The following is a 72,089-nucleotide window of genomic DNA, read 5'->3' on the forward strand; positions in this document are numbered from 1 at the left end:
TGAATACAGCAGTCAAAATGCGCACTTTCATCCAAGGGAGTAATGTCTAAAATATTCTACGCATTGATCGTTCCCTGGAAGACCAGTAGTAGTTTCCCACGCACATCTGGAGGCATTCTGCAATCTGTGGACTATCAGAGTGCTGATGAAACACACAAATTGCATCGGGATTAAATACAACAGTCACCATACGCACTTTCCTCCATGGGAGTAATGTCCCAAACAGTTTAGGATTTGATCGCTCCCTGGAAGACCAAAAGTAGTTTCCGATGCACATCTGGAGGCATTCTGTAATCTGTGGACAATCAGAATGTTGTTGAAACACAGAAATTGCATCGGGATTGAATACAACATTCACCGTGCGCACTTTCCTCCTTTTGAGTAATGTCTCAAACAGCTTACGCTTAGATCGTTCCCTGGAAGACCAGTAGTAGTTTCCGATGCACATCTGGAGGCATTCTGTAATCTGTGGACTATCAGAGTGTTGTTGAAACACTGAAATTGCATCGGGATTGAATACAACAGTCACCATGCGCACTTTCCTCCACGGGAGTAATGTCTCAAACAGTCTACGCTTAGATCGTTCCCTGGAAGACTAGTAGTAGTTTCCGATGCACATCTGGATACATTCTGTAATCTGTAGACCTTCAAAGTGTTAATGAAACACAGAAATTGCATCGGGATTGAATACAACAGGCAAAATGCGTACATTTCTCCATTGGAGAAATGTCTCAAACTGTCATCGCTTTGATCGTTCCCTCAGGACCAGTAGAGTTTCCGATGCACATCTGGAGGCATTCTGTAATATGTGGACTATCCGAGTGCTAATGAAACACAGAAATTGCATCGGGATTGAATACAACAGTCACCATGCGCACTTTCCTACATAAGAGTAATGTCTCAAACAGTCTACGCTTTGGTCGTTCCCTGGAAGACCAGTAGTAGTTTCCGATGCACATCTGGAGGCATTCTGTAATCTGTGGACAAACAGAGTGTTGATGAAACACACAAATTGCATCGGGATTAAATACAACAGTCACCATGGGCACTTTCCTCCATGGGAGTAATGTCTCAAACAGTTTGGGATTTGATCGCTCCCTGGAAGACCAGTAGTAGTTTGCGACGCACATCTGGAGGCATTCTGTAATCTGTGGACTATCAGAGTGTTGTTGAAACACTGAAATTGCATCGGGTTTGAATACAACAGTCACCATGCGGACTTTCCTCCATAGGAGTAATGTCACAAACAGTCTACGCTTTGATCGTTCCCTGGAAGACCTGTAGTAGCTTCCGATGCACATCTGGAGGCTATGTGTAATCTGTGGACTATCAGAGTGTCAATGAAACACAGAAATTGCATCGGGATGAATACAACAGTCACCATGCGCCCATTCCTACATAAGGGTAATGTCTCAAACAGTCTACGCTTTGGTCGTTCCCTGGAAGACCAGTAGTAGTTTCCGATGCACATCTGGAGGCATTCTGTAATCTGTGGACTAACAGAGTGTTGATGAAACACACAAATTGCATCGGGATTGAATACAACAGTCACCATGCGCACTTTCCTCCATGGGAGTAATGTCTCAAACAGGTTGGGATTTGATCGCTCCCTGGAAGACCAGTAGTAGTTTCCGACTCACATCTGGAGGCATTCTGTAATCTGTGGAGTATCAGAATGTTGTTGAAACACAGAAATTGCATCGGGATTGAATACAACAGTCACCATGCGCACTTTCATCCAATGGAGTAATGTCTCAAATAGTCTACGCATTGATCGTTCCCTGGAAGACCAGTAGTAGTTTCCCACGCACATCTGGAGGCATTATGTAATCTGTGGACTATCAGAGTGCTGATGAAACACACAAATTGCATCTGGATTGAATACAACAGTCACCATGCGCACTTTCCTCCATGGGAGTAATGTCTCAAACAGTCTACGCTTTGATCGTTCCCTGGAAGACCAGTAGTAGTTTCCGATGCACATCTGGAGGCTATCTGTAATCTGTGGACTATCAGAGTGTCGATGAAACACAGAAATTGCATCGGGATTGAATACAACAGTCACCATGCGCACATTCCTACATAAGAGTAATGTCTCAAACAGTCTACTCTTTGGTCGTTCCCTGGAAGACCAGTAGTAGTTTCCGATGCACATCTGGAGGCATTCTGTAATCTGTGGACAAACAGAGTGTTGATGAAACACACAAATTGCATCTGGATTAAATACAACAGTCACCATGCGCACTTTCCTCCATGGGAGTAATGTCTCAAACAGTTTGGGATTTGATCGCTCCCTGGAAGACCAGTAGTAGTTTCCGACGCACATCTGGAGGCATTCTGTAATCTGTGGAATATCAGAATGTTGTTGAAACACAGAAATTGCATCGGGTTTGAATACAACAGTCACCATGCGGACTTTCCTCCATGGGAGTAATGTCACAAACAGTCTACGCTTTGATCGTTCCCTGGAAGACCAGTAGTAGTTTCCGAAGCACATCTGGAGGCTATCTGTAATCTGTGGACTATCAGAGTGTCGATGAAACACAGAAATTGCATCGGGATTGAATACAACAGTCACCATGCGCCCATTCCTACATAAGAGTAATGTCTCAAACAGTCTACGCTTTGGTCGTTCCCTGGAAGACCAGTAGTAGTTTCCCACGCGCATCTGGAGGCATTCTGTAATCTGTGGACTATCAGAGTGCTGATGAAACACACAAATTGCATCGGGATTAAATACAACAGTCACCATGCGCACTTTCCTCCATGGGAGTAATGTCCCAAACAGTTTAGGATTTGATCGCTCCCTGGAAGACCAAAAGTAGTTTCCGATGCACATCTGGAGGCATTCTGTAATATGTGGACTATCCGAGTGCTAATGAAACACAGAAATTGCATCGGGATTGAATACAACAGTCACCATGCGCACTTTACTCCATTTGAGTAATGTCTCAAACTGCCTACGCTTTGATCGTTCCCAGGAAGACTAGTAGTAGTTTCCGATGCATATCTTGAGGCATTCTGTAATCTGTGGACTATCAGGGTGTTGTTGAAACACTGAAATTGCATCGGGATTGAATACAGCAGTCAAAATGCGCACTTTCCTCCATGGGAGTAACGTCTCAAACAGCCTACGCATTGATCGTTCCCTGGGAGACCAGTAGTAGTTTCCTATGCACATCTGGAGGCATTCTGTAATCTGTGGACCTTCTAAGTGTTGATGAAACACAGAAATTGCATCGGGATTGAATACAACAGGCACCATGCGTACATTTCTCCATTGGAGTAATGTCTCAAACTGTCATCGCTTTGATCGTTCCCTCAAGACCAGTAGTAGCTTCCGATGCACATCTGGAGGCATTCTGTAATCTGTGGACTATCCGACTGCTAATGAAACACAGAAATTGCATTGGGATTGAATACAACAGTCACCATGCGGACTTACCTCCAGGGGAGTAATGTCTCAAACAGTCTACGCTTTGATCGTTGACTGGAAGACCAGTAGTCGGTTCCGATGCATATCTGGAGGCATTCTGTAATCTGTGGACTATCAGAGTGTTGATATAACACAGAAATTACATCGGGATTGAATACAAAGTCACCCTGCGCACTTTCCTACATCGGAGTAATGTCTCAAACAGTCTACGCTTTGATCGTTCCCTGGAAGACCAGTAGTAGTTTCCGATGCACATCTGGAAGCATTCTGTAATCTGTGGACTAACAGAGTGTTGATTAAACATAGAAATTGCATCGGGATTGAATACAACAGTCACCATGACCACTTTCCTCCATGGGAGTAATGTCTTAAAGAGCCTACGCTTTGATCGTTCCCTGGAAGACCAGTAGTAGTTTCCGATGCACATCTGGAGGCATTCTGTAATCTGTTTACTATCAGAGTGTTGTTGAAACACAGAAATTGCATCGGGTTTGAATACTACAGTCACCATGCGGACTTTCCTCCATGGGAGTAATGTCTCAAACAGTCTACGATTTGATCGTTCCCTGGAAGACCAGTAGTAGTTTCCGATGCACATCTGGAGGCTATCTGTAATCTGTGGACTATCAGAGTGTCGATGAAAAACAGAAATTGCATCTGGATTCAATACAACAGTCACCATGCGCACATTCCTACATAAGAGTAATGTCTCAAACAGTCTACGCTTTGGTCGTTCCCTAGAAGACCATTAGTAGTTTCCAATGCACATCTGGAGGCATTCTGTAATCTGTGGACTATCAGAGTGTTGATGAAACACACAAATTGCAGCGGGATTGAATACAACAGTCACCATGCGCACTTTCCTCCATGGGAGTAATGTCTCAAAGAGTTTGGGATTTGATCGCTCCCTGGAAGACCAGTAGTAGTTTCCGATGCTCATCTATAGGCATTCTGTAATCTGTGGACTATCAGAGTGTTGTTGAAACACTGAAATTGCATCGGGATTGAATTCAACAGTCACCATGCGCACTTTCCTCCATGGGAGTAATGTCTCAAACAGTCTACGCTTTGATCGTTCCCTGGAAGACCAGTAGTAGTTTCCGATGCACATCTGGAGGCATTCTGTAATCTATGGACTATCAGAGTGTTGATGAAACACACAAATTGCATCGGGATTGAATACAACATTCACCATGCGCACTATCCTCCATTTGAGTAATGTCTCAAACAGCCTACGGTTTGATCGATCCCTGGAAGACCAGTAGAAGTTTCCGATGTACATCTGGAGGCATTCTGTAATCTGTGGACTATCAGAGTGTTGTTGAAACACTGAAATTGCATCGGGATTGAATACAACAGTCACCATGCGCACTTTCCTCCGTGGGAGTAATGTCTCAAACAGTCTACGCTTTGATCGTTCCCTGGAAGACCAGTAGTAGTTTCCGATGCACATCTGGAGGCATTATGTAATCTGTTTACTATCAGAGTGTTGTTGAAACACAGAAATTGCATCGGGATTGAATACAACAGTCACCATGCGGACTTTCCTCCATGGGAGTAATGTCTCAAACAGTCTACGCTTTGATCGTGCCCTGGAAGACCAGTAGTAGTTTCCGATGCACATCTGGAGGCATTCTGTAATCTGTGGACTATCAGAATGTTGTTAAAACACAGAAATTGCATCGGGATTGAATACAACATTCACCGTGCGCACTTTCCTCCTTTTGAGTAATGTCTCAAACAGCTTACGCTTTGATCGTTCCCTGGAAGACCAGTAGTAGTTTCCGATGCACATCTGGAGGCATTCTGTAATCTGTGGACTATCAGAGTGTTGTTGAAACACTGAAATTGCATCGGGATTGAATACAACAGTCACCATGCGCACTTTCCTCCACGGGAGTAATGTCTCAAACAGTCTACGCTTAGATCGTTCCCTGGAAGACTAGTAGTAGTTTCCGATGCACATCTGGATACATTCTGTAATCTGTAGACCTTCAAAGTGTTAATGAAACACAGAAATTGCATCGGGATTGAATACAACAGGCAAAATGCGTACATTTCTCCATTGGAGAAATGTCTCAAACTGTCATCGCTTTGATCGTTCCCTCAGGACCAGTAGAGTTTCCGATGCACATCTGGAGGCATTCTGTAATATGTGGACTATCCGAGTGCTAATGAAACACAGAAATTGCATCGGGATTGAATACAACAGTCACCATGCGCACTTTCCTACATAAGAGTAATGTCTCAAACAGTCTACGCTTTGGTCGTTCCCTAGAAGACAATTAGTAGTTTCCAATGCACATCTGGAGGCATTCTGTAATCTGTGGACTATCAGAGTGTTGATGAAACACACAAATTGCAGCGGGATTGAATACAACAGTCACCATGCGCACTTTCCTCCATGGGAGTAATGTCTCAAACAGTTTGGGATTTGATCGCTCCCTGGAAGACCAGTAGTAGTTTGCGACGCACATCTGGAGGCATTCTGTAATCTGTGGACTATCAGAGTGTTGTTGAAACACTGAAATTGCATCGGGTTTGAATACAACAGTCACCATGCGGACTTTCCTCCATAGGAGTAATGTCACAAACAGTCTACGCTTTGATCGTTCCCTGGAAGACCAGTAGTAGCTGCCGATGCACATCTGGAGGCTATGTGTAATCTGTGGACTATCAGAGTGTCAATGAAACACAGAAATTGCATCGGGATTGAATACAACAGTCACCATGCGCCCATTCCTACATAAGAGTAATGTCTCAAACAGTCTACGCTTTGGTCGTTCCCTGGAAGACCAGTAGTAGTTTCCGATGCACATCTGGAGGCATTCTGTAATCTGTGGACTAACAGAGTGTTGATGAAACACACAAATTGCATCGGGATTGAATACAACAGTCACCATGCGCACTTTCCTCCATGGGAGTAATGTCTCAAACAGGTTGGGATTTGATCGCTCCCTGGAAGACCAGTAGTAGTTTCCGATGCACATCTGGAGGCATTCTGTAATCTGTGGACTATCAGAATGTTGTTGAAACACAGAAATTGCATCGGGATTGAATACAACAGTCACCATGCGCACTTTCATCCAAGGGAGTAATGTCTCAAATAGTCTACGCATTGATCGTTCCCTGGAAGACCAGTAGTAGTTTCCCACGCACATCTGGAGGCATTATGTAATCTGTGGACTATCAGAGTGCTGATGAAACACACAAATTGCATCTGGATTGAATACAACAGTCACCATGCGCACTTTCCTCCATGGGAGTAATGTCTCAAACAGTCTACGCTTTGATCGTTCCCTGGAAGACCAGTAGTAGTTTCCGATGCACATCTGGAGGCTATCTGTAATCTGTGGAATATCAGAATGTTGTTGAAACACAGAAATTGCATCGGGTTTGAATACAACAGTCACCATGCGGACTTTCCTCCATGGGAGTAATGTCACAAACAGTCTACGCTTTGATCGTTCCCTGGAAGACCAGTAGTAGTTTCCGAAGCACATCTGGAGGCTATCTGTAATCTGTGGACTATCAGAGTGTCGATGAAACACAGAAATTGCATCGGGATTGAATACAACAGTCACCATGCGCCCATTCCTACATAAGAGTAATGTCTCAAACAGTCTACGCTTTGGTCGTTCCCTGGAAGACCAGTAGTAGTTTCCCACGCACATCTGGAGGCATTCTGTAATCTGTGGACTATCAGAGTGCTGATGAAACACACAAATTGCATCGGGATTAAATACAACAGTCACCATGCGCACTTTCCTCCATGGGAGTAATGTCCCAAACAGTTTAGGATTTGATCGCTCCCTGGAAGACCAAAAGTAGTTTCCGATGCACATCTGGAGGCATTCTGTGATATGTGGACTATCCGAGTGCTAATGAAACACAGAAATTGCATCGGGATTGAATACAACAGTCACCATGCGCACTTTACTCCATTTGAGTAATGTCTCAAACTGCCTACGCTTTGATCGTTCCCAGGAAGACTAGTAGTAGTTTCCGATGCATATCTTGAGGCATTCTGTAATCTGTGGACTATCAGGGTGTTGTTGAAACACTGAAATTGCATCGGGATTGAATACAGCAGTCAAAATGCGCACTTTCCTCCATGGGAGTAACGTCTCAAACAGCCTACGCATTGATCGTTCCCTGGGAGACCAGTAGTAGTTTCCTATGCACATCTGGAGGCATTCTGTAATCTGTGGACCTTCTAAGTGTTGATGAAACACAGAAATTGCATCGGGATTGAATACAACAGGCACCATGCGTACATTTCTCCATTGGAGTAATGTCTCAAACTGTCATCGCTTTGATCGTTCCCTCAAGACCAGTAGTAGCTTCCGATGCACATCTGGAGGCATTCTGTAATCTGTGGACTATCCGACTGCTAATGAAACACAGAAATTGCATTGGGATTGAATACAACAGTCACCATGACCACATTCCTCCATGGGAGTAATGTCTCAAACAGCCTACGCTTTGATCGTTCCCTGGAAGACCAGTAGTAGTTTCCGATGCACATCTGGAGGCATTCAGTAATCTGTTTACTATCAGAATGTTGTTGAAACACAGAAATTGCATCGGGATTGAATACAACAGTCACCATGCCGTCTTACCTCCAGGGGAGTAATGTCTCAAACAGTCTACGCTTTGATCGTTGACTGGAAGACCAGTAGTCGGTTCCGATGCATATCTGGAGGCATTCTGTAATCTGTGGACTATCAGAGTGTTGATATAACACAGAAATTACATCGGGATTGAATACAAAGTCACCCTGCGCACTTTCCTACATCGGAGTAATGTCTCAAACAGTCTACGCTTTGATCGTTCCCTGGAAGACCAGTAGTAGTTTCCGATGCACATCTGGAAGCATTCTGTAATCTGTGGACTAACAGAGTGTTGATTAAACATAGAAATTGCATCGGGATTGAATACAACAGTCACCATGACCACTTTCCTCCATGGGAGTAATGTCTCAAAGAGCCTACGCTTTGATCGTTCCCTGGAAGACCAGTAGTAGTTTCCGATGCACATCTGGAGGCATTCTGTAATCTGTTTACTATCAGAGTGTTGTTGAAACACAGAAATTGCATCGGGTTTGAATACTACAGTCACCATGCGGACTTTCCTCCATGGGAGTAATGTCTCAAACAGTCTACGATTTGATCGTTCCCTGGAAGACCAGTAGTAGTTTCCGATGCACATCTGGAGGCTATCTGTAATCTGTGGACTATCAGAGTGTCGATGAAAAACAGAAATTGCATCGGGATTCAATACAACAGTCACCATGCGCACATTCCTACATAAGAGTAATGTCTCAAACAGTCTACGCTTTGGTCGTTCCCTAGAAGACCATTAGTAGTTTCCAATGCACATCTGGAGGCATTCTGTAATCTGTGGACTATCAGAGTGTTGATGAAACACACAAATTGCAGCGGGATTGAATACAACAGTCACCATGCGCACTTTCCTCCATGGGAGTAATGTCTCAAACAGTTTGGGATTTGATCGCTCCCTGGAAGACCAGTAGTAGTTTCCGATGCTCATCTATAGGCATTCTGTAATCTGTGGACTATCAGAGTGTTGTTGAAACACTGAAATTGCATCGGGATTGAATTCAACAGTCACCATGCGCACTTTCCTCCATGGGAGTAATGTCTCAAACAGTCTACGCTTTGATCGTTCCCTGGAAGACCAGTAGTAGTTTCCGATGCACATCTGGAGGCATTCTGTAATCTATGGACTATCAGAGTGTTGATGAAACACACAAATTGCATCGGGATTGAATACAACATTCACCATGCGCACTATCCTCCATTTGAGTAATGTCTCAAACAGCCTACGGTTTGATCGATCCCTGGAAGACCAGTAGAAGTTTCCGATGTACATCTGGAGGCATTCTGTAATCTGTGGACTATCAGAGTGTTGTTGAAACACTGAAATTGCATCGGGATTGAATACAACAGTCACCATGCGCACTTTCCTCCGTGGGAGTAATGTCTCAAACAGTCTACGCTTTGATCGTTCCCTGGAAGACCAGTAGTAGTTTCCGATGCACATCTGGAGGCATTATGTAATCTGTTTACTATCAGAGTGTTGTTGAAACACAGAAATTGCATCGGGATTGAATACAACAGTCACCATGCGGACTTTCCTCCATGGGAGTAATGTCTCAAACAGTCTACGCTTTGATCGTGCACTGGAAGACCAGTAGTAGTTTCCGATGCACATCTGGAGGCTATCTGTAATCTGTGGAGTATCAGAGTGTTGATGAAACACACAAATTGCATCGGGATTGAATACAACAGTCACCATGCGCACTTTCCTCCATGGGAGTAATGTCTCAAACAGTTTGGGATTTGATCGCTCCCTGGAAGACCAGTAGTAGTTTCCGATGCACATCTGGAGGCTATCTGTAATCTGTGGACCTTCAAAGTGTTGATGAAACACAGAAATTGCATCGGGATTGAATAATACAGGCATCATGCGTACATTTCTCCATTGGAGTAATGTCTCAAACTGTCATCGCTTTGATCGTTCCCTCAAGACCAGTAGAGTTTCCGATGCACATTTGGAGGCATTCTGTAATCTGTGGACTATCCGACTGCTAATGAAACACAGAAATTGCATCGGGATTGAATACAACAGTCACCATGACCACTTTCCTCCATGGGAGTAATGTCTCAAACAGCCTACGCTTTGATCGTTCCCTGGAAGACCAGTAGTAGTTTCCGATGCACATCTGGAGGCATTATGTAGTCTGTTTACTATCAGAGTGTTGTTGAATCACAGAAATTGCATCGGGGTTGAATACAACAGTCACCATGCGGACTTTCCTCCATGGGAGTAATGTCTCAAACAGTCTACGCTTTGATCGTTCTCTGGAAGACCAGTAGTAGGTTCCGATGCACATCTGGAGGCATTCTGTAATCTGTGGACTATCAGAGTGTTGATCTAACACAGAAATTACATCGGGATTGAATACAAAGTCACCCTTCGCACTTTCCTACATTGGAGTAATGTCTCAAACAGTCTACGCTTTGATCGTTCCATGGAAGACCAGTAGTAGTTTCCGATGCACATCTGGAAGCATTCTGTAATCTGTGGACTAACAGAGTGTTAATGAAACACAGAAATTGCATCGGGATTGAATACAACAGTCACCAAGCGCACTTTCTTCCATGGGAGTAATGTCTCAAACAGTTTACGCTTTGATCGTTCCCTGGAAGACCAGTAGTAGTTTCCGATGCACATCTGGAGGCATTCTGTAGTCTGTGGACTATCAGAGTGTTGATATAACACAGAAATTACATTGGGATTGAATACAAAGTCACCCTGCGCACTTTCCTACATCGGAGTAATGTCCCAAACAGTCTACGCTTTGATCGTTCCCTGGAAGACCAGTAGTAGTTTCCGATGCACATCTGGAAGCATTCTGTAATCTGTGGACCCTCTAAGTGTTGATGAAACACAGAAATTGCATCGGGTTTGAATACAACAGTCACCATGACCCATTTTCCTCCATGGGAGTAATGTCTCAAACAGCCTACGCTTTGATCGTTCCCTGGAAGACCAGTAGTAGTTTCCGATGCACATCTGGAGGCATTCTGTAATCTGTTTACTATCAGAGTGTTGTTGAAACACAGAAATTGCATCGGGTTTTAATACAACAGTCACCATGCGGACTTTCCTCCATTGGAGTAATGTCTCAAACAGTCTACGATTTGATCGTTCCCTGGAAGACCAGTAGTAGTTTCCGATGCACATCTGGAGGCTATCTGTAATCTGTGGACTATCAGAGTGTCGATGAAACACAGAAATTGCATCTGGATTGAATACAACAGTCACCATGCGCACATTCCTACATAAGAGTAATGTCTCAAACAGTCTACGCTTTGGTCGTTCCCTAGAAGACCAATAGTAGTTTCCGATGCACATCTGGAGGCATTCTGTAACCTGTGGACTATCAGAGTGTTGATGAAACACACAAATTGCAGCGGGATTGAATACAACAGTCACCATGCGCACTTTCCTCCATGGGAGTAATGTCTCCAACAGTTTGGGATTTGATCGCTCCCTGGAGGACCAATAGTAGTTTCCGATGCACATCTATAGGCATTCTGTAATCTGTGGACTATCAGAGTGTTGTTGAAGCACTGAAATTGCATCGGGATTGAATTCAACAGTCACCATGCGCACTTTCCTCCATGGGAGTAATGTCTCAAACAGTCTACGCTTTGATCGTTCCCTGGAAGACCAGTAGTAGTTTCCGATGCACATCTGGAGGCTATCTGTAATCTGTGGACTATCAGAGTGTCGATGAAACACAGAAATTGCATCGGGATTGAATTCAACAGTCACCATGCTCACATTCCTACATAAGAGTAATGTCTCAAACAGTCTACGTCTTGGTCGTTCCCTGGAAGACCAGTAGTAGTTTCCGATGCACATCTGGAAGCATTCTGTAATCTGTGGACCCTCTAAGTGTTGATGAAACACAGAAATTGCATCGGGATTGAATACAACAGTCACCATGACCACTTTCCTCCATGGGAGTAATGTCTCAAACAGCCTACGGTTTGATCGTTCCCTGGAAGACCAGTAGTAGTTTCCGATGCACATCTGGAGGCATTCTGTAATCTGTTTACTATCAGAGTGTTGTTGAAACACAGAAATTGCATCGGGTTTTAATACAACAGTCACCATGCGGACTTTCCTCCATTGGAGTAATGTCTCAAACAGTATACGATTTGATCGTTCCCTGGAAGACCAGTAGTAGTTTCCGATGCACATCTGGAGGCTATCTGTAATCTGTGGACTATCAGAGTGTCGATGAAACACAGAAATTGCATCTGGATTGAATACAACAGTCACCATGCGCACATTCCTACATAAGACTAATGTCTCAAACAGTCTACGCTTTGGTCGTTCCCTAGAAGACCAATAGTAGTTTCCGATGCACATCTGGAGGCATTCTGTAACCTGTGGACTATCAGAGTGTTGATGAAACACACAAATTGCAGCGGGATTGAATACAACAGTCACCATGCGCACTTTCCTCCATGGGAGTAATGTCTCCAACAGTTTGGGATTTGATCGCTCCCTGGAGGACCAATAGTAGTTTCCGATGCACATCTATAGGCATTCTGTAATCTGTGGACTATCAGAGTGTTGTTGAAGCACTGAAATTGCATCGGGATTGAATTCAACAGTCACCATGCGCACTTTCCTCCATGGGAGTAATGTCTCAAACAGTCTACGCTTTGATCGTTCCCTGGAAGACCAGTAGTAGTTTCCGATGCACATCTGGAGGCTATCTGTAATCTGTGGACTATCAGAGTGTCGATGAAACACAGAAATTGCATCGGGATTGAATTCAACAGTCACCATGCGCACATTCCTACATAAGAGTAATGTCTCAAACAGTCGACGTCTTGGTCGTTCACTGGAAGACCAGTAGTAGTTTCCGATGCACAACTGGAGGCATTCTGTAATCTATGGACTATCAGAGTGTTGATGAAACACAGAAATTGCATCGGGATTGAATACAACAGTCACCATGCGCACTTTCCTCCATGGGAGTAATGGCTCAAACAGTTTGGGATTTGATCGCTCCCTGAAAGACCAGTAAAAGTTTCCGATGCACATCTGGAGGCATTCTGTAATCTGTGACCATCAGAATGTTGTTGAAACACAGATATTGCATCAAGATTGAATACAACATTCACCATGCGCACTATCCTCCATTTGAGTAATGTCTCAAACAGCATACGCTTTGATCGATCCCTGGAAGACCAGTAGTAGTTTCCGATGCACATCTGGAGGCATTCTGTAATCTGTGGCCTATCAGAGTGTTGTTGAAACACTGAAATTGCATCGGGATTGAATTCAACAGTCACCATGCGCACTTTCCTCCATGGGAGTAATGTCTCAAACAGTCTACGCTTTGATCGTTGTCTGGAAGACCAGTAGTAGTTTCCGATGCACATCTGGAAGCATTCTGTAATCTGTGGACCCTCTAAGTGTTGATGAAACACAGAAATTGCATCGGGATTGAATACAACAGTCACCATGACCACTTTCCTCCATGGGAGTAATGTCTCAAACAGCCTACGCTTTGATCGTTCCCTGGAAGACCAGTAGTAGTTTCCGATGCACATCTGGAGGCATTCTGTAATCTGTTTACTATCAGAGTGTTGTTGAAACACAGAAATTGCATCGGGTTTTAATACAACAGTCACCATGCGGACTTTCCTCCATTGGAGTAATGTCTCAAACAGTCTACGATTTGATCGTTCCCTGGAAGACCAGTAGTAGTTTCCGATGCACATCTGGAGGCTATCTGTAATCTGTGGACTATCAGAGTGTCGATGAAACACAGAAATTGCATCTGGATTGAATACAACAGTCACCATGCGCACATTCCTACATAAGAGTAATGTCTCAAACAGTCTACGCTTTGGTCGTTCCCTAGAAGACCAATAGTAGTTTCCGATGCACATCTGGAGGCATTCTGTAACCTGTGGACTATCAGAGTGTTGATGAAACACACAAATTGCATCGGGATTGAATACAACAGTCACCATGCGCACTTTCCTCCATGGGAGTAATGTCTCCAACAGTTTGGGATTTGATCGCTCCCTGGAGGACCAATAGTAGTTTCCGATGCACATCTATAGGCATTCTGTAATCTGTGGACTATCAGAGTGTTGTTGAAGCACTGAAATTGCATCGGGATTGAATTCAACAGTCACCATGCGCACTTTCCTCCATGGGAGTAATGTCTCAAACAGTCTACGCTTTGATCGTTCCCTGGAAGACCAGTAGTAGTTTCCGATGCACATCTGGAAGCATTCTGTAAACTGTGGACCCTCTAAGTGTTGATGAAAAACAGAAATTGCATCGGGATTGAATACAACAGTCACCATGACCACTTTCCTCCATGGGAGTAATGTCTCAAACAGCCTACGCTTTGATCGTTCCCTGGAAGACCAGTAGTAGTTTCCGATGCACATCTGGAGGCATTCTGTAATCTGTTTACTATCAGAGTGTTGTTGAAACACAGAAATTGCATCGGGTTTTAATACAACAGTCACCATGCGGACTTTCCTCCATTGGAGTAATGTCTCAAACAGTCTACGATTTGATCGTTCCCTGGAAGACCAGTAGTAGTTTCCGATGCACATCTGGAGGCTATCTGTAATCTGTGGACTATCAGAGTGTCGATGAAACACAGAAATTGCATCTGGATTGAATACAACAGTCACCATGCGCACATTCCTACATAAGAGTAATGTCTCAAACAGTCTACGCTTTGGTCGTTCCCTAGAAGACCAATAGTAGTTTCCGATGCACATCTGGAGGCATTCTGTAACCTGTGGACTATCAGAGTGTTGATGAAACACACAAATTGCAGCGGGATTGAATACAACAGTCACCATGCGCACTTTCCTAAATGGGAGTAATGTCTCCAACAGTTTGGGATTTGATCGCTCCCTGGAGGACCAATAGTAGTTTCCGATGCACATCTATAGGCATTCTGTAATCTGTGGACTATCAGAGTGTTGTTGAAGCACTGAAATTGCATCGGGATTGAATTCAACAGTCACCATGCGCACTTTCCTCCATGGGAGTAATGTCTCAAACAGTCTACGCTTTGATCGTTCCCTGGAAGACCAGTAGTAGTTTCCGATGCACATCTGGAGGCTATCTGTAATCTGTGGACTATCAGAGTGTCGATGAAACACAGAAATTGCATCGGGATTGAATTCAACAGTCACCATGCGCACATTCCTACATAAGAGTAATGTCTCAAACAGTCTACGTCTTGGTCGTTCCCTGGAAGACCAGTAGTAGTTTCCGATGCACATCTGGAAGCATTCTGTAATCTGTGGACCCTCTAAGTGTTGATGAAACACAGAAATTGCATCGGGATTGAATACAACAGTCACCATGACCACTTTCCTCCATGGGAGTAATGTCTCAAACAGCCTACGCTTTGATCGTTCCCTGGAAGACCAGTAGTAGTTTCCGATGCACATCTGGAGGCATTCTGTAATCTGTTTACTATCAGAGTGTTGTTGAAACACAGAAATTGCATCGGGTTTTAATACAACAGTCACCATGCGGACTTTCCTCCATTGGAGTAATGTCTCAAACAGTCTACGATTTGATCGTTCCCTGGAAGACCAGTAGTAGTTTCCGATGCACATCTGGAGGCTATCTGTAATCTGTGGACTATCAGAGTGTCGATGAAACACAGAAATTGCATCTGGATTGAATACAACAGTCACCATGCGCACATTCCTACATAAGAGTAATGTCTCAAACAGTCTACGCTTTGATCGTTCCCTGGAAGACCAGTAGTAGTTTCCGATGCACATCTGGAGGCATTATGTAATCTGTTTACTATCAGAGTGTTGTTGAAACACAGAAATTGCATCGGGATTGAATACAACAGTCACCATGCGGACTTTCCTCCATGGGAGTAATGTCTCAAACAGTCTACGCTTTGATCGTTCTCTGGAGGACCAGTAGTAGTTTCCGATGCACATCTGGAGGCATTATGTAGTCTGTTTACTATCAGAGTGTTGTTGAATCACAGAAATTGCATCGGGGTTGAATACAACAGTCACCATGCGGACTTTCCTCCATGGGAGTAATGTCTCAAACAGTCTACGCTTTGATCGTTCTCTGGAAGACCAGTAGTAGGTTCCGATGCACATCTGGAGGCATTCTGTAATCTGTGGACTATCAGAGTGTTGATCTAACACAGAAATTACATCGGGATTGAATACAAAGTCACCCTTCGCACTTTCCTACATCGGAGTAATGTCTCAAACAGTCTACGCTTTGATCGTTCCATGGAAGACCAGTAGTAGTTTCCGATGCACATCTGGAAGCATTCTGTAATCTGTGGACTAACAGAGTGTTAACGAAACACAGAAATTGCATCGGGATTGAATACAACAGTCACCATGCGCACTTTCCTCCATGGGAGTAATGTCTCAAACAGTTTACGCTTTGATCGTTCCCTGGAAGACCAGTAGTAGTTTCCGATGCACATCTGGAGGCATTCTGTAGTCTGTGGACTATCAGAGTGTTGATATAACACAGAAATTACATTGGGATTGAATACAAAGTCACCCTGCGCACTTTCCTACATCGGAGTAATGTCCCAAACAGTCTACGCTTTGATCGTTCCCTGGAAGACCAGTAGTAGTTTCCGATGCACATCTGGAAGCATTCTGTAATCTGTGGACCCTCTAAGTGTTGATGAAACACAGAAATTGCATCGGGATTGAATACAACACTCACCATGCGCACATTCCTAAATAAGAGTAATGTCTCAAACAGTCTACGCTTTGGTCGTTCCCTGGAAGACCAGTAGTAGTTTCCGATGCACATCTGGAGGCATTCTGTAATCTGTGGACTATCAGAATGTTGTTGAAACACAGAAATTGCATCGGGATTGAATACAACAGTCACCATGCGGACTTTCCTCCATGGGAATAATGTCTCAAACAGTCTACGATTTGATCGTTCCCTGGAAGACCAGTAGTAGTTTCCGATGCACATCTGGAGGCTATCTGTAATCTGTGGGCTATCAGAGTGTCGATGAAACACAGAAATTGCATCTGGATTGAATACAACAGTCACCATGCGCACATTCCTACATAAGAGTAATGTCTCAAACAGTCTACGCTTTGGTCGTTCCCTAGAAGACCAATAGTAGTTTCCGATGCACATCTGGAGGCATTCTGTAACCTGTGGACTATCAGAGTGTTGATGAAACACAGAAATTGCATCGGGATTGAATACAACAGTCACCATGCGCACTTTCCTCCATGGGAGTAATGTCTCCAACAGTTTGGGATTTGATCGCTCCCTGGAGGACCAATAGTAGTTTCCGATGCACATCTATAGGCATTCTGTAATCTGTGGACTATCAGAGTGTTGTTGAAGCACTGAAATTGCATCGGGATTGAATTCAAGAGTCACCATGCGCACTTTCCTCCATGGGAGTAATGTCTCAAACAGTCTACGCTTTGATCGTTCCCTGGAAGACCAGTAGTAGTTTCCGATGCACATCTGGAGGCTATCTGTAATCTGTGGACTATCAGAGTGTCGATGAAACACAGATATTGCATCGGGATTGAATTCAACAGTCACCATGCGCACATTCCTACATAAGAGTAATGTCTCAAACAGTCTACGTCTTGGTCGTTCCCTGGAAGACCAGTAGTAGTTTCCGATGCACAACTGGAGGCATTCTGTAATCTATGGACTATCAGAGTGTTGATGAAACACAGAAATTGCATCAGGATTGAATACAACAGTCACCATGCGCACTTTCCTCCATGGGAGTAATGGCTCAAACAGTTTGGGATTTGATCGCTCCCTGAAAGACCAGTAAAAGTTTACGATGCACATCTGGAGGCATTCTGTAATCTGTGGACCATCAGAATGTTGTTGAAACACAGATATTGCATCAAGATTGAATACAACATTCACCATGCGCACTATCCTCCATTTGAGTAATGTCTCAAACAGCCTACGCTTTGATCGATCCCTGGAAGACCAGTAGTAGTTTCCGATTCACATCTGGAGGCATTCTGTAATCTGTGGCCTATCAGAGTGTTGTTGAAACACTGAAATTGCATCGGGATTGAATACAACAGTCAACATGCGCACTTTCCTCCATGGGAGTTATGTCTCAAACAGTCTACGCTTTGATCGTTCCCTGGAAGACCAGTAGTAGTTTCCGATGCACATCTGGAGGCATTATGTAATCTGTTTACTATCAGAGTGTTGTTGAAACACAGAAATTGCATCGGGATTGAATACAACAGTCACCATGCGGACTTTCCTCCATGGGAGTAATGTCTCAAACAGTCTACGCTTTGATCGTTCTCTGGAGGACCAGTAGTAGTTTCCGATGCACATCTGGAGGCATTATGTAATCTGTTTACTATCAGAGTGTTGTTGAAACACAGAAGTTGCAACGGGATTGAATTCAACAGTCACCATGCGGACTTGCCTCCATGGGAGTAATGTCTCAAACACTCTACGCTTTGATCGTTCCCTGGAAGACCAGTAGTAGTTTCCGATGCACATCTGGAGGCTATCTGTAATCTGTGGACTATCAGAGTGTTGATGAAACACACAAATTGCATCGGGAATGAATACAACAGTCACCATGCGCACTTTCCTCCATGGGAGTAATGTCTCAAACAGTTTGGGATTTGATCGCTCCCTGGAAGACCAGTAGTAGTTTCCGATGCACATCTGGAGGCTATCTGTAATCTGTGGACCTTCAAAGTGCTGATGAAACACAGAAATTGCATCGGGAATGAATAATACAGGCACCATGCGTACATTTCTCCATTGGAGTAATGTCTCAAACTGTCATCGCTTTGATCGTTCCCTCAAGACCAGTAGAGTTTCCGATGCACATCTGGAGGCATTCTGTAATATGTGGACTATCCGACTGCTAATGAAACACAGAAATTGCATCGGGATTGAATACAACAGTCACCATGACCACTTTCCTCCATGGGAGTAATGTCTCAAACTGTCTACGCTTTGATCGTTCCCTGGAAGACCAGTAGTAGTTTCCGATGCACATCTGGAGGCATTCTGTACTCAGTTTACTATCAGAGTGTTGTTGAAACACAGAAATTGCATCGGGTTTGAATACAACAGTCACCATGCGGACTTTCCTCCATGGGAGTAATGTCTCAAACAGTCTACCTGGAAGACCAGTAGTTGTTTCCGATGCACACCTGGAAGCATTCTGTAATCTGTGGACCAACAGAGCGTTGATGAAACACAGAAATTGCATCGGGATTGAATACAACAGTCACCATGCGCACTTTCTTATACTGGAGTAATGTCTCAAACAGTTTACGCTTTGATCGTTCCCTGGAAGACCAGTAGTAGTTTCCGATGCACATCTGGAGGCATGCTGTAATCTGTGAACTATCAGAGTATTGATGAAACCAGAAATTGCATCTGGGTTGAATACAACAGTCACCATGCGCACTTTCCTCCATGGGAGTAATGTCTCAAACAGCCTACGCTTTCATCGTTCCCTGGAAGACCAGTAGTAGTTTCCGATGCACATCTGGAGGCATTCTGTACTCAGTTTACTATCAGAGTGTTGTTGAAACACAGAAATTGCATCGGGTTTGAATACAACAGTCACCATGCGGACTTTCCTCCATGGGAGTAATGTCTCAAACAGTCTACGCTTTGATCGTTCCCTGGAAGACCAGTAGTAGTTTCCGATGCACATCTGGAGGCATTCTGTAATCTGTGGACCTTCTAAGTGTTGATGAAACACAGAAATTGCATCGGGATTGAATACAACAGGCACCATGCGTACATTTCTCCATTGGAGTAATGTCTCAAACTGTCTTCGCTTTGATCGTTCCCTCAAGACCAGTAGTAGTTTCCGATGTACATCTGGAGGCATTCTGTAATCTGTGGACTATCCGACTGCTAATGAAACACAGAAATTGCATCGGGATTGAATACAACAGTCACCATGACCACTTTCCTCCATGGGAGTAATGTCTCAAACAGCCTACGCTTTGATCGTTGTCTGGAAGACCAGTAGTAGTTTCCGATGCACATCTGGAGGCATTATGTAGTCTGTTTACTATCAGAGTGTTGTTGAATCACAGAAATTGCATCAGGGTTAAATACAACAGTCACCATGCGGACTTTCCACCATGAGAGTAATGTCTCAAACAGTCTACGCTTTGATCGTTCTCTGGAAGACCAGTAGTAGGTTCCGATGCACATCTGGAGGCATTCTGTAATCTGTGGACTATCAGAGTGTTGATCTAACACAGAAATTACATCGGGATTGAATACAAAGACACCCTTCGCACTTTCCTACATCGGAGTAATGTCTCAAACAGTCTACGCTTTGATCGTTCCCTCAAGACCAGTAGTAGTTTCCGAAGCACATCTGGAGGCTATCCGTAATCTGTGGACTATCAGAGTGTTGTTGAAACACAGAAATTGCATCGGGATTGAATACAACAGTCACCATCCGCACTTTCCTCAATAGGAGTAATGTCTCAAACAGTCAACGCTTTGATCGTTCCCTGGAAGACCAGTAGTAGGTTCCGATGCACATCTGGAGGCATTCTGTAATCTGTGGACTATCTGAGTGTTGATATAACACAGAAATTACATCGGGATTGAATACAAAGTCACCCTGCGCACTTTCCTACATCGGAGTAATGTCTCAAACAGTCTATGCTTTGATCGTTCCCTGGAAGACCAGTAGTAGTTTCCGATGCACATCTGGAAGCATTGTGTAATCTGTGGTCTAACAGAGTGTTGATGAAACACAGAAATTGCATCGGGATTGAATACAACAGTCACCATGCGCACTTTCTTCCATGGGAGTAATGTCTCAAACAGTTTACGCTTTGATCGTTCCCTGGAAGACCAGTAGTACTTTCCGATGCACATCTGGAGGCATTCTGTAGTCTGTGGACTATCAGAGTGTTGATATAACACAGAAATTACATTGGGATTGAATACAAAGTCACCCTGCGCACTTTCCTACATCGGAGTAATGTCCCAAACAGTCTACGCTTTGATCGTTCCCTGGAAGACCAGTAGTAGTTTCCGATGCACATCTGGAAGCATTCTGTAATCTGTGGACCTTCTAAGTGTTGATGAAACACAGAAATTGCATCGGGATTGAATACAACAGTCACCATGACCTCTTTCCTCCATGGGAGTAATGTCTCAAACAGCCTACGCTTTGATCGTTCCCTGGAAGACCAGTAGTAGTTTCCGATGCACATCTGGAGGCATTCTGTAATCTGTTTACTATCAGAGTGTTGTTGAAACACAGAAATTGCATCGGGTTTGAATACAACAGTCCCCATGCGGACTTTCCTCCATGGGAGTAATGTCTCAAACAGTCTACGATTTGATCGTTCCCTGGAAGACCAGTAGTAGTTTCCGATGCACATCTGGAGGCTATCTGTAATCTGTGGACTATCAGAGTGTCGATGAAACACAGAATTTGCATCTGGATTGAATACAACAGTCACCATGCGCACATTCCTACATAAGAGTAATGTCTCAAACAGTCTACGCTTTGGTCGTTCCCTAGAAGACCAATAGTAGTTTCCGATGCACATCTGGAGGCATTCTGTAATCTGTGGACTATCAGAGTGTTGATGAAACACACAAATTGCAGCGGGATTGAATACAACAGTCACCATGCGCACTTTCCTCCATGGGAGTAATGTCTCAAACAGTTTGGGATTTGATCGCTCCCTGGAGGACCAGTAGTAGTTTCCGATGCACATCTATAGGCATTCTGTAATCTGTGGACTATCAGAGTGTTGTTGAAACACTGAAATTGCATCGGGATTGAATTCAACAGTCGCCATGCGCACTTTCCTCCATGGGAGTAATGTCTCAAACAGTCTACGCTTTGATCGTTCCCTGGAAGACCAGTAGTAGTTTCCGATGCACATCTGAAGGCTATCTGTAATCTGTGGACTATCAGAGTGTCGATGAAACACAGAAATTGCATCGGGATTGAATTCAACAGTCAGCATGCGCACATTCCTACATAAGAGTAATGTCTCAAACAGTCTACGTCTTGGTCGTTCCCTGGAAGACCAGTAGTAGTTTCCGATGCACAACTGGAGGCATTCTGTAATCTATGGACTATCAGAGTGTTGATGAAACACAGAAATTGCATCGGGATTGAATACAACAGTCACCATGCGCACTTTCCTCCATGGGAGTAATGTCTCAAACAGTCTACGCTTTGATCGTTCTCTGGAGGACCAGTAGTAGTTTCCGATGCACATCTGGAGGCATTATGTAATCTGTTTACTATCAGAGTGTTGTTGAAACACAGAAATTGCAACGGGATTGAATACAACAGTCACCATGCGGACTTTCCTCCATGGGAGTAATGTCTCAAACAGTCTACGCTTTGATCGTTCCCTGGAAGACCAGTAGTAGTTTCCGATGCACATCTGGAGGCATTCTGTAATCTGTGGACCTTCTAAGTGTTGATGAAACACAGAAATTGCATCGGGATTGAATACAACAGGCACCATGCGTACATTTCTCCATTGGAGTAATGTCTCAAACTGTCTTCGCTTTGATCGTTCCCTCAAGACCAGTAGTAGTTTCCGATGTACATCTGGAGGCATTCTGTAATCTGTGGACTATCCGAGTGCTAATGAAACACAGAAATTGCATCGGGATTGAATACGTCACCATGCGCACTTTCCTCCATGGGAGTAATGTCTTAAACAGCCTACGATTTGATCGTTCCCTGGAAGAACAGTAGTAGTTTCCGATGCACATCTGGAGGCATTCTGTAATCTGTGGACTATCCGACTGCTAATGAAACACAGAAATTGCATCGGGATTGAATACAACAGTCACCATGACCACTTTCCTCCATGGGAGTAATGTCTCAAACAGCCTACGCTTTGATCGTTGTCTGGAAGACCAGTAGTAGTTTCCGATGCACATCTGGAGGCATTATGTAGTCTGTTTACTATCAGAGTGTTGTTGAATCACAGAAATTGCATCAGGGTTAAATACAACAGTCACCATGCGGACTTTCCACCATGAGAGTAATGTCTCAAACAGTCTACGCTTTGATCGTTCTCTGGAAGACCAGTAGTAGGTTCCGATGCACATCTGGAGGCATTCTGTAATCTGTGGACTATCAGAGTGTTGATCTAACACAGAAATTACATCGGGATTGAATACAAAGACACCCTTCGCACTTTCCTACATCGGAGTAATGTCTCAAACAGTCTACGCTTTGATCGTTCCCTCAAGACCAGTAGTAGTTTCCGAAGCACATCTGGAGGCTATCCGTAATCTGTGGACTATCAGAGTGTTGTTGAAACACAGAAATTGCATCGGGATTGAATACAACAGTCACCATCCGCACTTTCCTCAATAGGAGTAATGTCTCAAACAGTCAACGCTTTGATCGTTCCCTGGAAGACCAGTAGTAGGTTCCGATGCACATCTGGAGGCATTCTGTAATCTGTGGACTATCTGAGTGTTGATATAACACAGAAATTACATCGGGATTGAATACAAAGTCACCCTGCGCACTTTCCTACATCGGAGTAATGTCTCAAACAGTCTATGCTTTGATCGTTCCCTGGAAGACCAGTAGTAGTTTCCGATGCACATCTGGAAGCATTGTGTAATCTGTGGTCTAACAGAGTGTTGATGAAACACAGAAATTGCATCGGGATTGAATACAACAGTCACCATGCGCACTTTCTTCCATGGGAGTAATGTCTCAAACAGTTTACGCTTTGATCGTTCCCTGGAAGACCAGTAGTACTTTCCGATGCACATCTGGAGGCATTCTGTAGTCTGTGGACTATCAGAGTGTTGATATAACACAGAAATTACATTGGGATTGAATACAAAGTCACCCTGCGCACTTTCCTACATCGGAGTAATGTCCCAAACAGTCTACGCTTTGATCGTTCCCTGGAAGACCAGTAGTAGTTTCCGATGCACATCTGGAAGCATTCTGTAATCTGTGGACCTTCTAAGTGTTGATGAAACACAGAAATTGCATCGGGATTGAATACAACAGTCACCATGACCTCTTTCCTCCATGGGAGTAATGTCTCAAACAGCCTACGCTTTGATCGTTCCCTGGAAGACCAGTAGTAGTTTCCGATGCACATCTGGAGGCATTCTGTAATCTGTTTACTATCAGAGTGTTGTTGAAACACAGAAATTGCATCGGGTTTGAATACAACAGTCCCCATGCGGACTTTCCTCCATGGGAGTAATGTCTCAAACAGTCTACGATTTGATCGTTCCCTGGAAGACCAGTAGTAGTTTCCGATGCACATCTGGAGGCTATCTGTAATCTGTGGACTATCAGAGTGTCGATGAAACACAGAATTTGCATCTGGATTGAATACAACAGTCACCATGCGCACATTCCTACATAAGAGTAATGTCTCAAACAGTCTACGCTTTGGTCGTTCCCTAGAAGACCAATAGTAGTTTCCGATGCACATCTGGAGGCATTCTGTAATCTGTGGACTATCAGAGTGTTGATGAAACACACAAATTGCAGCGGGATTGAATACAACAGTCACCATGCGCACTTTCCTCCATGGGAGTAATGTCTCAAACAGTTTGGGATTTGATCGCTCCCTGGAGGACCAGTAGTAGTTTCCGATGCACATCTATAGGCATTCTGTAATCTGTGGACTATCAGAGTGTTGTTGAAACACTGAAATTGCATCGGGATTGAATTCAACAGTCGCCATGCGCACTTTCCTCCATGGGAGTAATGTCTCAAACAGTCTACGCTTTGATCGTTCCCTGGAAGACCAGTAGTAGTTTCCGATGCACATCTGAAGGCTATCTGTAATCTGTGGACTATCAGAGTGTCGATGAAACACAGAAATTGCATCGGGATTGAATTCAACAGTCAGCATGCGCACATTCCTACATAAGAGTAATGTCTCAAACAGTCTACGTCTTGGTCGTTCCCTGGAAGACCAGTAGTAGTTTCCGATGCACAACTGGAGGCATTCTGTAATCTATGGACTATCAGAGTGTTGATGAAACACAGAAATTGCATCGGGATTGAATACAACAGTCACCATGCGCACTTTCCTCCATGGGAGTAATGTCTCAAACAGTCTACGCTTTGATCGTTCTCTGGAGGACCAGTAGTAGTTTCCGATGCACATCTGGAGGCATTATGTAATCTGTTTACTATCAGAGTGTTGTTGAAACACAGAAATTGCAACGGGATTGAATACAACAGTCACCATGCGGACTTTCCTCCATGGGAGTAATGTCTCAAACAGTCTACGCTTTGATCGTTCCCTGGAAGACCAGTAGTAGTTTCCGATGCACATCTGGAGGCTATCTGTAATCTGTGGACTATCAGAGTGTTGATGAAACACACAAATTGCATCGGGATTGAATACAACAGTCACCATGCGCACTTTCCTCCATGGGAGTAATGTCTCAAACAGTTTGGGATTTGATCGCTCCCTGGAAGACCAGTAGTAGTTTCCGATGCACATCTGGAGGCTATCTGTAATCTGTGGACCTTCAAAGTGCTGATGAAACACAGAAATTGCATCGGGAATGAATAATACAGGCACCATGCGTACATTTCTCCATTGGAGTAATGTCTCAAACTGTCATCGCTTTGATCGTTCCCTCAAGACCAGTAGAGTTTCCGATGCACATCTGGAGGCATTCTGTAATCTGTGGACTATCCGACTGCTAATGAAACACAGAAATTGCATCGGGATTGAATACATCAGTCACCATGACCACTTTCCTCCATGGGAGTAATGTCTCAAACTGTCTACGCTTTGATCGTTCCCTGGAAGACCAGTAGTAGTTTCCGATGCACATCTGGTGCATTCTGTACTCAGTTTACTATCAGAGTGTTGTTGAAACACAGAAATTGCATCGGGTTTGAATACAACAGTCACCATGCGCACTTTCTTATACTGGAGTAATGTCTCAAACAGTTTACGCTTTGATCGTTCCCTGGAAGACCAGTAGTAGTTTCCGATGCACATCTGGAGGCATGATGTAATCTGTGAACTATCAGAGTATTGATGAAACCAGAAATTGCATCTGGATTGACTACAACAGTCACCATGCGCACTTTCCTCCATGGGAGTAATGTCTCAAACTGTCATCGCTTTGATCGTTCCCTCAAGACCAGTAGAGTTTCCGATGCACACCTGGAGGCATTCTGTAATCTGTGGACTTTCTAAGTGTTGATGAAACACAGAAATTGCATCGGGATTGAATACAACAGGCACCATGCGTACATTTCTCCATTGGAGTTATGTCTCAAACTGTCTTCGCTTTGATCGTTCCCTCAAGACCAGTAGTAGTTTCCGATGTACATCTGGAGGCATTCTGTAATCTGTGGACTATCCGAGTGCTAATGAAACACAGAAATTGCATCGGGATTAAATACAACAGTCACCATGCGCACTTTCTCCATGGGAGTAATGTCCGAAACAGTTTAGGATTTGATCGCTCCCTGGAAAACCAGTAGTAGTTTCCGATGCACATCTGGAGGCATTCTGAAATCTGTGGACTATCAGAATGTTGTTGAAACACAGAAATTGCATCGGGATTGAATACAACATTCACCATGCGCACTTTCCTGCATTTGAGTAATGTCTCAAACAGCCTACGCTTTGATTGTTCCCTGGAAGACCAGTAGTAGTTTCCGATGCACATCTGGAGGCATTCTGTAATCTGTGGACTATCAGAGTGTTGTTGAAACACTGACATTGCATCGGGATTGCATACAACAGTCACCATGCGCACTTTCCTCCATGGGAGTAATGTCTCAAACTGTCATCGCTTTGATCGTTCCCTCAAGACCAGTAGAGTTTCCGATGCACACCTGGAGGCATTCTGTAATCTGTGGACTATCCGAGTGGTAATGAAACACAGAAATGGCATCGGGATTGAATACAACATTCACCATGCGCACTTTCCTCCATTTGAGTAATGTCTCAAACAGCCTACGCTTTGATTGTTCCCTGGAAGACCAGTAGTAGTTTCCGATGCACATCTGGAGGCATTCTGTAATCTGTTTACTATCAGAGTGATGTTGAAACACAGAAATTGCATCGGGATTGAATACAACAGTCACCATGCGGACTTTACTCCATGGGAGTAATGTCTCAAACAGTCTACGCTTTGATCGCTCCCTGGAAGACCAGTAGTAGTTTCCGATGCACATCTGGAGGCATTCTGTATTCTGTGGTCTATCAGAGTGTTGTTGAAACACAGAAATTGCGTCGGGTTTGAATACAACAGTCACCATGCGCACTTCCCTCCATTTGAGTAATGTCTCAAACTGCCTACGCTTTGATCGTTCCCTGGAAGACTAGTAGTAGTTTCCGATTCATATCTTGAGGCATTCTGTAATCTGTGGACTATCAGAGTGTTGTTGAAACACTGAAATTGCATCGGGATTGAATACAACTGACCGCACTTTCATCCATGGGGGTAATGTCTCAAACAGTCTACGCTTTGATCGTTCCCTGGGAGACCAGTAGTAGTTTCCGATGCACATCTGGAGGCATTCTGTAATCTGTGGACCTTCTAAGTGTTGATGAAACACAGAAATTGCATCGGGATTGAATACAACAGGCACCATGCGTACATTTCTCTATTGGAGTAATGTCTCAAACTGTCATCGCTTTGATCGTTCCCTCAAGACCAGTAGTAGTTCCCGATGTACATCTGGAGGCATTCTGTAATCTGTGGACTATCCGAGTGCTAATGAAACACAGAAATTGCATCGGGATTGAATACAACAGTCACCATGACCACTTTCCTCCATGGGATAATGTCTCAAACAGCCTACGCTTTGATCGTTCCCTGGAAGAACAGTAGTAGTTTCCGATGCACATCTGGAGGCATTCAGTAATCTGTTTACTATCAGAGTGTTGTTGAAACACAGAAATTGAATCGAGATTGAATACAACAGTCACCATGCGGACTTTCCTCCATGGGAGTAATGTCTCAAACAGTCTACGCTTTGATCGTTGTCTGGAAGACCAGTAGTAGGGTCCGATGCACATCTGGAGGCATTCTGTAATCTGTGGACTATAAGAGTATTGATATAACACAGAAATTACATCGGGATTGAATACAAAGTCACCCTGCGCACTTTCCTACATCGGAGTAATGTCTCAAACAGTCTACACTTCGATCGTTCCCTGGAACACCAGTAGTAGTTTCCGATGCACATCTGGAAGCATTCTGTAATCTGTGGACTAACAGAGTGTTGATGAAACACAGAAGTTGCATCGGGATTGAATACAACAGTCACCATGCGCACTTTCCTCCATGGGAGTAATGTCTCAAACAGCCTACGCTTTGATCGTTCCCTGGAAGACCAGTAGTAGTTTCCGATGCGAATCTGGAGGCATTCTGTACTCAGTTTACTATCAGAGTGTTGTTGAAACACAGAATTTGCATCGGGTTTGAATGCAACAGTCACCATGCGGACTTTCCTCTATGGGAGTAATGTCTCAAACTGTCTACGCTTTGATCGTTACCTGGAAGACCAGTAGTAGTTTCCGATGCACACCTGGAGGCTATCTGTAATCTGTGGACTATCAGAGTGTCGATGAAACACAGAAATTGCATCGGGATTGAATACAACAGTCACCATGCGCACTTTCCTACATAGGAGTAATGTCTCAAACAGTCTACGCTTTGATCGTTCCCTGGAAGACCAGTAGTTGTTTCCGATCCACATCTGGAAGCATTCTGTAATCTGTATACTAACAGAGTGTTGATGAAACACACAAATTGCATCGGGATTGAATACAACAGTCACCATGCGCACTTTCATCCATGGGAGTAATGTCTCAAATAGTCTACGCTTTGATCGTTCCCTGGAAGACCAGTAGTAGTTTCCCATGCACATCTGGAGGCATTCTGTAATCTGTGGACTATCAGAATGTTGTTGAAACACAGAAATTGCATCGGGATTGAATACAACAGGCACCATGCCGACTTTCCTCCATGGGAGTAATATCTCAAACAGTCTACGTTTTGATCGTTCTCTGGAAGACCACTAGTAGGTTCCGATGCACACCTGGAGGCTATCTGTAATCTGTGGACTATCAGAGTGTCGATGAAACACAGAAATTGCATCGGGATTGAATACAACAGTCACCATGCGCACTTTCCTACATAGGAGTAATGTCTCAAACAGTCTACGCTTTGATCGTTCCCTGGAAGACCAGTAGTTGTTTCCGATCCACATCTGGAAGTATTCTGTAATCTGTGGACTATTAGAATGTTGTTGAAACACAGAAATTGCATCGGGATTGAATACAACAGGCACCATGCCGACTTTCCTCCATGGGAGTAATATCTCAAACAGTCTACGTTTTGATCGTTCTCTGGAAGACCACTAGTAGGTTCCGATGCACATCTGGAGGCATTCTGTAATCTGTGGACCATCAGAGTGTTGTGAAACACTGAAATTGCATCGGGATTGAATACAACAGTCACCATGCGCACTTTCCTCCATGGGAGTAATGTCTCAAACTGTCATCGCTTTGATCGTTCCCTCAAGACCAGTAGTGTTTCCGATGCACACCTGGAGGCATTCTGTAATCTGTGGATTATCCGAGTGGTAATGAAACACAGAAGTTGCATCGGGATTGAATACAACATTCACCATGCGCACTTTCCTCCATTTGAGTTATGTCTCAAACAGCCTACGCTTTGATCGTTCCCTGGAAGACCAGTAGTAGTTTCCGATGCACATCTGGAGGCATTCTGTAATCTGTTTACTATCAGAGTGTTGTTGAAACACTGAAATTGCATCGGGATTGAATAGAACAGTCCGCACTTTCCTCATGGGAGTAATGTCTCAAACAGTCTACGCTTTGATCGTTCCCTGGGAGACCAGTAGTAGTTTCCGATGCACATATGGAGGCATTCTGTAATCTGTGGACCTTCTAAGTGTTGACGAAACACAGAAATTGCATCGGGATTGAATACAACAGGCACCATGCGTACATTTCTCTATTGGAGTAATGTCTCAAACCGTCATCGCTTTGATCGTTCCCTCAAGACCAGTAGTAGTTCCCGATGTACATCTGGAGGCATTCTGTAATCTGTGGACTATCCGAGTGCTAATGAAACACAGAAATTGCATCGGGATTGAATACAACAGTCACCATGACCACTTTCCTCCATGGGAGTAATGTCTCAAACAGCCTACGCTTTGATAGTTCCGTGGAAGAACAGTAGTAGTTTCCGATGCACATCTGGAGGCATTCAGTAATCTGTTTACTATCAGAGTGTTGTTGAAACACAGAAATTGCATCGAGATTGAATACAACAGTCACCATGCGGACTTTCCTCCATGGAAGTAATGTCTCAAACAGTCTACGCTTTGATCGTTGTCTGGAAGACCAGTAGTAGGGTCCTATGCACATCTGGAGGCATTCAGTAATCTGTGGACTATAAGAGTGTTGATATAACACAGAAATTACATCGGGATTGAATACAAAGTCACCCTGCGCACTTTCCTACATCGGAGTAGTGTCTCAAACAGTCTACGCTTCGATCGTTCCCTGGAAGACCAGTAGTAGTTTCCGATGCACATCTGGAAGCATTCTGTAATCTGTGGACTAACAGAGTGTTGATGAAACACAGAAATTGCATCGGGATTGAATACAACAGTCACCATGCGCACTTTCCTCCATGGGAGTAATGTCTCAAACAGCCTACGCTTTGATCGTTCCCTGGAAGACCAGTAGTAGTTTCCGATGCGAATCTGGAGGCATTCTGTACTCAGTTTACTATCAGAGTGTTGTTGAAACACAGAATTTGCATCGGGTTTGAATACAACAGTCACCATGCGGACTTTACTCCAGGGGAGTAATGTCTCAAACAGTCTACGCTTTGATCGCTCCCTGGAAGACCAGTAGTAGTTTCCGATGCACATCTGGAGGCATTCTGTACTCTGTGGTCTATCAGAATGTTGTTGAAACACAGAAATTGCATCGGGTTTGAATACAACAGTCACCATGCGCACTTCCCTCCATTTGAGTAATGTCTCAAACTGACTACGCTTTGATCGTTCCCTGGAAGACTAGTAGTAGTTTCCGATGCACATCTGGAGGCATTCTGTAATCTGCGGACTATCAGAGTGTTGTTGAAACACTGAAATTGCATCGGGATTGAATACAACAGTCCGCACTTTCCTCCATGGGAGTAATGTCTCAAACAGTCTACGCTTTGATCGTTCCCTGGGAGACCAGTAGTAGTTTCCGATGCACATCTGGAGGCATTCTGTAATCTGTGGACCATCTAAGTGTTGATGAAACACAGAAATTGCATCGGGATTGAATACAACAGGCACCATGCGTACATTTCTCTATTGGAGTAATAGCTCAAACTGTCATCGCTTTGATCGTTCCCTCAAGACCAGTAGTAGTTCCCGATGTACATCTGGAGGCATTCTGTAATCTGTGGACTATCCGAGTGCTAATGAAACACAGAAATTGCATCGGGATTGAATACAACAGTCACCATGACCACTTTCCTCCATGGGAGTAATGTCTCAAACAGCCTACGATTTGATCGTTCCCTGGAAGAACAGTAGTAGTTTCCGATGCACATCTGGAGGCATTCAGTAATCTGTTTACTATCAGAGTGTTGTTGAAACACAGAAATTGCATCGAGATTGGATACAACAGTCACCATGCGGACTTTCCTCCATGGGAGTAATGTCTCAAACAGTCTACGCTTTGATCGTTGTCTGGAAGACCAGTAGTAGGGTCCGATGCACATCTGGAGGCATTCTGCAATCTGTGGACTATAAGAGTGTTGATATAACACAGAAATTACATCGGGATTGAATACAAAGTCACCCTGCGCACTTTCCTACATCGGAGTAATGTCTCAAACAGTCTACGCTTCGATCGTTCCCTGGATGACCAGTAGTAGTTTCCGATGCACATCTGGAAGCATTCTGTAATCTGTATACTAACAGGGTGTTGATGAAACACAGAAATTGCATCGGGATTGAATACAACAGTCACCATGCGCACTTTCCTCCATGGGAGTAATGTCTCAAACAGCCTACGCTTTGATCGTTCCCTGGAAGACCAGTAGTAGTTTCCGATGCGAATCTGGAGGCATTCTGTACTCAGTTTACTATCAGAGTGTTGTTGAAACACAGAATTGCATCGGGTTTGAATACAACAGTCACCATGCGGACTTTCCTCTATGGGAGTAATGTCTCAAACAGTCTACGCTTTGATCGTTCCCTGGAAGACCAGTAGTTGTTTCCGATCCACATCTGGAAGCATTCTGTAATCTGTGGACTAACAGAGTGTTGATGAAACACACAAATTGCATCGGGATTGAATACAACAGTCACCATGCGCACTTTCATCCATGGGAGTAATGTCTCAAATAGTCTACGCTTTGATCGTTCCCTGGAAGACCAGTAGTAGTTTCCCATGCACATCTGGAGGCATTCTGTAATCTGTGGACTATCAGAATGTTGTTGAAACACAGAAATTGCATCGGGATTGAATACAACAGTCACCATGCGGACTTTCCTCTATGGGAGTAATGTCTCAAACAGTCTACGCTTTGATCGTTCCCTGGAAGACCAGTAGTGGTTTCCGATCCACATCTGGAAGCATTCTGTAATCTGTGGACTAACAGAGTGTTGATGAAACACAGAATTTGCATCGGGTTTGAATACAACAGTCACCATGCGGACTTTCCTCTATGGGAGTAATGTCTCAAACAGTCTACGATTTGATCGTTCCCTGGAAGACCAGTGGTAGGTTCCGATGCACATCTGGAGGCATTCTGTAATCTGTGGACCTTCAAAGTGTTGATGAAACACAGAAATTGCATCGGGATTGAATACAACAGGCACCATGCGTACATTTCTCCATTGGAGTAATGTCTCAAACTGTCATCGCTTTGATCGTTCCCTCAAGACCAGTAGTAGTTTCCGATGCACATCTGGAGGAATTCTGTATTCTGTGGACTATCCGAGTGCTAATGAAACACAGAAATTGCATCGGGATTGAATACAACAGTCACCATGACCACTTTCCTCCATGGGAGTAATGTCTCAAACAGCCTACGCTTTGATCGTTCCCTGGAAGACCAGTAGTAGTTTCCGATGCACATCTGGAAGCATTCTGTAATCTGTTTACTATCAGAGTGTTGTTTAAACACAGAAACTGCAGCGGGATTGAATACAACAGTCACCATGCGGACTTTCCTCCATGGGAGCAATATCTCAAAGAGTCTACGTTTTGATCGTTCTCTGGGAGACCACTATTAGGTTCCGATGCACATCTGGAGGCATTCTGTAATCTGTGGTCTACAAGAGTGTTGATATAACACAGAAATTACATCGGGATTGAATACAAATTCACCCTGCGCACTTTCCTACATAGGAGTAATGTCTCAAACAGTCTACGCTTTGATCGTTCCCTGGAAGACCAGTAGTAGTTTCCGATGCACATCTGGAGGCATTCTGTATTCTGTGGACTATCAGAATGTTGTTGAAACACAGAAATTGCATCGGCATTGAATACAACAGTCAAAATGCGCACTTTCCTCCATGGGAGTAATGTCTCAAACAGTCTACGCTTTGATCGTTCCCTGGAAGACCAGTAGTAGTTTCCCATGCACATCTGGAGGCATTCTGTAATCTGTGGACTATCAGAATGTTGTTGAAACACAGAAATTGCATCGGGATTGAATACAACAGGCACCATGCCGACTTTCCTCCATGGGAGTAATATCTCAAACAGTCTACGTTTTGATCGTTCTCTGGAAGACCACTAGTAGGTTCCGATGCTCATCTGGAGGCATTCTGTTAACTGTGGACCATCAGAGTGTTGTTGAAACACTGAAATTGCATCGGGATTGAATACAGCAGTCACCATGCGCACTTTCCTCCATGGGAGTAATGTCTCAAACAGTCTACGTTTTGATCATTCCCTGGAAGACCAGTAGTAGTTTCCCATGCACATCTGGAGGCATTCTGTAATCTGTGGACTATCAGAATGTTGTTGAAACACAGAAATTGCATCGGGATTGAATACAGCAGGCACCATGCCGACTTTCCTCCATGGGAGTAATATCTCAAACAGTCTACGTTTTGATCATTCCCTGGAAGACCAGTAGTAGTTTCCGATGCACATCTGGAGGCATTCAGTAATCTGTGGACCTTCTAAGTGTTGATGAAACACAGAAATTGCACCGGGATTGAATACAACAGGCACCATGAGTACATTTCTTAATTGGAGTAATGTCTCAAACTGTCATCGCTTTGATCGCTCCCTCAAGACCAGTAGTAGTTTCCGATGCACATCTGGAGCCATTCTGTAATCTGTTTACTATCAGACTGTTGTAAAACACAGAAATTGCATCGGGATTGAATACAACAGTCACCATGCGCACTTTTATCTACGGGAGTAATGTCTCAAACAGTCTACGCTTTGATCGTACCCTGGAAGACCAGTAGTAGTTTCCGATGCAAATCTGGAGGCATTTTGCAATCTGTACACTATCACAGTGTTGTTGAAACACAGAAATTGCATCGGGATTGAATACAACAGTCGCCATCCGCACTTTCCTCCATAGGAGTAATATCTCAAACAGTCTACGGTTTGATCGTTCCCTGGAAGACCAGTGGTAGTTTCCGATGCACATCTGGAGGCATTCTGTAATCTGTGGACCTTCAAAGTGTTGATGAAACACAGAAATTGCATCGGGATTGAATACAACAGGCACCATGCGTACATTTCTCCATTGGAGTAATGACTCAAACTCCATCGCTTTGATCGTTCTCTCAAGACCAGTAGTAGTTTCCGATGCACATCTGGAGGAATTCTGTAATCTGTGGACTATCCGAGTGCTAATGAAACACAGAAATTGCATCGGGATTGGATACAACAGTCACCATGACCACTTTCCTCCATGGGAGTAATGTCTCAAACAGCCTACGCTTTGATCGTTCCCTGGAAGACCAGTAGTAGTTTCCGATGCACATCTGGAAGCATTCTGTAATCTGTTTACTATCAGAGTGTTGTTTAAACACAGAAACTGCAGCGGGATTGAATACAACAGTCACCATGCGGACTTTCCTCCATGGGAGTAATATCTCAAAGAGTCTACGTTTTGATCGTTCTCTGGAAGACCACTATTAGGTTCCGATACACATCTGGAGGCATTCTGTAATCTGTGGACTACAAGAGTGTTGATATAACACAGAAATTTCATCGGGATTGAATACAAATTCACCCTGCGCACTTTCCTACATAGGAGTAATGTCTCAAACAGTCTACGCTTTGATCGTTCCCTGGAAGACCAGTAGTAGTTTCCGATGCACATCTGGAGGCATTCTGTATTCTGTGGACTATCAGAAAGTTGTTGAAACACAGAAATTGCATCGGCATTGAATACAACAGTCAAAATGCGCACTTTCCTCCATGGGAGTAATGTCTCAAACAGTCTACGCTTTGATCGTTCCCTGGAAGACCAGTAGTAGTTTCCGATGCACATCTGGAGGCATTCTGTAATCTGTGGACCTTCTAAGTGTCGATGAAACACAGAAATTGCATCGGGATTGAATACAACAGGCACCATGCGCACTTTCATCCATGGGAGTAATGTCTCAAATAGTCTACGCTTTGATCGTTCCATGGAAGACCAGTAGTAGTTTCCCATGCACATCTGGAGGCATTCTGTAATCTGTGGACTATCAGAATGTTGTTGAAACACAGAAATTGCATCGGGATTGAATACGACAGTCACCATGCGGACTTTCCTCTATGGGAGTAATGTCTCAAACAGTCTACGCTTTGATCGTTCCCTGGAAGACCAGTAGTTGTTTCCGATCCACATCTGGAAGCATTCTGTAATCTGTGGACTAACAGAGTGTTGATGAAACACAGAATTTGCATCGGGTTTGAATACAACAGTCACCATGCGGACTTTCCTCTATGGGAGTAATGTCTCAAACAGTCTACGATTTGATCGTTCCCTGGAAGACCAGTGGTAGGTTCCGATGCACATCTGGAGGCATTCTGTAATCTGTGGACCTTCAAAGTGTTGATGAAACACAGAAATTGCATCGGGATTGAATACAACAGGCACCATGCGTACATTTCTCCATTGGAGTAATGTCTCAAACTGTCATCGCTTTGATCGTTCCCTCAAGACCAGTAGTAGTTTCCGATGCACATCTGGAGGAATTCTGTATTCTGTGGACTATCCGAGTGCTAATGAAACACAGAAATTGCATCGGGATTGAATACAACAGTCACCATGACCACTTTCCTCCATGGGAGTAATGTCTCAAACAGCCTACGCTTTGATCGTTCCCTGGAAGACCAGTAGTAGTTTCCGATGCACATCTGGAAGCATTCTGTAATCTGTTTACTATCAGAGTGTTGTTTAAACACAGAAACTGCAGCGGGATTGAATACAACAGTCACCATGCGGACTTTCCTCCATGGGAGCAATATCTCAAAGAGTCTACGTTTTGATCGTTCTCTGGGAGACCACTATTAGGTTCCGATGCACATCTGGAGGCATTCTGTAATCTGTGGACTACAAGAGTGTTGATATAACACAGAAATTACATCGGGATTGAATACAAATTCACCCTGCGCACTTTCCTACATAGGAGTAATGTCTCAAACAGTCTACGCTTTGATCGTTCCCTGGAAGACCAGTAGTTGTTTCCGATGCACATCTGGAAGCATTCTGTAATCTGTGGACTAACAGAGTGTTGATGAAACACACAAATTGCATCGGGATTGAATACAACAGTCACCATGCACACTTTCCTCCATGGGAGTAATGTCGCAAACAGTTTGGGATTTGATCGCTCCCTGGAAGACCAGTAGTAGTTTCCGATGCACATCTGGAGGCATTCTGTATTCTGTGGACTATCAGAATGTTGTTGAAACACAGAAATTGCATCGGCATTGAATACAACAGTCAAAATGCGCACTTTCCTCCATGGGAGTAATGTCTCAAACAGTCTACGCTTTGATCGTTCCCTGGAAGACCAGTAGTAGTTTCCCATGCACATCTGGAGGCATTCTGTAATCTGTGGACTATCAGAATGTTGTTGAAACACAGAAATTGCATCGGGATTGAATACAACAGGCACCATGCCGACTTTCCTCCATGGGAGTAATATCTCAAACAGTCTACGTTTTGATCGTTCTCTGGAAGACCACTAGTAGGTTCCGATGCTCATCTGGAGGCATTCTGTTAACTGTGGACCATCAGAGTGTTGTTGAAACACTGAAATTGCATCGGGATTGAATACAACAGTCACCATGCGCACTTTCCTCCATGGGAGTAATGTCTCAAACAGTCTACGTTTTGATCATTCCCTGGAAGACCAGTAGTAGTTTCCCATGCACATCTGGAGGCATTCTGTAATCTGTGGACTATCAGAATGTTGTTGAAACACAGAAATTGCATCGGGATTGAATACAGCAGGCACCATGCCGACTTTCCTCCATGGGAGTAATATCTCAAACAGTCTACGTTTTGATCATTCCCTGGAAGACCAGTAGTAGTTTCCGATGCACATCTGGAGGCATTCAGTAATCTGTGGACCTTCTAAGTGTTGATGAAACACAGAAATTGCACCGGGATTGAATACAACAGGCACCATGAGTACATTTCTTAATTGGAGTAATGTCTCAAACTGTCATCGCTTTGATCGCTCCCTCAAGACCAGTAGTAGTTTCCGATGCACATCTGGAGCCATTCTGTAATCTGTTTACTATCAGACTGTTGTAAAACACAGAAATTGCATCGGGATTGAATACAACAGTCACCATGCGCACTTTTATCTACGGGAGTAATGTCTCAAACAGTCTACGCTTTGATCGTACCCTGGAAGACCAGTAGTAGTTTCCGATGCAAATCTGGAGGCATTTTGCAATCTGTACACTATCACAGTGTTGTTGAAACACAGAAATTGCATCGGGATTGAATACAACAGTCGCCATCCGCACTTTCCTCCATAGGAGTAATATCTCAAACAGTCTACGATTTGATCGTTCCCTGGAAGACCAGTGGTAGTTTCCGATGCACATCTGGAGGCATTCTGTAATCTGTGGACCTTCAAAGTGTTGATGAAACACAGAAATTGCATCGGGATTGAATACAACAGGCACCATGCGTACATTTCTCCATTGGAGTAATGACTCAAACTCCATCGCTTTGATCGTTCTCTCAAGACCAGTAGTAGTTTCCGATGCACATCTGGAGGAATTCTGTAATCTGTGGACTATCCGAGTGCTAATGAAACACAGAAATTGCATCGGGATTGAATACAACAGTCACCATGACCACTTTCCTCCATGGGAGTAATGTCTCAAACAGCCTACGCTTTGATCGTTCCCTGGAAGACCAGTAGTAGTTTCCGATGCACATCTGGAAGCATTCTGTAATCTGTTTACTATCAGAGTGTTGTTTAAACACAGAAACTGCAGCGGGAATGAATACAACAGTCACCATGCGGACTTTCCTCCATGGGAGTAATATCTCAAAGAGTCTACGTTTTGATCGTTCTCTGGAAGACCACTATTAGGTTCCGATACACATCTGGAGGCATTCTGTAATCTGTGGACTACAAGAGTGTTGATATAACACAGAAATTTCATCGGGATTGAATACAAATTCACCCTGCGCACTTTCCTACATAGGAGTAATGTCTCAAACAGTCTACGCTTTGATCGTTCCCTGGAAGACCAGTAGTAGTTTCCGATGCGCATCTGGAGGCATTCTGTATTCTGTGGACTATCAGAAAGTTGTTGAAACACAGAAATTGCATCGTCATTGAATACAACAGTCAAAATGCGCACTTTCCTCCATGGGAGTAATGTCTCAAACAGTCTACGGTTTGATCGTTCCCTGGAAGACCAGTAGTAGTTTCCGATGCACATCTGGAGGCATTCTGTAATCTGTGGACCTTCTAAGTGTCGATGAAACACAGAAATTGCATCGGGATTGAATACAACAGGCACCATGCGTACATTTCTCCATTGCAGTAATGTCTCAAACTGTCATCGCTTTGATCGTTCCCTCAAGACCAGTAGTAGTTTCCGATGCACATCTGGAGCCATTCTGTAATCTGATTACTAACAGAGTGTTGTTGAAACACAGAAGTTGCATCGGGATTGAATACAACAGTCACCATGCGGACTTTCCTCAATGGGAGTAATGTCTCAAACATTCTACGGTTTGATCGTTCCCTGGAAGACCAGTAGTAGTTTCCGATGCAAATCTGGAGGCATTTTGCAATCTGTGGACTATCACAGTGTTGTTGAAACACAGAAATTGCATCGGGATTGAATACAACAGCCACCATGTTCAGTTTCCTCCATAGGAGTAATGTCTCAAACAGTCTACGCTTTGATCGTTCCATGGAAGACCAGTAGTAGGTTCCGATGAACATCTGAGCCATTCTGTAATCTGTGGACTATCAGACTGTTGATATAACACAGAAATTACATCGGGATTGAATACAAAGTCACCCTGCGCACTTTCCTACATCGGAGTAATGTTTCAAACATTCTACGCTTTGATCGTTCCCTGGAAGACCAGTAGTAGTTTCCGATGCACATCTGGAAGCATTCTGTAATCTGTTTACTATCAGAGTGTTGTTTAAACACAGAAACTGCAGCGGGATTGAATACAACAGTCACCATGCGGACTTTCCTCCATGGGAGTAATATCTCAAAGAGTCTACGTTTTGATCGTTCTCTGGAAGACCACTATTAGGTTCCGATACACATCTGGAGGCATTCTGTAATCTGTGGACTACAAGAGTGTTGATATAACACAGAAATTTCATCGGGATTGAATACAAATTCACCCTGCGCACTTTCCTACATAGGAGTAATGTCTCAAACAGTCTACGCTTTGATCGTTCCCTGGAAGACCAGTAGTAGTTTCCGATGCACATCTGGAGGCATTCTGTATTCTGTGGACTATCAGAAAGTTGTTGAAACACAGAAATTGCATCGGCATTGAATACAACAGTCAAAATGCGCACTTTCCTCCATGGGAGTAATGTCTCAAACAGTCTACGCTTTGATCGTTCCCTGGAAGACCAGTAGTAGTTTCCGATGCACATCTGGAGGCATTCTGTAATCTGTGGACCTTCTAAGTGTCGATGAAACACAGAAATTGCATCGGGATTGAATACAACAGGCACCATGCGTACATTTCTCCATTGCAGTAATGTCTCAAACTGTCATCGCTTTGATCGTTCCCTCAAGACCAGTAGTAGTTTCCGATGCACATCTGGAGCCATTCTGTAATCTGATTACTAACAGAGTGTTGTTGAAACACAGAAGTTGCATCGGGATTGAATACAACAGTCACCATGCGGACTTTCCTCAATGGGAGTAATGTCTCAAACAGTCTACGGTTTGATCGTTCCCTGGAAGACCAGTAGTAGTTTCCGATGCAAATCTGGAGGCATTTTGCAATCTGTGGACTATCACAGTGTTGTTGAAACACAGAAATTGCATCGGGATTGAATACAACAGCCACCATGTTCAGTTTCCTCCATAGGAGTAATGTCTCAAACAGTCTACGCTTTGATCGTTCCATGGAAGACCAGTAGTAGGTTCCGATGAACATCTGAGCCATTCTGTCATCTGTGGACTATCAGAGTGTTGATATAACACAGAAATTACATCGGGATTGAATACAAAGTCACCCTGCGCACTTTCCTACATCGGAGTAATGTCTCAAACATTCTACGCTTTGATCGTTCCCTGGAAGACCAGTAGTAGTTTCCGATGCACATCTGGAAGCATTCTGTAATCTGTGGACTAACAGATTGTTGATGAAACACAGAAATTGCATCGGCATTAAATACAACAGTCACCATGCGCACTTTCTTCCATGGGAGTAATGTCTCAAACAGTTTACGCTTTGATCGTTCCCTGGAAGACCAGTAGTAGTTTCCGATCCACATCTGGAGGCATTCTGTAACCAGTGGAGCTTCTAAGTGTTGATGAAACACAGAAATTGCATCGGGATTGAATACAACAGGCACCATGCGTACACTTCTCCATTGGAGTAATGTCTCAAACTGTCATCGCTTTGATCGTTCCCTCAAGACCAGTAGTAGTTTCCGATGCACATCTGGAGGCATTCTGTAACCTGTGGACTATCCGAGTGCTAATGAAACACAGAAATTGCATCGGGATTGAATACAACAGTCACCATGATCACTTTCCTCCATGGGAGTAATGTCTCAAACAGCCTACGCTTTGATAGTTCCTTGGAAGACCAGTAGTAGGTTCCGATGCACATCTGGAGGCATTCTGTAATCTGTGGACTATAAGAGTGTTGATATAACACAGAAATTACATCGGGATTGAATACAAAGTAACCCTGCGCACTTTGCTACATAGGAGTAATGTCTCAAACAGTCTACGCTTTGATCGTTCCCTGGAAGACCAGTAGTAGTTTCCGATGCACATCTGGAGGCATTCTGTATTCTGTGGACTATCAGAATGTTGTTGAAATACAGAAATTGCATCGGGATTGAATACAACAGTCACCATGCGCACTTTCATCCATGGGAGTAATGTCTCAAATAGTCTACTCTTTGATCGTTCCCTGGAAGACCAGTAGTAGTTTCCCATGCACATCTGGAGGCATTCTGTAATCTGTGGACTATCAGAGTGTTGTTGAAACACTGAAATTGCATCGGGATTGAATACAACAGTCAAAATGCGCAATTTCCTCCATGGGAGTAATGTCTCAAACAGTCTACGCTTAGATCGTTCCCTGGAAGACCAGTAGTAGTTTCCGATGCACATCTGGAGCCATTCTGTAATCTGTTTACTATCAGAGTGTTGTTGAAACACAGAAATTGCATCGGGATTGAATACAACAGTCACCATGCGGACTTTCCTCCATGGGAGTAATGTCTCAAACAGTCTACGCTTTGAACGTTCCCTGGAAGACCAGTAGTAGTTTCTGATGCAAATCTGGAGGCATTTTGCAATCTGTGGACTATCACAGTGTTGTTGAAACACAGAAATTGCAACGGTATTGAATACAACAGTCACCATCCGCACTTTCCTCCATAGGAGTAATGTCTCAAACAGTCTACGATTTGATCGTTCCCTGGAAGACCAGTAGTAGGTTCCGATGCACATCTGGAGGCATTCTGTAATCTGTGGACTATCAGAGTGTTGATATAACACAGAAATTACATCGGGATTGAATACAAAGTCACCCTGCGCAATTTCCTACATCGGAGTAATGTCTCAAACAGTCTACGCTTTGGTCGTTACCTGGAAGACCAGTAGTAGTTTCCGATGCACATCTGGTGGCATTCTGTAATCTGTGGACTATCAGAGTGTTGATGAAACACACAAATTGCATCGGGATTGAATACAACAGGCACCATGCGTACATTTCTCCATTGGAGTAATGTCTCAAACTGTCATCGCTTTGATCGTTCCCTCAAGACCAGTAGTAGTTTCCGATGCACATCTGGAGCCATTCTGTAATCTGTGGACTATCAGAGTGTCGATGAAACACAGAAATTGCATCGGGATTGAATACAACAGACACCATGCGCACATTACTTCATAAGAGTAATGTCTCAAACAGTCTACGCTTTGATCGTTCCCTGGAAGACCAGTAGTAGTTTCCGATGCACATCTGGAGGCATTCTGTAATCTGTGGAGCTTCTAAGTGTTGATGAAACACAGAAATTGCATCGGGATTGAATACAACAGGCACCATGCGTACATTTCTCCATTGGAGTAATGTCTCAAAATGTCATCGCTTTGATCGTTCCCTCAAGACCAGTAGTAGTTTGCGATGCACATCTGGAGGCATTCTGTAATCTGTGGACTATCCGAGTGCTAATGAAACACAGAAATTGCATCGGGATTGAATACAACAGTCACCATGATCACTTTCCTCCATGAGAGTAATGTCTCAAACAGCCTACGCTTTGATCGTTCCCTGGAAGACCAGTAGCAGTTTCCGATGCACATCTTGAGGCATTCTGTAATCTGTTTACTATCAGAGTGTTGTTGAAACACAGAAATTGCATCTCGATTGAATACAACAGTCACCATTCGGATTCTCCTCCGTGGGAGTAATGTCTCAAACAGTCTACGCTTTGATCGTTCCCTGGAAGACCAGTAGTAGGTTTCGATGCACGTCTGGAGGCATTCTGTAATCTGTGGACTATAAGAGTGTTGATATAACACAGAAATTACATCGGGATTGAATACAAAGTCACCCTGCGCACTTTGCTACATACGAGTAATGTCTCAAACAGTCTACGCTTTGATCGTTCACTGGAAGACCAGTAGTTGTTTCCGATGCACATCTGGAAGCATTCTGTAATCTGTGGACTAACAGAGTGTTGATGAAACACACAAATAGCATCGGGATTGAATACAACAGTCACCATGCGCACTTTCCTCCATGGGAGTAATGTCACAAACAGTTTGGGATTTGATCGCTCCCTGGAAGACCAGTAGTAGTTTCCGACTCACATCTGGAGGCATTCTGTATTCTGTGGACTATCAGATTGTTGTTTAAACACAGAAATTGCATCGGGATTGAATACAACAGTCACCATGCGCACTTTCCTCCATTTGAGTAATGTCTCAAACTGCCTACGTTTTGATCGTTCCCTCGAAGACCAGTAGTAGTTTCCGATACAAATCTGTAGGCTTTCTGTAATCTGTAGACTATCAGAGTGTTGATATAACACAGAAACTACATCGGGATTGAATACAAAGTCACCCTTCTCACTTTCCTACATCGGAGTAATGTCTCAAACAGTCTACGTTTTGATCGTTCCCTGGAAGACCAGTTGTAGTTTCCGATGCACATCTGGAAGCATTCTGTAATCTGTGGACTAACAGATTTTTGATGAAACACAGAAATTGCATCGGCATTGAATACAACAGTCACCATGCGCACTTTCTTCCATGGGAGTAATGTCTCAAACAGTTTACGCTCTGATCGTTCCCTGGAAGACCAGTAGTAGTTTCCGATCCACATCTGGAGGTATTCTGTAATCTCTGGAGCTTCTAAGTGTTGATGAAACACAGAAATTGCATCGGGATTGAATACAACAGGCACCATGCGTACATTTCTCCATTGGAGTAATGTCTCAAACTGTCATCGCTTTGATAGTTCCCTCAAGACCAGTAGTAGTTTCCGATGCACATCTGGAGGCATTCTGTAATCTGTGGACTATAAGAGTGTTGATATAACACAGAAATTACATCGGGATTGAATACAAAGTCACCCTGCGCACTTTGCTACATAGGAGTAATGTCTCAAACAGTCTACGCTTTGATCGTTCCCTGGAAGACCAGTAATAGGTTCCGATGCACATCTGGAGGCATTCTGTAATCTGTGGACTATAAGAGTGTTGATAAAACACAGAAATTACATCGGGATTGAATACAAAGTCACCCTGCGCACTTTGCTACATAGGAGTAATGTCTCAAACAGTCTACGCTTTGATCGTTCCCTCTAAGACCAGTAGTAGTTTCCGATGCACATCTGGAGGCATTCTGTATTCTGTGGACTATCAGAATGTTGTTGAAACACAGAAATTGCATCGGGATTGAATACAACAGTCACCATGCGCACTTTCATCCATGGGAGTAATGTCTCAAATAGTCTACTCTTTGATCGTTCCCTGGAAGACCAGTAGTAGTTTCCCATGCACATCTGGAGGCATTCTGTAATCTGTGGACTATCAGAGTGTTGATGAAACACACAAATTGCATCGGGATTAAATACAACAGTCACCATGCGCTCTTTCCTCCATGGGAGTAATGTCTCAAACAGTTTAGGATTTGATCGCTCTATGGAAGACCAGTAGTAGTTTCCGATGCACATCTGGAGGCATTCTGTAATCTGTGGACTATCCGAGTGCTAATGAAACACAGATATTGCTTCGGGATTGAATACTACAGTCACCATGCGCACTTTCCTCCATTTGAGTAATGTCTCAAACTGCCTACGCTTTGATCGTTCCCTGGATGACCAGTAGTAGTTTCCGATGCACATCTGGAGGCATTCTGTAATCTGTGGACTATCAGAGTGTTGTTGAAACACTGAAATTGCATCGGGATTGAATACAACAGTCAAAATGCGCAATTTCCTCCATGGGAGTAATGTCTCAAACAGTCTACGCTTAGATCGTTCCCTGGAAGACCAGTAGTAGTTTCCGATGCACATCTGGAGGCATTCTGTAATCTGTGGACCTTCTAAGTGTTGATGAAACACAGAAATTGCATCGGGATTGAATACAACAGGCACAATGCGTACATTTCTCCATTGGAGTAATGTCTCAAACTGTCATCGCTTTGATCGTTCCCTGAAGACCAGTAGTAGTTTCCGATGCACATCTGGAGCCATTCTGTAATCTGTTTACTATCAGAGTGTTGTTGAAACACAGAAATTGCATCGGGATGGACTACAACATTCACCATGCGGACTTTCCTCCATTTGAGTAATGTCTCAAACAGCCTACGCTTTGATCGTTCCCTGGAAGACCAGTAGTAGTTTCCGATGCACATCTGGTGGCATTCTGTAATCTGATTACTATCAGAGTGTTGTTGAAACACAGAAATTGCATCTCGATTGAATACAACAGTCACCATTCGGATTCTCCTCCGTGGGAGTAATGTCTCAAACAGTCTACGCTTTGATCGTTCCCTGGAAGACCAGTACATGTTTCCGATGCACATCTGGAAGCATTCTGTAATCTGTGGACTAGCAGAGTGTTGATGAAACACACAAATAGCATCGGGATTGAATACAACAGTCACCATGCGCACTTTCCTCCATGGGAGTAATGTCACAAACAGTTTGGGATTTGATCGCTCCCTGGAAGACCAGTAGTAGTTTCCGATGCACATCTGGAGGCATTCTGTATTCTGTGGACTATCAGATTGTTGTTGAAACACAGAAATAGCATCGGGATTGAATACAACAGTCAAAATGCGCACTTTCCTCCATGGGAGTAATGTCTCAAACAGCCAACGCTTTGATCGTTCCCTGGAAGACCAGTAGTAGTTTCCGATGCACATCTGGAGGCATTCTGTAATCTGTGGACTATCAGAGTGTTGATATAACACAGAAATTACATCGGGATTGAATACAACAGTCACCATGCGCACCTTCCTCCATGGGAGTAATGTCTAAAACAGTTTAGGATTTGATCGCTCCCTGGAAGACCAGTAGTACTTTCCGATGCACATCTGGAGGCATTCTGTAATCTGTGGACTATCAGAATGTTGTTGAAACACAGAAATTGCATCGGGATCGAATACAACAGTCACCATGAGCACTTTCCTCCATTTGAGTAATGTCTCAAACTGCCTACGTTTTGATCGTTCCCTGGAAGACCAGTAGTAGTTTCCGATGCACATCTGGAGGCATTCTGTAATCTGTTTACTATCAGAGTGTCGATGAAACACAGAAATTGCATCGGGATTGAATACAACAGACACCATGCGCTCATTACTACATAAGAGTAATGTCTCAAACAGTCTACGCTTTGATCGTTCCCTGGAAGACCAGTAGTAGTTTCCGATGCACATCTGGAGGCATTCTGTAATCTGTGGAGCTTCTAAGTGTTGATGAAACACAGAAATTACATCGGGATTGAATACAAAGTCACCCTGCGCACTTTGCTACATAGGAGTAATGTCTCAAACAGTCTACGCTTTGATCGTTCCCTGGAAGACCAGTAATAGGTTCCGATGCACATCTGGAGGCATTCTGTAATCTGTGGACTATAAGAGTGTTGATATAACACAGAAATTACATCGGGATTGAATACAAAGTCACCCTGCGCACTTTGCTACATAGGAGTAATGTCTCAAACAGTCTACGCTTTGATCGTTCCCTGGAAGACCAGTAGTAGTTTCCGATGCACATCTGGAGGCATTCTGTATTCTGTGGACTATCAGAATGTTGTTGAAACACAGAAATTGCATCGGGATTGAATACAACAGTCACCATGCGCACTTTCATCCATGGGAGTAATGTCTCAAATAGTCTACTCTTTGATCGTTCCCTGGAAGACCAGTAGTAGTTTCCCATGCACATCTGGAGGCATTCTGTAATCTGTGGACTATCAGAGTGTTGATGAAACACACAAATTGCATCGGGATTAAATACAACAGTCACCATGCGCTCTTTCCTCCATGGGAGTAATGTCTCAAACAGTTTAGGATTTGATCGCTCTATGGAAGACCAGTAGTAGTTTCCGATGCACATCTGGAGGCATTCTGTAATCTGTGGACTATCCGAGTGCTAATGAAACACAGATATTGCTTCGGGATTGAATACTACAGTCACCATGCGCACTTTCCTCCATTTGAGTAATGTCTCAAACTGCCTACGCTTTGATCGTTCCCTGGATGACCAGTAGTAGTTTCCGATGCACATCTGGAGGCATTCTGTAATCTGTGGACTATCAGAGTGTTGTTGAAACACTGAAATTGCATCGGGATTGAATACAACAGTCAAAATGCGCAATTTCCTCCATGGGAGTAATGTCTCAAACAGTCTACGCTTAGATCGTTCCCTGGAAGACCAGTAGTAGTTTCCGATGCACATCTGGAGGCATTCTGTAATCTGTGGACCTTCTAAGTGTTGATGAAACACAGAAATTGCATCGGGATTGAATACAACAGGCACAATGCGTACATTTCTCCATTGGAGTAATGTCTCAAACTGTCATCGCTTTGATCGTTCCCTGAAGACCAGTAGTAGTTTCCGATGCACATCTGGAGCCATTCTGTAATCTGTTTACTATCAGAGTGTTGTTGAAACACAGAAATTGCATCGGGATGGACTACAACATTCACCATGCGGACTTTCCTCCATTTGAGTAATGTCTCAAACAGCCTACGCTTTGATCGTTCCCTGGAAGACCAGTAGTAGTTTCCGATGCACATCTGGTGGCATTCTGTAATCTGATTACTATCAGAGTGTTGTTGAAACACAGAAATTGCATCTCGATTGAATACAACAGTCACCATTCGGATTCTCCTCCGTGGGAGTAATGTCTCAAACAGTCTACGCTTTGATCGTTCCCTGGAAGACCAGTACATGTTTCCGATGCACATCTGGAAGCATTCTGTAATCTGTGGACTAGCAGAGTGTTGATGAAACACACAAATAGCATCGGGATTGAATACAACAGTCACCATGCGCACTTTCCTCCATGGGAGTAATGTCACAAACAGTTTGGGATTTGATCGCTCCCTGGAAGACCAGTAGTAGTTTCCGATGCACATCTGGAGGCATTCTGTATTCTGTGGACTATCAGATTGTTGTTGAAACACAGAAATAGCATCGGGATTGAATACAACAGTCAAAATGCGCACTTTCCTCCATGGGAGTAATGTCTCAAACAGCCAACGCTTTGATCGTTCCCTGGAAGACCAGTAGTAGTTTCCGATGCACATCTGGAGGCATTCTGTAATCTGTGGACTATCAGAGTGTTGATATAACACAGAAATTACATCGGGATTGAATACAACAGTCACCATGCGCACCTTCCTCCATGGGAGTAATGTCTAAAACAGTTTAGGATTTGATCGCTCCCTGGAAGACCAGTAGTACTTTCCGATGCACATCTGGAGGCATTCTGTAATCTGTGGACTATCAGAATGTTGTTGAAACACAGAAATTGCATCGGGATCGAATACAACAGTCACCATGAGCACTTTCCTCCATTTGAGTAATGTCTCAAACTGCCTACGTTTTGATCGTTCCCTGGAAGACCAGTAGTAGTTTCCGATGCACATCTGGAGGCATTCTGTAATCTGTTTACTATCAGAGTGTCGATGAAACACAGAAATTGCATCGGGATTGAATACAACAGACACCATGCGCTCATTACTACATAAGAGTAATGTCTCAAACAGTCTACGCTTTGATCGTTCCCTGGAAGACCAGTAGTAGTTTCCGATGCACATCTGGAGGCATTCTGTAATCTGTGGAGCTTCTAAGTGTTGATGAAACACAGAAATTGCATCGGGATTGAATACAACAGGCACCATGCGTACATTTCTCCATTGGAGTAATGTCTCAAACTGTCATCGCTTTGATCGTTCCCTCAAGACCAGTAGTAGTTTGCGATGCACATCTGGAGGCATTCTGTAATCTGTGGACTATCCGAGTGCTAATGAAACACAGAAATTGCATCGGGATTGAATACAACAGTCACCATGATCACTTTCCTCCAAGGGAGTAATGTCTCAAACAGCCTACGCTTTGATCGTTCCCTGGAAGACCGGTAGCAGTTTCCGATGCACATCTGGAGGCATTCTGTAATCTGTTTACAATCAGAGTGTTGTTGAAACACAGTAATTGCATCTCGATTGAATACAACAGTCACCATTCGGAATCTCCTCCGTGGGAGTAATGTCTCAAACAGTCTACGCTTTGATCGTTCCCTGGAAGACCAGTAGTAGGTTTCGATGCACATCTGGAGGCATTCTGTAATCTGTGGACTATAAGAGTGTTGATATAACACAGAAATTACATCGGGATTGAATACAAAGTCACCCTGCGCACTTTGCTACATATTAGTAATGTCTCAAACAGTCTACGGTTTGATCGTTCCCTGGAAGACCAGTAGTTGTTTCCGATGCACATCTGGAGGCATTCTGTAATCTGTGGACTAACAGAGTGTTGATGAAACACACAAATAGCATCGGTATTGAATACAACAGTCACCATGCGCACTTTCCTCCATGGGAGTAATGTCACAAACAGTTTGGGATTTGATCGCTCCCTGGAAGACCAGTAGTAGTTTCCGATGCACATCTGGAGGCATTCTGTATTCTGTGGACTATCAGATTGTTGTTGAAACACAGAAATTGCATCGGGAATGAATACAACAGTCAAAAAGCGCACTTTCCTCCATTGGAGTAATGTCTCAAACAGTCTACGATTTGATCGTTCCCTGGAAGACCAGTAGTAGTTTCCGATGCATATCTGGAGGCATTCTCTATTCTGTGGACTATCAGATTGTTGTTAAAACACAGAAATTGCATCGGGATTGAATACAACAGTCAAAATGCGCACTTTCCTCCATCGGAGTAATGTCTCAAACAGTCTACGATTTGATCGTTCCCTGGAAGACCAGTAGTAGTTTCCGATGCATATCTGGAGGCATTCTGTAATCTGTGGACTATCAGAGTGTTGATATAACACATAAATTACATCGGGATTGAATACAAAGTCACCCTGCGCACTTTCCTACATCGGAGTAATGTCACAAACAGTTTGGGATTTGATCGCTCCCTGGAAGACCAGTTGTAGTTTCCGATGCACATATGGAAGCATTCTGCAATCTGTGGACTAACAGATTGTTGATGAAACACAGAAATTGCATCGGCATTGAATACAACAGTCACCATGCGCACTTTCTTCCATGGGAGTAATGTCTCAAACAGTTTACGCTTTGATCGTTCCCTGGAAGACCAGTAGTAGTTTCCGATCCACATCTGGAGGCATTCTGTAATCTGTGGAGCTTCTAAGTGTTGATGAAACACAGAAATTGCATCGGGATTGAATACAACAGGCACCATGCGTACATTTCTCCTTTGGAGTAATGTCTCAAACTGTCATCGCTTTGATAGTTCCCTCAAGACCAGTAGTAGTTTCCGATGCACATGTGGAGGCATTCTGTAATCTGTGGACTATCCGAGTGCTAATGAAACACAGAAATTGCATCGGGATTGAATACAACAGTCACCATGATCACTTTCCTCCATGGGAGTAAAGTCTCAAACAGCCTACGCTTTGATCGTTCCCTGGAAGACCAGTAGTAGGTTCCGATGCACATCTGGAGGCATTCTGTAATCTGTGGACTATAAGAGTGTTGATATAACACAGAAATTACATCGGGATTGAATACAAAGTCACCCTGCGCACTTTGCTACATAGGAGTAATGTCTCAAACAGTCTACGCTTTGATCGTTCCCTGGAAGACCAGTAGTAGTTTCCGATGCACATCTGGAGGCATTCTGTATTCTGTGGACTATCAGAATGTTGTTGAAACACAGAAATTGCATCGGGATTGAATACAACAGTCACCACGCGCACTTTCATCCATGGGAGTAATGTCTCAAATAGTCTACTCTTTGATCGTTCCCTGGAAGACCAGTAGTAGTTTCCCATGCACATCTGGAGGCATTCTGTAATCTGTGGACTATCAGAGTGTTGTTGAAACACTGAAATTGCATCGGGATTGAATACAACAGTCAAAATGCTCAATTTCCTCCATGGGAGTAATGTCTCAAACAGTCTACGCTTAGATCGTTCCCTGGAAGACCAGTTGTAGTTTCCGATGCACATCTGGAGGCATTCTGTAATCTGTGGTCCTTCTAATTGTTGATGAAACACAGAAATTGCATCGGGATTGAATACAACAGGCACAATGCGTACATTTCTCCATTGGAGTAATGTCTCAAACTGTCATCGCTTTGATCGTTCCCTCAAACCAGTAGTAGTTTCCGATGCACATCTGGAGCCATTCTGTAATCTGTTTACTATCAGAGTGTTGTTGAAACACAGAAATTGCATCGGGATTGAATACAACATTCACCATTCGGACTTTCCTCCATTTGAGTAATGTCTCAAACAGCCTACGCTTTGATCGTTCCCTGGAAGACCAGTAGTAGTTTCCGATGCACATCTAGAGTCATTCTGTAATCTGTGGAACTTCTAAGTGTTGATGAAACACAGAAATTGCATCGGGATTGAATACAACAGGCACCATGCTTACATTTCTCCATTGGAGTAATGTCTCAAACTGTCATCGCTTTGATCGTTCCCTGGAAGACCAGTTGTAGTTTCCGATGCACATCTGGAAGCATTCTGTAATCTGTGGACTAACAGATTGTTGATGAAACACAGAAATTGCATCGGCATTGAATACAACAGTCACCATGCGCACTTTCTTCCATGGGAGTAATGTCTCAAACAGTTTACGCTCTGATCGTTCCCTGGAAGACCAGTAGTAGTTTCCGATCCACATCTGGAGGTATTCTGTAATCTGTGGAGCTTCTAAGTGTTGATGAAACACAGAAATTGCATCGGGATTGAATACAACAGGCACCATGCGTACATTTCTCCATTGGAGTAATGTCTCAAACTGTCATCGCTTTGATAGTTCCCTCAAGACCAGTAGTAGTTTCCGATGCACATCTGGAGGCATTCTGTAATCTGTGGACTATAAGAGTGTTGATAACACAGAAATTACATCGGGATTGAATACAAAGTCACCCTGCGCACTTTGCTACATAGGAGTAATGTCTCAAACAGTCTACGCTTTGATCGTTCCCTGGAAGACCAGTAGTAGTTTCCGATGCACATCTGGAGGCATTCTGTATTCTGTGGACTATCAGAATGTTGTTGAAACACAGAAATTGCATCGGGATTGAATACAACAGTCACCATGCGCACTTTCATCCATGGGAGTAATGTCTCAAATAGTCTACTCTTTGATCGTTCCCTGGAAGACCAGTAGTAGTTTCCCATGCACATCTGGAGGCATTCTGTAATCTGTGGACTATCAGAGTGTTGATGAAACACACAAATTGCATCGGGATTAAATACAACAGTCACCATGCGCTCTTTCCTCCATGGGAGTAATGTCTCAAACAGTTTAGGATTTGATCGCTCTATGGAAGACCAGTAGTAGTTTCCGATGCACATCTGGAGGCATTCTGTAAACTGTGGACTATCCGAGTGCTAATGAAACACAGATATTGCTTCGGGATTGAATACTACAGTCACCATGCGCACTTTCCTCCATTTGAGTAATGTCTCAAACTGCCTACGCTTTGATCGTTCCCTGGATGACCAGTAGTAGTTTCCGATGCACATCTGGAGGCATTCTGTAATCTGTGGACTATCAGGGTGTTGTTGAAACACTGAAATTGCATCGGGATTGAATACAACAGTCAAAATGCGCAATTTCCTCCATGGGAGTAATGTCTCAAACAGTCTACGCTTAGATCGTTCCCTGGAAGACCAGTAGTAGTTTCCGATGCACATCTGGAGGCATTCTGTAATCTGTGGACCTTCTAAGTGTTGATGAAACACAGAAATTGCATCGGGATTGAATACAACAGGCACAATGCCTACATTTCTCCATTGGAGTAATGTCTCAAACTGTCATCGCTTTGATCGTTCCCTCAAGACCAGTAGTAGTTTCCGATGCACATCTGGAGCCATTCTGTAATCTGTTTACTATCAGAGTGTTGTTGAAACACAGAAATTGCATCGGGATGGACTACAACATTCACCATGCGGACTTTCCTCCATTTGAGTAATGTCTCAAACAGCCTACGCTTTGATCGTTCCCTGGAAGACCAGTAGTAGTTTCCGATGCACATCTGGTGGCATTCTGTAATCTGATTACTATCAGAGTGTTGTTGAAACACAGAAATTGCATCTCGATTGAATACAACAGTCACCATTCGGATTCTCCTCCGTGGGAGTAATGTCTCAAACAGTCTACGCTTTGATCGTTCCCTGGAAGACCAGTACATGTTTCCGATGCACATCTGGAAGCATTCTGTAATCTGTGGACTAACAGAGTGTTGATGAAACACACAAATAGCATCGGGATTGAATACAACAGTCACCATGCGCACTTTCCTCCATGGGAGTAATGTCACAAACAGTTTGGGATTTGATCGCTCCCTGGAAGACCAGTAGTAGTTTCCGATGCACATCTGGAGGCATTCTGTATTCTGTGGACTATCAGATTGTTGTTGAAACACAGAAATAGCATCGGGATTGAATACAACAGTCAAAATGCGCACTTTCCTCCATGGGAGTAATGTCTCAAACAGCCTACGCTTTGATCGTTCCCTGGAAGACCAGTAGTAGTTTCCGATGCACATCTGGAGGCATTCTGTAATCTGTGGACTATCAGAGTGTTGATATAACACAGAAATTACATCGGGATTGAATACAACAGTCACCATGCGCACCTTCCTCCATGGGAGTAATGTCTAAAACAGTTTAGGATTTGATCGCTCCCTGGAAGACCAGTAGTAGTTTCCGATGCACATCTGGAGGCATTCTGTAATCTGTGGACTATCAGAATGTTGTTGAAACACAGAAATTGCATCGGGATCGAATACAACAGTCACCATGAGCACTTTCCTCCATTTGAGTATTGTCTCAAACTGCCTACGTTTTGATCGTTCCCTGGAAGACCAGTAGTAGTTTCCGATGCACATCTGGAGGCATTCTGTAATCTGTTTACTATCAGAGTGTCGATGAAACACAGAAATTGCATCGGGATTGAATACAACAGACACCATGCGCTCATTACTACATAAGAGTAATGTCTCAAACAGTCTACGCTTTGATCGTTCCCTGGAAGACCAGTAGTAGTTTCCGATGCACATCTGGAGGTATTCTGTAATCTGTGGAGCTTCTAAGTGTTGATGAAACACAGAAATTGCATCGGGATTGAATACAACAGGCACCATGCGTACATTTCTCCATTGGAGTAATGTCTCAAACTGTCATCGCTTTGATCGTTCCCTCAAGACCAGTAGTAGTTTGCGATGCACATCTGGAGGCATTCTGTAATCTGTGGACTATCCGAGTGCTAATGAAACACAGAAATTGCATCGGGATTGAATACAACAGTCACCATGATCACTTTCCTCCAAGGGAGTAATGTCTCAAACAGCCTACGCTTTGATCGTTCCCTGGAAGACCGGTAGCAGTTTCCGATGCACATCTGGAGGCATTCTGTAATCTGTTTACAATCAGAGTGTTGTTGAAACACAGTAATTGCATCTCGATTGAATACAACAGTCAGCATTCGGAATCTCCTCCGTGGGAGTAATGTCTCAAACAGTCTACGCTTTGATCGTTCCCTGGAAGACCAGTAGTAGGTTTCGATGCACATCTGGAGGCATTCTGTAATCTGTGGACTATAAGAGTGTTGATATAACACAGAAATTACATCGGGATTGAATACAAAGTCACCCTGCGCACTTTGCTACATATTAGTAATGTCTCAAACAGTCTACGGTTTGATCGTTCCCTGGAAGACCAGTAGTTGTTTCCGATGCACATCTGGAGGCATTCTGTAATCTGTGGACTAACAGAGTGTTGATGAAACACACAAATAGCATCGGTATTGAATACAACAGTCACCATGCGCACTTTCCTCCATGGGAGTAATGTCACAAACAGTTTGGGATTTGATCGCTCCCTGGAAGACCAGTAGTAGTTTCCGATGCACATCTGGAGGCATTCTGTATCCTGTGGACTATCAGATTGTTGTTGAAACACAGAAATTGCATCGGGATTGAATACAACAGTCAAAAAGCGCACTTTCCTCCATTGGAGTAATGTCTCAAACAGTCTACGATTTGATCGTTCCCTGGAAGACCAGTAGTAGTTTCCGATGCATATCTGGAGGCATTCTGTATTCTGTGGACTATCAGATTGTTGTTAAAACACAGAAATTGCATCGGGGTTGAATACAACAGTCAAAATGCGCACTTTCCTCCATCGGAGTAATGTCTCAAACAGTCTACGATTTGATCGTTCCCTGGAAGACCAGTAGTAGTTTCCGATGCATATCTGGAGGCATTCTGTAATCTGTGGACTATCAGAGTGTTGATATAACACAGAAATTACATCGGGATTGAATACAAAGTCACCCTGCGCACTTTCCTACATCGGAGTAATGTCTCAAACAGTCTACGCTTTGATCGTTCCCTGGAAGACCAGTTGTAGTTTCCGATGCACATATGGAAGCATTCTGCAATCTGTGGACTAACAGATTGTTGATGAAACACAGAAATTGCATTGGCATTGAATACAACAGTCACCATGCGCACTTTCTTCCATGGGAGTAATGTCTCAAACAGTTTACGCTTTGATCGTTATCTGGAAGACCAGTAGTAGTTTCCGATCCACATCTGGAGGCATTCTGTAATCTGTGGAGCTTCTAAGTGTTGATGAAACACAGAAATTGCATCGGGATTGAATACAACAGGCACCATGCGTACATTTCTCCTTTGGAGTAATGTCTCAAACTGTCATCGCTTTGATAGTTCCCTCAAGACCAATAGTAGTTTCCGATGCACATCTGGAGGCATTCTGTAATCTGTGGACTATCCGAGTGCTAATGAAACACAGAAATTGCATCGGGATTGAATACAACAGTCACCATGATCACTTTCCTCCATGGGAGTAAAGTCTCAAACAGCCTACGCTTTGATCGTTCCCTGGAAGACCAGTAGTAGGTTCCGATGCACATCTGGAGGCATTCTGTAATCTGTGGACTATAAGAGTGTTGATATAACACAGAAATTACATCGGGATTGAATACAAAGTCACTCTGCGCACTTTGCTACATAGGAGTAATGTCTCAAACAGTCTACGCTTTGATCGTTCCCTGGAAGACCAGTAGTAGTTTCCGATGCACATCTGGAGGCATTCTGTATTCTGTGGACTATCAGAATGTTGTTGAAACACAGAAATTGCATCGGGATTGAATACAACAGTCACCACGCGCACTTTCATCCATGGGAGTAATGTCTCAAATAGTCTACTCTTTGATCGTTCCCTGGAAGACCAGTAGTAGTTTCCCATGCACATCTGGAGGCATTCTGTAATCTGTGGACTATCAGAGTGTTGTTGAAACACTGAAATTGCATCGGGATTGAATACAACAGTCAAAATGCGCAATTTCCTCCATGGGAGTAATGTCTCAAACAGTCTACGCTTAGATCGTTCCCTGGAAGACCAGTAGTAGTTTCCGATGCACATCTGGAGGCATTCTGTAATCTGTGGTCCTTCTAAGTGTTGATGAAACACAGAAATTGCATCGGGATTGAATACAACAGGCACAATGCGTACATTTCTCCATTGGAGTAATGTCTCAAACTGTCATCGCTTTGATCGTTCCCTCAAGACCAGTAGTAGTTTCCGATGCACATCTGGAGCCATTCTGTAATCTGTTTACTATCAGAGTGTTGTTGAAACACAGAAATTGCATCGGGATTGAATACAACATTCACCATTCGGACTTTCCTCCATTTGAGTAATGTCTCAAACAGCCTACGCTTTGATCGTTCCCTGGAAGACCAGTAGTAGTTTCCGATGCACATCTAGAGTCATTCTGTAATCTGTGGAGCTTCTAAGTGTTGATGAAACACAGAAATTGCATCGGGATTGAATACAACAGGCACCATGCTTACATTTCTCCATTGGAGTAATGTCTCAAACTGTCATCGCTTTGATCGTTCCCTCAAGACCAGTAGTTGTTTGCGATGCACATCTGGAGGCATTCTGTAATCTGTGGACTATCCGAGTGCTAATGAAACACAGAAATTGCATCGGGATTGAATACAACAGTCACCATGATCACTTTCCTCCATGGGAGTAATGTCTCAAACAGCCTACGCTTTGATCGTTCCCTGGAAGACCAGTAGTAGTTTCCGATGCACATCTGGAGGCATTCTGTAATCTGATTACTATCAGAGTGTTGTTGAAACACAGAAATTGCATCTCGATTGAATACAACAGTCACCATTCGGATTCTCCTCCGTGGGAGTAATGTCTCAAGCAGTCTACGCTTTGATCGTTCCCTGGAAGACCAGTACATGTTTCCGATGCACATCTGGAAGCATTCAGTAATCTGTGGACTAACAGAGTGTTGATGAAACACACAAATAGCATCGGGATTGAATACAACAGTCACCATGCGCACTTTCCTCCATGGGAGTAATGTCACAAACAGTTTGGGATTTGATCGCTCCCTGGAAGACCAGTAGTAGTTTCCGATGCACATCTGGAGGCATTCTGTATTCTGTGGACTATCAGATTGTTGTTGAAACACAGAAATAGCATCGGGATTGAATACAACAGTCAAAATGCGCACTTTCCTCCATGGGAGTAATGTCTCAAACAGCCTACGCTTTGATCGTTCCCTGGAAGACCAGTAGTAGTTTCCGATGCACATCTGGAGGCATTCTGTAATCTGTGGACTATCAGAGTGTTGATATAACACAGAAATTACATCGGGATTGAATACAACAGTCACCATGCGCACCTTCCTCCATGGGAGTAATGTCTAAAACAGTTTAGGATTTGATCGCTCCATGGAAGACCAGTAGTAGTTTCCGATGCACATCTGGAGGCATTCTGTAATCTGTGGACTATCAGAATGTTGTTTAAACACAGAAATTGCATCAGGATTGAATACAACAGTCACCATGCGCACTTTCCTCCATTTGAGTAATGTCTCAAACAGCCTACGTTTTGATCGTTCCCTGGAAGACCAGTAGTAGTTTCCGATCCACATCTGGAGGCATTCTGTAATCTGTGGAGCTTCTAAGTGTTGATGAAACACAGAAATTGCATCGGGATTGAATACAACAGGCACCATGCGTACATTTCTCCATTGGAGTAATGTCTCAAACTGTCATCGCTTTGATAGTTCCCTCAAGACCAGTAGTAGTTTCCGATGCACATCTGGAGGCATTCTGTAATCTGATTACTATCAGAGTGTTGTTGAAACACAGAAATTGCATCTCGATTGAATACAACAGTCACCATTCGGATTCTCCTCCGTGGGAGTAATGTCTCAAACAGTCTACGCTTTGATCGTTCCCTGGAAGACCAGTACATGTTTCCGATGCACATCTGGAAGCATTCTGTAATCTGTGGACTAACAGAGTGTTGATGAAACACACAAATAGCATCGGGATTGAATACAACAGTCACCATGCGCACTTTCCTCCATGGGAGTAATGTCACAAACAGTTTGGGATTTGATCGCTCCCTGGAAGACCAGTAGTAGTTTCCGATGCACATCTGGAGGCATTCTGTATTCTGTGGACTATCAGATTGTTGTTGAAACACAGAAATAGCATCGGGATTGAATACAACAGTCAAAATGCGCACTTTCCTCCATGGGAGTAATGTCTCAAACAGCCTACGCTTTGATCGTTCCCTGGAAGACCAGTAGTAGTTTCCGATGCACATCTGGAGGCATTCTGTAATCTGTGGACTATCAGAGTGTTGATATAACACAGAAATTACATCGGGATTGAATACAACAGTCACCATGCGCACCTTCCTCCATGGGAGTAATGTCTAAAACAGTTTAGGATTTGATCGCTCCATGGAAGACCAGTAGTAGTTTCCGATGCACATCTGGAGGCATTCTGTAATCTGTGGACTATCAGTGTGTTGTTGAAACACTGAAATAGAATCAGGATTGAATACAACAGTCAAAATGCGCACTTTCCTCAATGGGAGTAATGTCTCTAACAGTCTACGCTTTCATCGTTCCCTGGAAGGCCAGTAGTAGTTTCCGATGCATATCTGGAGGCATTCTGTAATCTGTGGACTATCAGAGTGTTAATATAACACAGAAATTACATCGGGATTGAATACAAAGTCACCCTGCGCACTTTCCTACATAGGAGTAATGCCTCAAACAGTCTACGCTTTGATCGTTCCCTGGAAGGCCAGTAGTAGTTTCCGATGCACATCTGGAGGCATTCTGTAATCTGTGGACTATCAGTGTGTTGTTGAAACACTGAAATAGAATCAGGATTGAATACAACAGTCAAAATGCGCACTTTCCTCAATGGGAGTAATGTCTCTAACAGTCTACGCTTTGATCGTTCCCTGGAAGGCCAGTAGTAGTTTCCGATGCATATCTGGAGGCATTCTGTAATCTGTGGACTATCAGAGTGCTAATGAAACACAAATTGCATTGGGATTGAATACAACAGTCACCATGACCACTTTCCTCCATGGGAGTAATGTCTCAAACAGCCTACGCTTTGATCGTTCCCTGGAAGACCAGTAGTAGTTTCCGATGCACCTCTGGAGGCATTCTGTAATCTGTTTACTATCAGAGTGTTGTTGAAACACAGAAATTGCATCGGGATTGAATACAACAGTCACCATGCGGACTTTCCTCCATGGGAGTAATGTCTCAAACAGTCTACGCTTTGATCGTTCCCTGGAAGAACAGTAGTATGTTTCCGATGCACATCTGGAGGCATTCTGTAATATGTGGAGTATCAGTGTGTTGATGAAACACTGAAATTGCATCGGGATTGAATACAACAGTCACCATGCGCACTTTCATCCATGGGAGTGATGTCTCAAACAGTCGGCGCTTTGATCTCACCCTGGAAGACCAGTAGTAGTTTCCGATGCACATCTGGAGGCATTCTGTAATCTGTGGACTATCAGAATGTTGTTTAAACACAGAAATTGCATCGGGATTGAATACAACAGTCACAATGCGCACTTTCCTCCATTTGAGTAATGTCTCAAACTGCCTACGTTTTGATCGTTCCCTCGAAGACCAGTAGTAGTTTCCGATGCACATCTGGAGGCATTCTGTAATCTGTGGACTATCAGAGTGTTGTTGAAACACTGAAATTGCATCAGGATTGAATACAACAGTCAAGATGCGCACTTTCCTCCATGGGAGTAATGTCTCTAACATTCTACGCCTTGATCGTTCCCTGGAAGACCATTAGTAGTTTCCGATGCATATCTGGAGGCATTCTGTATTCTGTGGACTATCAGATTGTTGTTAAAACACAGAAATTGCATCGGGATTGAATACAACAGTCAAAATGCGCACTTTCCTCCATCGGAGTAATGTCTCAAACAGTCTACGATTTGATCGTTCCCTGGAAGACCAGTAGTAGTTTCCGATGCATATCTGGAGGCATTCTGTAATCTGTGGACTATCAGAGTGTTGATATAACACAGAAATTACATCGGGATTGAATACAAAGTCACCCTGCGCACTTTCCTACATCGGAGTAATGTCTCAAACAGTCTACGCTTTGATCGTTCCCTGGAAGACCAGTTGTAGTTTCCGATGCACATATGGAAGCATTCTGTAATCTGTGGACTAACAGATTGTTGATGAAACACAGAAATTGCATCGGCATTGAATACAACAGTCACCATGCGCACTTTCTTCCATGGGAGTAATGTCTCAAACAGTTTACGCTTTGATCGTTCCCTGGAAGACCAGTAGTAGTTTCCGATCCACATCTGGAGGCATTCTGTAATCTGTGGAGCTTCTAAGTGTTGATGAAACACAGAAATTGCATCGGGATTGAATACAACAGGCACCATGCGTACATTTCTCCATGGGAGTAATGTCTCAAACTGTCATCGCTTTGATAGTTCCCTCAAGACCAGTAGTAGTTTCCGATGCACATCTGGAGTCATTCTGTAATCTGTGGACTATCCGAGTGCTAATGAAACACAGAAATTGCATCGGGATTGAATACAACAGTCACCATGATCACTTTCCTCCATGGGAGTAAAGTCTCAAACAGCCTACGTTTTGATCGTTCCCTGGAAGACCAGTAGTAGGTTCCGATGCACATCTGGAGGCATTCTGTAATCTGTGGACTATAAGAGTGTTGATATAACACAGAAATTACATCGGGATTGAATACAACAGTCACCATGATCACTTTCCTCCATGGGAGTAAAGTCTCAAACAGTCTACGCTTTGATCGTTCCCTGGAAGACCAGTAGTAGTTTCCGATGCACATCTGGAGGCATTCTGTATTCTGTTGACTATCAGAATGTTGTTGAAACACAGAAATTGCATCGGGATTGAATACAATAGTTACCACGCGCACTTTCATCCATGGGAGTAATGTCTCAAATAGTCTACTCTTTGATCGTTCCCTGGAAGACCAGTAGTAGTTTCCCATGCACATCTGGAGGCATTCTGTAATCTGTGGACTATCAGAGTGTTGTTGAAACACTGAAATTGCATCGGGATTGAATACAACAGTCAAAATGCGCAATTTCCTCCATGGGAGTAATGTCTCAAACAGTCTACGCTTAGATCGTTCCCTGGAAGACCAGTAGTAGTTTCCGATGCACATCTGGAGGCATTCTGTAATCTGTGGACCTTCTAAGTGTTGATGAAACACAGAAATTACATCGGGATTGAATACAACAGGCACAATGCGTACATTTCTCAATTGGAGTAATGTCTCAAACTGTCATCGCTTTGATCGTTCCCTCAAGACCAGTAGTAGTTTCCGATGCACATCTGGAGGCATTCTGTAATCTGTGGACTATCCGAGTGCTAATGAAACACAGAAATTGCATCGGGATTGAATTCAACAGGCACCATGATCACTTTCCTCCATGGGAGTAATGTCTCAAACAGCCTACGCTTTGATCGTTCCCTGGAAGACCAGTAGTAGTTTCCGATGCACATCTGGAGGCATTCTGTAATCTGATTACTATCAGAGTGTTGTTGAAACACAGAAATTGCATCTTGATTGAATACAACAGTCACCATTCGGATTCTCCTCCGTGGGAGTAATGTCTCAAGCAGTCTACGCTTCGATCGTTCCCTGGAAGACCAGTACATGTTTCCGATGCACATCTGGAAGCATTCTGTAATCTGTGGACTAACAAAGTTTTGATGAAACACACAAATAGCATCGGGATTGAATACAACAGTCACCATGCGCACTTTCCTCCATGGGAGTAATGTCACAAACAGTTTGGGATTTGATCGCTCCCTGGAAGACCAGTAGTAGTTTCCGATGCACATCTGGAGGCATTCTGTATTCTGTGGACTATCAGATTGTTGTTGAAACACAGAAATAGCATCGGGATTGAATACAACAGTCAAAATGCGCACTTTCCTCCATGGGAGTAATGTCTCAAACAGCCTACGCTTTGATCGTTCCCTGGAAGACCAGTAGTACTTTCCGATGCACATCTGGAGGCATTCTGTAATCTGTGGACTATCAGAGTGTTGATATAACACAGAAATTACATCGGGATTGAATACAACAGTCACCATGCGCACCTTCCTCCATGGGAGTAATGTCTAAAACAGTTTAGGATTTGATCGCTCCATGGAAGACCAGTAGTAGTTTGCGATGCACATCTGGAGGCATTCTGTAATCTGTGGACTATCAGAATGTTGTTTAAACACAGAAATTGCATCGGGATTGAATGCAACAGTCACCATGCGCACTTTCCTCCATTTGAGTAATGTCTCAAACAGCCTACGTTTTGATCGTTCCCTGGAAGACCAGTAGTAGTTTCCGATCCACATCTGGAGGCATTCTGTAATCTGTGGAGCTTCTAAGTGTTGATGAAACACAGAAATTGCATCGGGATTGAATACAACAGGCACCATGCGTACATTTCTCCATTGGAGTAATGTCTCAAACTGTCATCGCTTTGATAGTTCCCTCAAGACCAGTAGTAGTTTCCGATGCACATCTGGAGGCATTCTGTAATCTGATTACTATCAGAGTGTTGTTGAAACACAGAAATTGCATCACGATTGAATACAACAGTCACCATTCGGATTCTCCTCCGTGTAAGTAATGTCTCAAACAGTCTACGCTTTGATCGTTCCCTGGAAGACCAGTACATGTTTCCGATGCACATCTGGAAGCATTCTGTAATCTGTGGACTAACAGAGTGTTGATGAAACACACAAATAGCATCGGGATTGAATACAACAGTCACCATGCGCACTTTCCTCCATGGGAGTAATGTCACAAACAGTTTGGGATTTGATCGCTCCCTGGAAGACCAGTAGTAGTTTCCGATGCACATCTGGAGGCATTCTGTATTCTGTGGACTATCAGATTGTTGTTGAAACACAGAAATAGCATCGGGATTGAATACAACAGTCAAAATGCGCACTTTCCTCCATGGGAGTAATGTCTCAAACAGCCTACGCTTTGATCGTTCCCTGGAAGACCAGTAGTAGTTTCCGATGCACATCTGGAGGCATTCTGTAATCTGTGGACTATCAGAGTGTTGATATAACACAAAATTACATCGGGATTGAATACAACAGTCACCATGCGCACCTTCCTCCATGGGAGTAATGTCTAAAACAGTTTAGGATTTGATCGCTCCATGGAAGACCAGTAGTAGTTTCCGATGCACATCTGGAGGCATTCTGTAATCTGTGGACTATCAGTGTGTTGTTGAAACACTGAAATAGAATCAGGATTGAATACAACAGTCAAAATGCGCACTTTCCTCAATGGGAGTAATGTCTCTAACAGTCTACGCTTTGATCGTTCCCTGGAAGGCCAGTAGTAGTTTCCTATGCATATCTGGAGGCATTCTGTAATCTGTGGACTATCAGAGTGTTGATATAACACAGAAATTACATCGGGATTGAATACAAAGTCACCCTGCGCACTTTCCTACATAGGAGTAATGTCTCAAACAGTCTACGCTTTGATCGTTCCCTGGAAGACCAGTAGTTGTTTCCGATGCACATCTGGAAGGATTCTGTAATCTGTGGACTAACAGAGTGTTGATGAAACACACAAATTGCATCGGGATTGAATACAACAGTCACCATGCGCACTTTCTTCCATGGGAGTAATGTCACAAACAGTTTGGGATTTGATCGCTCCCTGGAAGACCAGTGGTAGTTTCCGATGCACATCTGGAGGCATTCTGTAATCTGTGGACTATCAGAATGTTGTTGAAACACAGAAATTGCATCGGGATCGAATACAACAGTCACCATGAGCACTTTCATCCATGGGAGTAATTTCTCAAATAGTCTACGCTTTGATCGTTCCCTGGAAGACCAGTAGTAGTTTCCCATGCACATCTGGAGGCATTCTGTGATCTTTGGACAATCAGATTGTTGATGAAACACACAAATTGCATCGGGATTAAATACAACAGTCACCATGCGCACCTTCCTCCATGGGAGTAATGTCTAAAACAGTTTAGGATTTGATCGCTCCCTGGAAGACCAGTAGTAGTTTCCGATGCACATCTGGAGGCATTCTGTAATGTGTGGACTATCAGAATGTTGTTGAAACACAGAAATTGCATCGGGATTGAATACAACAGTCACCATGCGAACTTTCCTCCATTTGAGTAATGTCTCAAACTGCCTACGTTTTGATCGTTCCCTGGAAGACCAGTAGTAGTTTCCGATGCACATCTGGAGGCATTCTGTAATCTGTGGACTATCAGAGTGTTGTTGAAACACTGAAATATAATCAGGATTGAATACAACAGTCAAAATGCGCACTTTCCTCAATGAGAGTAATGTCTCTAACAGTCTACGCTTTGATCGTTCCCTGGAAGGCCAGTAGTAGTTTCCGATGCACATCTGGAGGCATTCTGTAATCTGTGGACTATCAGTGTGTTGTTGAAACACTGAAATAGAATCAGGATTGAATACAACAGTCAAAATGCGCACTTTCCTCAATGGGAGTAATGTCTCTAACAGTCTACGCTTTGATCGTTCCCTGGAAGGCCAGTAGTAGTTTCCGATGCATATCTGGAGGCATTCTGTAATCTGTGGACTATCAGAGTGTTGATGTAACACAGAAATTACATCGGGATTGAATACAAAGTCACCCTGCGCACTTTCCTACATAGGAGTATTGTCTCAAACAGTCTACGCTTTGATCGTTCCCTGGAAGACCTGTAGTAGTTTCCGATGCACATCTGGAGGCATTCTGTAATGTGTGGACTATCAGAATGTTGTTGAAACACAGAATTTGCATCGGGATTGAATACAACAGTCACCATGCGAACTTTCCTCCATTTGAGTAATGTCTCAAACTGCCTACGCTTTGATCGTTCCCTGGAAGACCAGTAGTAGTTTCCGATGCACATCTGGAGGCATTCTGTAATCTGTGGACTATCAGAGTGTTGCTGAAACACTGAAATTGCATCGGGATTGAATACAACAGTCAAAATGCGCACTTTCCTCCATGGGAGTAATGTGTCAAACAGTCTACGCTTTGATCGTTCCCTGGAAGACCAGTAGTAGTTTCCGATGCACATCTGGAGGCATTCTGTAATCTGTGGACCTTCTAAGTGTTGATGAAACACAGAAATTGCATCGGGATTGAATACAACAGGCACCATGCGTACATTTCTCCATTGGAGTAATGTCTCAAACTGTCATCGCTTTGATCGTTCCCTCAAGTCCAGTAGTAGTTTCCGATGCACATCTGGAGGCATTCTGTAATCTGTGGACTATCCGAGTGCTAATGAAACACAAATTGCATTGGGATTGAATACAACAGTCACCATGACCACTTTCCTCCATGGGAGTAATGTCTCAAACAGCCTACGCTTTGATCGTTCCCTGGAAGACCAGTAGTAGTTTCCGATGCACCTCTGGAGGCATTCTGTAATCTGTTTACTATCAGAGTGTTGTTGAAACACAGAAATTGCATCAGGATTGAATACAACAGTCACCATGCGGACTTTCCTCCATGGGAGTAATGTCTCAAACAGTCTACGCTTTGATCGTTCCCTGGAAGAACAGTAGTATGTTTCCGATGCACATCTGGAGGCATTCTGTAATATGTGGAGTATCAGTGTGTTGATGAAACACTGAAATTGCATCGGGATTGAATACAACAGTCACCATGCGCACTTTCATCCATGGGAGTGATGTCTCAAACAGTCGGCGCTTTGATCTCACCCTGGAAGACCAGTAGTAGTTTCCGATGCACATCTGGAGGCATTCTGTAATCTGTGGACTATCAGAATGTTGTTTAAACACAGAAATTGCATCGGGATTGAATACAACAGTCACCATGCGCACTTTCCTCCATTTGAGTAATGTCTCAAACTGCCTACGTTTTGATCGTTCCCTCGAAGACCAGTAGTAGTTTCCGATGCACATCTGGAGGCATTCTGTAATCTGTGGACTATCAGAGTGTTGATGAAACACTGAAATTGCATCAGGATTGAATACAACAGTCAAAATGCGCACTTTCCTCCATGGGAGTAATGCCTCTAACAGTCTACGCTTTGATCGTTCCCTGGAAGACCAGTAGTAGTTTCCGATGCAAATCTGGAGGCTTTCTGTAATCTGTAGACTATCAGAGTGTTGATATAACACAGAAATTACATCGGGATTGAATACAAAGTTACCCTGCGCACATTCCTACATCGGAGGAATGTCTCAAACAGTCTACGCTTTGATCGTTCCCTGGAAGACCAGTTGTAGTTTCCGATGCACATATGGAAGCATTCTGTAATCTGTGGACTAACAGATTGTTGATGAAACACAGAAATTGCATCGGCATTGAATACAACAGTCACCATGCGCACTTTCTTCCATGGGAGTAATGTCTCAAACAGTTTACGCTTTGATCGTTCCCTGGAAGACCAGTAGTAGTTTCCGATCCACATCTGGAGGCATTCTGTAATCTGTGGAGCTTCTAAGTGTTGATGAAACACAGAAATTGCATCGGGATTGAATACAACAGGCACCATGCGTACATTTCTCCATTGGAGTAATGTCTCAAACTGTCATCGCTTTGATAGTTCCCTCAAGACCAGTAGTAGTATCCGATGCACATCTGGAGGCATTCTGTAACCTGTGGACTATCCGAGTGCTAATGAAACACAGAAATTGAATCGGGATTGAATACAACAGTCACCATGATCACTTTCCTCCATGGGAGTAAAGTCTCAAACAGCCTACGCTTTGATCGTTCCCTGGAATACCAGTAGTAGGTTCCGATGCACATCTGGAGGCATTCTGTAATCTGTGGACTATAAGAGTGTTGATATAACACAGAAATTACATCGGGATTGAATACAAAGTCACCCTGCGCACTTTGCTACATAGGAGTAATGTCTCAAACAGTCTACGCTTTGATCGTTCCCTGGAAGACCAGTAGTAGTTTCCGATGCAAATCTGGAGGCATTCTGTATTCTGTGGACTATCCGAGTGCTAATGAAACACAGATATTGCTTCGGGATTGAATACTACAGTCACCATGCGCACTTTCCTCCATTTGAGTAATGTCTCAAACTGCCTACGCTTTGATCGTTCCCTGGATGACCAGTAGTGGTTTCCGATGCACATCTGGAGGCATTCTGTAATCTGTGGACTATCAGAGTGTTGTTGAAACACTGAAATTGCATCGGGATTGAATACAACAGTCAAAATGCGCAATTTCATCCATGGGAGTAATGTCTCAAATAGTCTACTCTTTGATCGTTCCCTGGAAGACCAGTAGTAGTTTCCCATGCACATCTGGAGGCATTCTGTAATCTGTGGACTATCCGAGTGCTAATGAAACACAGATATTGCTTCGGGATTGAATACTACAGTCACCATGCGCACTTTCCTCCATTTGAGTAATGTCTCAAACTGCCTACGCTTTGATCGTTCCCTGGATGACCAGTAGTAGTTTCCGATGCACATCTGGAGGCATTCTGTAATATGTGGAGTATCAGTGTGTTGATGAAACACTGAAATTGCATCGGGATTGAATACAACAGTCACCATGCGCACTTTCATCCATGGGAGTGATGTCTCAAACAGTCGGCGCTTCGATCTCACCCTGGAAGACCAGTAGTAGTTTCCGATGCACATCTGGAGGCATTCTGTAATCTGTGGACTATCAGAATGTTGTTTAAACACAGAAATTGCATCGGGATTGAATACAACAGTCACAATGCGCACTTTCCTCCATTTGAGTAATGTCTCAAACTGCCTACGTTTTGATCGTTCCCTCGAAGACCAGTAGTAGTTTCCGATGCACATCTGGAGGCATTCTGTAATCTGTGGACTATCAGAGTGTTGTTGAAACACTGAAATTGCATCAGGATTGAATTTAACAGTCAAGATGCGCACTTTCCTCCATGGGAGTAATGTCTCTAACAGTCTACGCTTTGATCGTTCCCTGGAAGACCAGTAGTAGTTTCCGATGCATATCTGGAGGCATTCTGTATTCTGTGGACTATCAGAGTGTTGATATAACACAGAAATTACATCGGGATTGAATACAAAGTCACCCTGCGCACTTTCCTACATCGGAGTAATGTCTCAAACAGTCTACGCTTTGATCGTTCCCTGGAAGACCAGTTGTAGTTTCCGATGCACATATGGAAGCATTCTGTAATCTGTGGAGCTTCTAAGTGTTGATGAAACACAGAAATTGCATCGGGATTGAATACAACAGGCACCATGCGTACATTTCTCCATTGGAGTAATGTCTCAAACTGTCATCGCTTTGATAGTTCCTTCAAGACCAGTAGTAGTTTCCGATGCACATCTGGAGGCATTCTGTAATCTGTGGACTATCCGAGTGCTAATGAAACACAGAAATTGCATCGGGATTGAATACAACAGTCACCATGATCACTTTCCTCCATGGGAGTAAAGTCTCAAACAGCCTACGCTTTGATCGTTCCCTGGAAGACCAGTAGTAGGTTCCGATGCACATCTGGAGGCATTCTGTAATCTGTGGACTATAAGAGTGTTGGTATAACACAGAAATTACATCGGGATTGAATACAACAGTCACCATGATCACTTTCCTCCATGGGAGTAAAGTCTCAAACAGTCTACGCTTTGATCGTTCCCTGGAAGACCAGTAGTAGTTTCCGATGCACATCTGGAGGCATTCTGTATTCTGTGGACTATCAGAATGTTGTTGAAACACAGAAATTGCATCGGGATTGAATACAATAGTCACCACGCGCACTTTCATCCATGGGAGTAATGTCTCAAATAGTCTACCCTTTGATCGTTCCCTGGAAGACCAGTAGTAGTTTCCCATGCACATCTGGAGGCATTCTGTAATCTGTGGACTATCAGAGTGTTGTTGAAACACTGAAATTGCATCAGGATTGAATACAACAGTCAAGATGCGCACTTTCCTCCATGGGAGTAATGTCTCTAACAGTCTACGCTTAGATCGTTCCCTGGAAGACCAGTAGTAGTTTCCGATGCACATCTGGAGGCATTCTGTAATCTGTGGACCTTCTAAGTGTTGATGAAACACAGAAATTGCATCGGGATTGAATACAACATTCACCATTCGGACTTTCCTCCATTTGAGTAATGTCTCAAACAGCCTACGCTTTGATCGTTCCCTGGAAGACCAGTAGTAGTTTCCGATGCACATCTGGAGGCATTCTGTAATCTGTGGGGCTTCTAAGTGTTGATGAAACACAGAAATTGCATCGGGATTGAATACAACAGGCTCCATGCTTACATTTCTCCATTGGAGTAATGTCTCAAACTGTCATCGCTTTGATCGTTCCCTCAAGACCAGTAGTAGTTTGCGATGCACATCTGGAGGCATTCTGTAATCTGTGGACTATCCGAGTGCTAATGAAACACAGAAATTGCATCGGGATTGAATACAACAGTCACCATGATCACTTTCCTCCATGGGAGTAATGTCTCAAACAGCCTACGCTTTGATCGTTCCCTGGAAGACCAGTAGTAGTTTCCGATGCACATCTGGAGGCATTCTGTAATCTGATTACTATCAGAGTGTTGTTGAAACACAGAAATTGCATCTTGATTGAATACAACAGTCACCATTCGGATTCTCCTCCGTGGGAGTAATGTCTCAAGCAGTCTACGCTTTGATCGTTCCCTGGAAGACCAGTACATGTTTCCGATGCACATCTGGAAGCATTCTGTAATCTGTGGACTAACAAAGTGTTGATGAAACACACAAATAGCATCGGGATTGAATACAACAGTCACCATGCGCACTTTCCTCCATGGCAGTAATGTCACAAACAGTTTGGGATTTGATCGCTCCCTGGAAGACCAGTAGTAGTTTCCGATGCACATCTGGAGGCATTCTGTATTCTGTGGACTATCAGATTGTTGTTGAAACACAGAAATAGCATCGGGATTGAATACAACAGTCAAAATGCGCACTTTCCTCCATGGGAGTAATGTCTCAAACAGCCTACGCTTTGATCGTTCCCTGGAAGACCAGTAGTAGTTTCCGATGCACATCTGGAGGCATTCTGTAATCTGTGGACTATCAGAGTGTTGATATAACACAGAAATTACATCGGGATTGAATACAACAGTCACCATGCGCACCTTCCTCCATGGGAGTAATGTCTAAAACAGTTTAGGATTTGATCGCTCCATGGAAGACCAGTAGTAGTTTCCGATGCACATCTGGAGGCATTCTGTAATCTGTGGACTATCAGAATGTTGTTTAAACACAGAAATTGCATCGGGATTGAATACAACAGTCACCATGCGCACTTTCCTCCATTTGAGTAATGTCTCAAACAGCCTACGTTTTGATCGTTCCCTGGAAGACCAGTAGTAGTTTCCGATCCACATATGGAGGCATTCTGTAATCTGTGGAGCTTCTAAGTGTTGATGAAACACAGAAATTGCATCGGGATTGAATACAACAGGCACCATGCGTACATTTCTCCATTGGAGTAATGTCTCAAACTGTCATCGCTTTGATAGTTCCCTCAAGACCAGTAGTAGTTTCCGATGCACATCTGGAGGCATTCTGTAATCTGATTACTATCAGAGTGTTGTTGAAACACAGAAATTGCATCACGATTGAATAAAACAGTCACCATTCGGATTCTCCTCCGTGGGAGTAATGTCTCAAACAGTCTACGCTTTGATCGTTCCCTGGAAGACCAGTACATGTTTCCGATGCACATCTGGAAGCATTCTGTAATCTGTGGACTAACAGAGTGTTGATGAAACACACAAATAGCATCGGGATTGAATACAACAGTCACCATGCGCACTTTCCTCCATGGGAGTAATGTCACAAACAGTTTGGGATTTGATCGCTCCCTGGAAGACCAGTAGTAGTTTCCGATGCACATCTGGAGGCATTCTGTATTCTGTGGACTATCAGATTGTTGTTGAAATACAGAAATAGCATCGGGATTGAATACAACAGTCAAAATGCGCACTTTCCTCCATGGGAGTAATGTCTCAAACAGCCTACGCTTTGATCGTTCCCTGGAAGACCAGTAGTAGTTTCCGATGCACATCTGGAGGCATTCTGTAATCTGTGGACTATCAGAGTGTTGATATAACACAAAATTACATCGGGATTGAATACAACAGTCACCATGCGCACCTTCCTCCATGGGAGTAATGTCTAAAACAGTTTAGGATTTGATCGCTCCATGGAAGACCAGT

This window comes from Schistocerca gregaria, chromosome 6 (assembly GCF_023897955.1).
Source record: "Schistocerca gregaria isolate iqSchGreg1 chromosome 6, iqSchGreg1.2, whole genome shotgun sequence".
NCBI classification, from domain to species: Eukaryota; Metazoa; Arthropoda; class Insecta; order Orthoptera; family Acrididae; genus Schistocerca; species Schistocerca gregaria.